The sequence below is a fragment of the Hesperophylax consimilis genome, chromosome 19, assembly GCF_061612785.1.
Source record: "Hesperophylax consimilis isolate HC1 chromosome 19, BYU_Hcon_1.0, whole genome shotgun sequence".
Classification (NCBI taxonomy): Eukaryota; Metazoa; Arthropoda; class Insecta; order Trichoptera; family Limnephilidae; genus Hesperophylax; species Hesperophylax consimilis.
This window is the reverse complement of record NC_142854.1, coordinates 33,675,399-33,747,487: the sequence shown is the minus strand read 5'-3', so window position 1 is coordinate 33,747,487 and position 72,089 is coordinate 33,675,399. Positions and strand designations below refer to the sequence as shown.

General features: G+C 35.5%; 1 protein-coding gene across 1 annotated transcript; it reads right to left on the bottom strand.

Annotated features, from left to right (window-relative positions):
• Positions 1–20,248: 20,248 nt before the first annotated feature.
• Positions 20,249–50,298, bottom strand: LOC149415189 (uncharacterized). The gene is made up of 7 exons (XM_089643035.1): positions 50,253–50,298; positions 48,720–48,882; positions 41,863–42,114; positions 22,646–22,698; positions 21,901–22,053; positions 21,581–21,805; positions 20,249–20,658 (listed from the first exon to the last, which is right to left on the bottom strand). The coding sequence occupies exons 1-7, from the start codon at positions 50,296–50,298 to the stop codon at positions 20,249–20,251; spliced, it is 1,302 nt and encodes a 433-aa protein (XP_089499161.1).
• Between the last annotated feature and the right edge of the window lie 21,791 nt (positions 50,299–72,089).

The following is a 72,089-nucleotide window of genomic DNA, read 5'->3' as shown; positions in this document are numbered from 1 at the left end:
AAATGAGACACGTAGGCATTCCACAAATGAAGGGGAATACTCATATGTCATACAAAATAATGCCTGAGATGTACAAAATTGAAATATATGCCAAATTGTACTTAAAATAGAATGAAACCCGTTACAATTTCAATAGTTATCTAAAATCACAGAAACTATGCAGGATGTAGCTGTAGTTGTTTTTTATTGTTTCTAATTAAACGTGACTTCTGTGAACATGAATTATTGCAGTAAGAACATGAAAACGGTTTATCCATAGTGTGAATGCGAATGTGAGTCACTAAGTTTGTCTTTTGTGAACATTAATAGTTACAGTAAGAACATGAGAATGGTTTTGCCTTAGTATGAATGCGAATGTTTGCCATTAAGCTTGACTTCTGTGAACATGGATAATTACAGAAATAACACGAGAAAAGAGACGTGTTTCTTAGTATGAGTGTGAATGTGTCTTATTATGCTTGACCATGAATAATGACAGTAAGAAAATAAGAAGAAAGTTTCCTTAGAATGAGTGAGAACGTGTTGCAATAACTGTGACTTATGTGAAAATGAATAATGAAAGAAGAAAATGAGAAGTGTTTATCCTGAGTCCTCGTATGAGTCAATGAGTGACCAGGTATGCCATTAAATTTGGCTTGCGTGAACATGAAGAATTACAGTAATAACATGATAACGGTTTTTTTCTCAGTGTGAGTGCGAATGTGAAACTAAGGCACTAAGAATTTGCAAAGAAACTAACACAAAAAATCCTTACATTACTTTGCATACCAGAAAGTTATCATTAACCTTTCCCTCAACTTATTTGGTGGAATGTGATTTTAGCGCCATAAGCGACTTACTCATTAAAATTATTATTAACCTTTCCCTCAACTTATTTGGTGGAATGTGGTTTTAGCGCCATAAGCGATTTACTCATTAAAAAACTAAAGTGATTGGAAATAACTAATAGAGGGGACCTGAGACCGAAATTAAATAAGTTAGATCCGGACATAAAATTTATTTGTAGCAAGCGTAACTGAATTTAATTTCAGTTGTAATATATGTAATAGAAAATGTTTTATTCAATTTCATTACGGGTTTCATATGTTTACAAACATATTACATTATGATTTTAGAATTTACCTGCTGTTTCATAAAAAAAGATGCCGGTGGGGCATCTGACTTTTGAAAAGACTACGGTGGGGCATGGCATAAAGAAGGCTGGGAAACACTGGTGTAGAGCATTTGATAGTATCAAGTCTTACACAAATTCGCTGTGCCGAGTGCCACAAAAATACGACTAAGAAGTGCAGGAAGTGTGATGTTGGTTGTCACACAAACTGTTTTGTCAATTTTCATACTTAGAGTTTATAGAATGTTGTGCTTAGTTGTAAGATTTTGTCATTATTATACTTTTTCATACATTCATTTTATACTATAATCCCATTTTTATTCTCAACTTCCTAACATTTTTTTATGCTCGGTAATGCGCCCAGCGCCCCATTTTTGGGGCGGTCGATTTCTCTATAAAAAATAAAATTTTAACAAAAAATTGAATACTACATCATTATTAAAGTCTAATCGAATACTAAAATGGACATATAATAAGAAAAATTTTAAAAAATTAAAGTTGAGCACATACGGGTTAAGCGAAGGTACCTTTTTAATTTATGATTTAATATATTCGTTTCTTTTTATGAATGTATATATATTATATGTTGACAAAGATAATAATGAATAAGAGATATAAAGAGGTATATAGTACTAAAGTTCAAAAATTACATTCCTGAATTTGGAAATTCTCACACGCGACTCAAGCCAAAAATCTCACTTAAAGTACATATTTTTGGTGATCGGAATACAAAAATATGGAGAAAAAATTACCCAAAAAACATGAAAACATGGTAAAAACATGCAACACTGTTTCTGCTCTTTCGTTAGTATCAAGACCAATACACCAAAATTAATATGATTGTAAATGGCTGTCTTCCCATACGACGAATGCTAATTTTTATTAAAGGTAATTGTAATTTGAAATGCATCGCAATCCCCAAAAATGTGCATAGTTCTTTTACAGTAATTAAGGTGAATCAAAAGGTTTTTACTAAAAAATATTTTTTTTCCAATCAGTTTTTTTTTTACTTATTATATTCAATTTTTCTAATTTACACTCAATTTTGTTATCGGTTTTACAACATGTGCTGTTTTCTTACGAGTTCTACAACTATATTTATCGTTTTATACTTAATTACTGTAATTAAATGTTAAATTAAACGTAAGGGGTAAATAATAAATTAATATAAAAGCAAACAAATAATTACCAAAAATCGGAACTGACTTTAGTGATTATTTTTTTGGATAGTTTGTTGTCTATGGAACTGTCATCTTTCCCATCGCGCATCTTGTATCTTGCATCTTCGCACAATACCATTCTTGCTCCACTTTTCTGAAGTAATATCTTATCTGCAGTTTGTGTATCATTTATAGTATTTGGGTTACTTCAGTGACCATCACTTTTCTATCTCGAAGTTATTAAAATTATTGCACTTCTACTTTTCTAGTCACGTTTATTCGACATCTTGGAACTGACCGCCGAGCTTCGCCATCTACGTAAGTAGGTTTTTGCTCTATCAACTGAGACTTGAGCCCCTTAATTTGTGCTTGCTAATTATAAGAATATATCACATTTCACAACGTCCGCGTATAATAAATTGAGCTACCCAACACTTAACACGTGACGGGTATTACATGTAGGTGTTCATGGTAGATTCTGTGACGAATTCTTAGAATGTGTCGTTTCGCAGAATTTGAACAATGTATCAAATTTCAACGTTCATTTTCGGGTTCTGTGAAAGTCCAATTCAAGTTCTATTATTATATCAGTATAGGCTAGTTGCTTGAAAGAACTGAAATGATAACAGAACTTCAAGAACTCTTTCAAAGAACTTGAAAATTAACTTTGAAGTTAGATTAACTGTTCAAATTCTCCAAAACAACCCTTCCTAACCAAGCGAAAAGTAAGTTTATTAAATATTTACGCTGAGCCGAAAACTATAACTAATTGCGGCAAAATTTCTGAATCGCTGGAATATGCCGCCGCCTCTGGTCGGCACGAGAATGCGAGAACTATTACGCCATGCCTGGAGTCTAGACGGTTCTGGAAGGTGCTCCACACGAGGTGCTCTTATATGAGAGCCGGTCGAGCGTGACACGACGACACAGTTCCACTTTAATCCTTTCGTTTAAGCCGCGACAGTCTACTTTAACATATTGTTTTTATTGCTCTGTTGTGCCTTTCTTTGTATTCTGTCTTTTAAAACACTTTTATAACAACTACTGGTTGGATTAACGAATCCATGTTACTTTGCGGAAATAATTTATTATGATCTGACACCAATTCCTTTTTAAGATTAAACCGGAACACTATCACAGAAGACATGGATCTTCCCAACCGAGAGAGTGTCTCCGTCAAGGAAGAAGGGTCCCAGGAAGAGGGTGGAGGCGAAATGCCGTATTCGGATATAGATATCTACCTCCCGGATCTGAAGAACGATTTTTTGCTGTATGCGGCGAGTATTCCGACAACTAGTAAGTTACTTTGCAATAGTAGGAAATTGTTGATTTTTTAACAATATATAGTCCTTCAAAGCTACATGACGGCTTGTCTGCATGTTTAACAATATATAGTCCCACAAAGCTACATGACGGCTTGTCTGCATTTTTAACAATATATAGTCCCACAAAGCTACATTACGGCTTGTCTGCATTTTTAACAATATATAGTCCCACAAAGCTTGTCTGCAGGTTTAACAATATGTAGTCCTACAAAGCTACATGAAAGCTTTTCTGCAGGTTAACAATATGTAGTCCTACAAAGCTACATGAAAGCTTTTCTGCAGGTTAACAATATGTAGTCCTACAAAGCTACATTACGGCTTAACTGCAGGTTTAACAATATGTAGTCCTACAAAGCTACACGACGGCTTGTCTGCGTGTTTAACAATATATAGTCCTACAAAGCTACATGACGGCTTGTCTGCAAGTTTAACAATATGTAGTCTTACAAAGCTCCATGGCAGCTTTTCTGCAGGTTCCAAAACAGAATATCTTAGTATGTAATAACATATTTACATCACATTTATTTCTGCTATATGTTTTGTGGATTCATTATTTTAATATTGAAAGAATTTGAAGATTAACTCAATTAATAAGAATTGGTGCATCGAACCTTATTATAAATGCATGTGAACAAATATTTCATGTGGGTAAGATCATTTAGGTATTTAAAGATACATGGACAGGATTTATTATTTGTAAATTTATAGCTTTGTCATTTTAGCGCAGAACTTCTCATTTTCCTCCGAATTTGAATTTGCATTATACTTATTAATTTTTGTCAAGACTGTTTTGAAGCGTTCGGCCTCCGCTTAATTAAGATTCGTGGAGTTTTTAGCCCCTTTCTTCGGTAAATCTTGTGCCGTGTCACTGTCTATGCACCAAGGCTTTGTGTGCGAGCTTTCTCCCACATTGCCCGTAAAACTAATGTACCAGAGGAGACGATTGACGGCCTCCGTGATCGACGGGTAAGGCTCTCGACCAGCAAACCGGAGGTCGAGGGTTCAAACCCCGCGTGCGCAAGTCAATTTTATTTCACGAAATTGTGCTATTTCACAGTTTATTAATTTAAAATAATAAAGAGTATACTTGCGGCACGTTACAGAGTGGCAGATACCGTCAGTATCGCCCTGGTGTAAGAATACCATTCAGAATTCAAACGTTGCTTGAAATGGTTTTAGCCGTGTTTGGTGACCAGATCTGAATAGCCAGCTTCCTCTTCCCAATCTCCCCCCCCTCCCCATTATCTTCAGCCTCACAATATAGTCCGATTGGTAATGCCGTAGTCTCACTAGCTCCAGACGATTGAGAACAGTTGGGACTCTTGTGCGGGTTTCACATTTTTTTGTTTAATAATTGGAAGTAGGCCCTCTGCATCGTACAGCAGTTTAAAATACAAAAGGGAAGAATATTTATTTGTATACACATATTATACTGTCTTTAACATTCAGTGTGACATTTTTTTAAACGTTACAGTTTGTTAATTTTGAACATATATTATTTTTGTTTTACTATAGGAGACGATTGACGTAAGGTTAAGCACATAGGCCCATTGTGCTTTACCTCATTCCTTTAACAGTAACCCGGTCCATTTTATAAAGTTCACCAGGGTTGTCAATGGATATGTGGTTATGTCTTCTGGTTCTACAATGTGTCTTCCCAAGTATCTGAGCCTTGTTCCCAACAGGGCGAGACATTGGCACCGAAGGTGAATTAGAGTTTCTTCATCCTCTTCAAATTTCCACTCCCAAAAACTAACACAAATGTGTCTCCTGAGATGGCAGTGTCCCGTTAGTAGTCCTACCAGTTCCCCCATTGAGTTTCTGTCCACATTGAGTAGTTGTCTGATTCGCCTCGGGTCTAGTTTGTTTATGAGTACTATGGATTGCCTCATGCCGGGTGCTCTTTCCCATTCCTCTCATTGCCGGGATTTGACCCACCTTTCAATAAGTATTTTGTTTTGGCAAGCTACTACTCCTACGCCGGTTTTGATTCCGTAAGTGGTGCTTTCGCCCCTTTCCTTGCTAGTTCATCACCCCGCTCATTGCTCTCAATTCCTTTATGCAATAATACCCAGATCATGGTTATTTTATTGATGGTAGTAAGTTCTTTACGTATTTTCTCGTGTGCACAGGCTAAGATGGCCTTCATCTCAGCTTGAAATACAGTGCAATCTGTTCATAGAGGTATACTTAGTTCCATATTGGAACCCTGTAGACAGACCCCGGCCCCTTTTCCCTCTTCCATCTAATTTATTTATTTATACTGGGTTTTTACAGACGATCTCACTTACGTGAGAAAAATCCAGTTAAAAAAACTCTGTTAATCTCGGACCTATCTGTGAACCAGATTAGTTCCTATTTTTAGGTTGGCCTTGGAATTGTGTCCAATTTCTCCCTTGTGGGGTACGCCACTCCAAACTGCTGTCTGAAGAAGTATTCAGCTTGTTTGCCAACCTCATTTCAACTGTTGGTCTAATTGCCCTCAGTCTTGTTCCGATCTCCGTGTGACTGTTTTTATTTTATTTTTTTATTAGTTATCACACGCCCTAGAGGGCTTTTCTTTAAAAAAAATACAAGCATTTTGTATCAGAGTAAACACTTAAAAATACATACAATAAAGAAGAATGTAAACTTAATGGCAAAAATGAATCCTCACGCATATAATTGAATTTAAAACATTTAACAAAACATAATAGTAGAAGCGGAGAAGTTATATGGGTACATAGGTCTATTTGTGTCTAGAAGAATAAAGAATATACAAAATTTATACTGATTAGTGTTCAAATGAAATATTTCACCCAGATTTTGGGCAACTCACCATTTCATTGACCTTTCCATTGTCACCTGTAGGCTCCCATGGCTAGTATTGGAGTGGTTCGCATGGCTCCTGTGATTTCTCTGTATGCAATTCCCTGTATGTGGTTGATTTTGGCCATCACTGTTTTCAGTGTTGTTTTCCTCCACCAGACTTGTTTGCATGCATGATTCTTGGTTTTACAGCGGCTCTGTACAGCCATTGCATCATTTTTGGTTTGATACCACGTTCTGCTGCAGATTCACTTAGATGCCCATATTAGAGCACCTGCCTTTCTGCCTACAGTTTTCACCTGGTTTTTCCAGCTCAGTTTGGCATCTATGATAACTCCAAGGTACTTAACCGTGTCTAAGGGTTCTAGCCCCCTTCCATAGAACTTCATATTTTTCTAATTTCGTTCTTGTCTGGGTTGACTGATAACCCTGTTTCTTCACGCCATTCTTCCTTTGTTGTCAGTGTTGACTGTATAAAGCATCTGGTTGTGTCTGCATCTCAACAGCTTATTATGGTCGCGATGCCATCCGCATACCCTTGTGTAAATAGGACCCTGTTGTTGAACTTTAGGATGAGGTTATCTACCACTAGACTCCACGGCAAAGGTAATAACACCCCTCTATGTGGACACCCTCGTGTCACCAATACTCTGATGTTCACCTCACTCTCTGTCACTGTAAATATCTGGCTTAACCGGTTCTTCAGTCACCTTCTGGTGGTTTTGTTGAGTCAATTTTTTAATGCCGCTTCATCGATGGATTTAATAGTGGTGCAGTTTAATGCTCCCTCTATACCCAGGAATAGTCCTACTGCCAGTTCTCCGGTCGTCCCTGCCTGCTCTAATTTGTACACCAACCTATACAGTGCCGCTTCGACTAACTTACCTGGTCGACAGGCAAATAACAACTCGTGAAGGGGCTTTTCTCTCAGTGCCCCGTTCCTTACGTGATTATCCATTAGCCTCTCCTAGTCTTTTGAAGAAATGAGGTGAAACTAATTAGGCGAAATGCGCCTGGTTGGTCATAGTCTATTCTCTCCGGCTTAGGTTTGAACACTTCCCTTGTTCTCTTCCATGATATGGGAATATATGCGAGGACACAGCATGCCCTCAGGATCTTAGTCACAGGTTTTAGGATTGTATCTAGCCCCTCTATAGAAGTGCCGGAAAGATTCCATCCTCTCCCGCGCTTTTAAATGGGTCAAACCCGTTGATCGCCCATTTAACTCTGGAGGGAATAACTATTTTAGCCGCAGTGTCTCAATCCTTACCTTTCCGTGTAACTCGGATCGATGGTAGACCGATGTCACTCGCTTCTAACTTTTTGTAACCGGGAAAGTGTTTCCACAGCAGCTCCTCCAACTCCTCTTCCCAATTGTTGGTGAAGCCTCCTCCTGCTTTCCGGACTGGAGTTTTAGCTGCCTCTGGGTCTTATGCAAGAATGTTCTGAATTTTTGCTGCCTCCGGGATGGTTTCCACCTCCTCAAAGTACTTCTTCCAGGAGCCTGTTTTGGCTTTCCGGATTGCTTCCTTGTATTTCTTATAAGCATCCTTGTTTCCAAACTTTTTGGCCCTTTTGAAGGCTTGTCTTACTAGTTTCCATAGTTCTTGCAGTCCTCTGTGTTTGGTCCTTGGTACTTGTCTTCAGATGGCAGCTATTTTCGTATGCCCTTATCATTGAGTCCCTCAGTATGTCTTCTACGTCCTCAATGAATAAATTGAACATATTTATATAAGTAATTATCTTTGACATTTTACCTATGTTTTTTCTTTTATGGTAGTAAAATCTTTTCTTTATTTTTTTGCTATTGCTACTTTGATTTATTTTTTATTTTTATTTTTCATAATTATGTTATTTTTTAATCCCTGTATATATCTATGTACTCTACAACCGACCCTACCCAAGTCTAGTATTTTCATACTTCTATGTTTCCATGACTAAATAATTACCAAACACAACGATAGTGAACGAAGTTTAAAGTGCTCAATTACCTTAAATTGGAGACCGCGCATCAAAGTAGTTATTTTACCTTCACTACAAAACTGTCACATTTTGTCAATCTTTTCTGAAACAAATCGGCGTTACAAACTGCAAAACGTGCCTCCTTAAAATAAATTTAAGTGTAACTGTGAAAAGTGATTATTATCACGTTATCATTCAAAAATCACTTTATAAATAAAACTCGCAGCCATCAATATTTACCATGAATACCCAATGCATCATATGCGAAAAAATATTGACTTTATATGCTGTAGAGTCTGTGAAAATAATTATCATAACAGGTGAAGAAATTGCTGAAACCTAGTAAGGTACCACGGAGTACCGTAGTTTAAGGAGTCGACAATGGAAATGCAAAAAATGCCCGAAAAATCCCAAAATAAACCTAAACAAGTGACATTTTGTTCAATAAATATGAACCCATCTATCGCCAAACAATCAAAACAGACAGAACGCTACCGCTAAAATCTGCACACGCCATAGAAAAATCAACAACTTCTACCACAGATGGCGCAAGTCAAACCTCTTGAATTCATAATTATTTATAACTGAATTGTCGATTTTCAAAACAGCCATGATGAAATTTTTGTATTATTGCACAAAAATATGAATCAATTATCTTACAATATAATTAAATTATTGAACCATTCAGTTCATATCAGATTAACAAGAAGACCTAGGAAACCACATTAATGTTATTGAACAATCGGGAAAAATAGTCATCACAGAAATAGTATCGCTATAACTAAAAAACCATTATATCGTCCTACGAAATACTTTTTCGAAACAGGATTAGAAAATTGCCATTCTGGAGTACATCAGTCAACTGTGCAATATCGGCATAAGGGAGTACATTAGTTAACTGTGCAATTGACCGACTGGAGTACATCAGTCAACTGTGCAATATCGACATATCGTTCAGAAAAAGTCATTATCAAGTTCATTAAAAAATATCTAAAATTATTTATTGTGAAGATACTACCTTTGCAGTATGTAATTACAAAAATATATTGACTGGGACCAAATATTTCGGATAAAAAATATAAATCTTTTTGAATAATCACGTCCCGCTTGACAACAATGAACTTAAGCCCTTACATATAGAAATTAAGGGCCTTAGATTAAATTTAATTGAACAATTAGAAATATATAAAGGAACCAATCACCCTACTATAACATTTATTAATAAAGTAGGGTGATTGGTTCTATTCCCCGCTTCTAAGTTTGTTCACAAAACCTAAACAATATAACACATTTAAATAAATTAATAGCAGCCACATCATTCTTAAAAAAATAAGATAACATTAATGTGGGGAAACAGACATCAAAATACCCCCACAGAATATGAAATCTATTTTCTCAATTATTTTATCAGTAAATCGGTTTAACCGGTAATAAATCATTTTAAATTGAGAGGGGGTGAAATAGAATCATATAAATAAGTCGTCTGAACGTGGAACAACAGTTTGAAAATGGCCTTGAAAGCCGAAACAGCTGTAACAATAACCAAAAAATACTTAATAACCATATTTCATATAGTACTTAATTTATCTTTATCTGGTAGGGGGACAACCGTTATTTCAATGTTACATTCCGTTCATCTCGGTATATCAATGTGTGTTTTGAATTTTGTGTCTCCAGGTAGCAGATTAAATTCACCTTATTTGAAGACTTTAGCCATCAAGGCAAAACGAGGACCTCGAGAAGAATTTAGATGGGGAATTCCTTATACGGAAATAGACAAAGTACTTCCTGATGTTAAAAAGGAATGCTTAGAGCGCTCGGAAAAAAATACCCAGAGAGCAGGTAAACTCGTATTTGTCTCTGTTAAATTAAATAATTCTTACTCCTAATTTTTGCATTTTAATGTTTTTATCGAACTTACTTCACTTAATTTATCTTTATCAAAATTTCAGACGTATTCCTGAAGAAGTATCCTGGAGAAAAACAATACTCCTGTCATCATTGTAACCATTCCTGCTACTATAAGCAAGAGTTAGAACAGCACTTGCGCACCCATACTGAAGTAAAACCATTTTCATGTTCCAATTGCAAATATTCGTGTTCTCGAAAGGAAACGTTGAATATACACATGCTGACTCACAATGGAGAAAAACCTTTTCCATTTCCTGACTGCAAATTTTCGTGTTCTACAACAGAACAACTAAAAAGTCATATGTTTACCCACAGTGGAGAAAAACCTTTTTCATGTTCCGACTGCAACTATGCATGTTCTCTAAAGGAACAACTTAAAAAACACTTGCTGACGCACAGTGGAGTTAAACCCTTTTCATGTCCTGACTGCATATTTTCGTGTTCCAGAAAGAGTTATCTAAAAATTCACATGTTTAAGCATAGCGGATTAAAACCCTATTCATGTTCAGAATGTAACTATTCGTGTTGTACAAAGACATATCTAAAAAAACATATGTTTACCCACAGTGGGGTCAAACCCTTTTCATGTCCTGAGTGCATATTTTCGTGTTCTAAAAAGAGTTATCTAAAAATTCACATGTTTAAGCATAGCGGATTAAAACCCTTTTCTAGTGTCATCTGCAACTTTTCATATTCTACAAAGAGTCATCTAAAAATTCATATGTTTACCCATAGCGGAGAAAACCCCTTTTCATGTGTCATCTGCAACTTTTCATGTTCTACGAAGAGTCATCTAAAAATTCACATGTTTAAGCATAGCGGATTAAAACCCTATTCATGTTCAAAATGTAACTATTCGTGTTGTACAAAGGCACATCTAAAAAGTCACATGTTTACCCACGGTGCAGAAAAACCTTTTTCATGTTTCGAATGCGAATTTTCATGTTCCACAAAGGGACATCTAAAAATTCACATGTTTAACCATAGCGGAGAAAAACCTTATACATGTCACGAGTGCAACTATTCATGTTCTAATAAGTCATCCTTAAATATTCATATACGGACTCACAGTGACGAAAAACCTTTTTCATGTTCTGACTGTAAATTTTCATGTCGTTCAAAGGGAACTCTTAGAAGTCACGTTATGACGCACAGTGCTAAAAAACCCTTTTCTTGTTCCGCCTGTTTCTATTCATGTTCACGAAGGGGAACTTTGACGCGTCACAAGCTAACTCACAGTGGTGAAAAACCTTGTTCCTGTACCGACTGTAACTTTTCATGTTCGCTCAAGTCATCTTTAAAGCGTCACATGCTGACTCACTGTGATTAAAAAGCTTTTTCTTGTTCCTTGTGTAACTATTCATGTTCTACAAAGAGATATCTTAAAAATCACATGTTTAGTCACAGTAAAGAAAAGCGCTTTTCCTGTTCTGAATGTAACTATTCATTTTCACTGAAGAAATCTCTAAAGCGTCATGCGCTGACGGACTCTAAAGAGAGAAATATTTTTATGTTCCATCTGTAACTATACACTATCACAAAACTTTTTCCTTACAAATACACTTGCAGACAGAAGAAACATGCCTACAAGTAGCTGATTTTAGGTCTTAGAGAGTTGACGTATCACCAAATTTCACTAAGCATTGGTTGATATGAACCGTATTTTTAATATATAGCTATCACATATTAAAAAACATATATTTCGTAGGATCATATCATTATAGTAACTTCACACTTCTGTTTTAAATGTTCAAGTATAATTTTATATGCGATAAAACATAGTGACAGAGATTGCAAGTTTTTTTACTACGTATCGTATAAATAAATAATAAATAGTATCATATTTAAATACATACACGGAATATGTGTAAAAGCCCATCAGGGCGTTGAAAATTAATAAATAAATAAAAAAATAAATAAATAACACGAGTCAGAGGTTCTCAAATTTTTCCATAGTGAAAAAAAAATACCATTATTTTTATTTGTCTATTTTCGAATAAAACTAAATTATTAATTAAAAAGCATGATACAGAAACAAGCGAAACTCACAAGTTTAGTATTTTAACATAATTATTAACGTAGAAAAAAAGAAATATCAAATGAATCACGGGAATAAAAAAGACAAGAAATAAAGGTATCTTGATAAACACGGCAACCGCAGACGAGCAACAAAAACTATTAAATGCACTCTGTTTCGACAAATCAAGCACAATAAAGACCCGACTGCCGACCAAGCGATCTCCGAGACTAATATTTTTTGGGATACCGCGGGACCTGACTGACGAAGAATTTTTAAGGATCGCCTTAACTGGGGTTCCCAACATTCAAGACATTGAGGGAACTATTGCGAGCTGTAAATTAAGTCACTAAGCTGGTGCTCGCACAGGAAACACTTGTCATCGTATTTATGAAATGCCAGCTATCGTGCGTAAATTACTTATTGAACAGGAGAAAGTATTTGTGAACTGGACTGTTTGCCGCGTCAGAGATTTTATTGGCCTTACCGTCTGCACTAAATGTCATATGATTGGACACTCATACAAATATTGCAGAGATACTAAACCTACATGTGGACACTGTGCACAAGAAAAACACACCCGTGAGTCGTGCCCAAATGCAGCCATCAAACCAGTTTGCGCGACATGCACCAGATTTGGTAAGCCTGCTGACCATTCAACCGGAGATAGGGACAACTGCCCAGCTTATATAGCTGCCCTCAAGAAGGACCTAGCTACAATAGACTATGGAGTGTAATATACGAAAACACAATTGCCTAACTATCGATGACCATACTCCCATGAAGAACTGTCTGCGAATAATGTATATGAACGCCAGAAGTATACGAAACAAGTTTGACAAAATTGAGGAAAAGGTCAGAAGATTATGCGATATTATTCATGTCCTTGTCATCACTGAAACGTGGCTTGATGTCGGAGAAGAAAATTTCTTTTGCTTAAATGGTTTTTACAGTGCTTTTTCTTCTCGCCCAAATGAAGGAGGAGGAGGTGTGGCCATTTATGTTCTGGATTCTATGAAGTTACAGCACTCATTGAAAATTTTTCCAACGAAAATTAATTTTTAGGTATTAGTGTTTGCAGCAGTAATAGGAAACCAGTCAACATTTATGTCACTTATCGAAAACCTAACCCAAACAACATGCACGATTTCCTAACACATTTTGAAAAAATACTGAACAAAAGCAGACAAGATACATTAATACTCGGAGATTTCAACATTGACACTTCCATAAACACACCTTCTTCTATAAATTTTATCAACACCTTATTAACATACAATTTCTCAATACAAAATAAATCATATCCCACGAGTCACTGATACAAGCAGAATTATTATAGATCACGTTATATCAAACAGACAAAACATTTTAATAACCATATCGAATATAGATGACCTGCTTAGTGACCATAATATAATAATTGTTGACTTTAAGAATAATTTAAAAAAATGGTTTAATAATAGAACTAAACCACGCTTTACTAAACCTATCATCAACAGTATGGCGGTAAAATCTTATATTGCGACTAACAAATTTGCTATCAACTCAACCAAATCCGAAGACGGTTACAAAGATTTTAATGATTATGTCAAAAATGCATTAGAAGAAGGTAAAACTACACCAAACGTAAAAATAGGAAGGCGGCAACATCTAAATACACCTTGGTTTGATTCCAAACTGAATTTTCTTATCAAGGAACGAAACCAGCTTCACAAGCAGTGGAAACAAGATCCAGGTAATATTACTCTTGCAATACGTACAAATAAACTAAGAAACATAAGAACTAATTTAAGGAGAAGTCTGAAAAATAAATATTACATCAATAGCTTACAACAAAGCCCAACTAACCCAAGAAAAACTTGGAAAACTATTAATTCAATTTTGTTTAACCGTGTACATAAACCCACCAACACAATTGAATCTCTCATCGTAAATAATTGTGAAATTAGGGAACCCCGTGAAATAGCGTTGGCATTTAATGAGTTTTTCCTGTCAGTTGGAGAAAAATTGGCAGCTGCCATTCCATCATTCCCGGATGACTGTAATACAATATATGTAGAACCAAAAGCACGACAATCCTTATACATGACTAGGACGAATAAGGATGAGGTAATAAAGGTCATCTCGAAACTTAGGTCGAATGCAGCGGCAGGAATCGATGGAGTAACACCGTGAATTCTTAAAACCTGTAAAGAAGAACTAGGGGGCACCTAACCCAACTTATCAACTTCTCCATAGGCTCGGGAATATTTCCAAACCAGTTAAAGTCTTCTTTAAAAATTATACCAAGACTACAAGAAGTGTATTTCTAACTATCGTCCAATATCGATTTTAATGGTGTTCGAGTCAATTATCAAAAATAGACTGATAAAATACATCTCTAGCAACGACATCCTAACACCACAGCAATATGGCTTTCGGAAAAACTCCAATACCCAATGTGCCACCTTCGATTTCATTTTTAACATTCAGCAGTACATAGACCAGGGCGAATATGTGGCAGCTATATTTATAAATCTGAAAAAAGCCTTTGATACGGTAGATCATGAAACACTTCTACAGAAAATGGAACATTTGGGAATAGTCGGGAAATCTTTAAATTTGCTCCGAAGTTACCTAGTTGATAGATTTTGCCTTGTCGATAACGGAGGGAACCTAAGCGGCTTTGGAAAAATCACATGTGGAGTGCCACAGGGCTCGATTCTTGGACCTCTACTTTTCTTACTATAGATCAATGATATAACTAAATCTGGTATCTCGGGAAAACTTCAACTTTACGCTGATGATACTGTAATTTACTACCATTGTAAAAATCTGAAGGAACTTGAAGCTCTAATGAATAACGATCTCGCAAAGCTGGCTAAATGGCTGCGATTAAACAAATAAAGCCTCAATGTTCAATAAATCCACTACCTTACTTTCGGAAAAAAAAGGTAACATGGGTATGAATATCATTCTTGGAAATGAAAAGCTCCAACATGTTCAAGTAACGAAATATTTGGGTTTACTCATGGACTCTAACCTCTCGTGGAACTCCCATGTTGAGAATGTAAAATCCAAAATTTACCGATAACCGCCGTACTTTATCGACTCCTAGGTGTGCTCCCCACATCTTTACTGCGTGCAACATATTATGCTATGATCCACTCCCACCAGAGTTATCTAGTTAGTATCTGGGGCACTATTACCAAAAAAAAAGTTACGAAATACAAGTAATTCAAAATAGAGCCGTACGTAATATATATAATCTGCCATGAGATGCACAAGTCAAAGATATATACTCACAGACACAAATACTTCCTTTTACGGTCCTGCCAAAGTATAACATCACAACTGCCATTCTACAAATAATTCAGCACTCCTCACACACCAACACTAAACCAGTTTTTAATTCTGACATACACCAGCACAAAACACTATCACAAAATCAAATACATTTATCGTCATCTACTTACACGACCAAAATTGGAATTAACTCCTTATAATACATTGCACATAAACAATATAACGCATGACCTAGTAATTTAAAACTTTCGGCAACGAACAAAAAAATTTTGGCAAAAGCTCTCAAAAGCTATTTCCTTAGCAGTTTCATTAATGACTAACAAAATCTTTCTCTGGAACTCCATAATAACATCTGCGTTTATTTATTTTAATTTATTTTATTTATTTGTCTTGTCCTTAATCTAATGTTGTCTTTCCCGAAATGAGTTTTATAAACTCACTGGGAATAATACATTATTACTTTGTTATCATTTTGTAATGTATTTTCTTGTAAAAAAAATATATGATTTTTGCGATGTACATATGTCTGTCGTGCACACTGAATTCATTAAAGAAGTAAGAATAAAGTCGTTTTGAAAGAAGGAAGTATTAATACTACATGTACCCACGTGTAACAAGGTGGAGGAAAAAAAAAATTTTAAGTGGAGATGGATTACACGTAGTTCCCGTGAGCACTTAAGTCATAGACCCATTGTGCTATCTCTTATTTTACCTCAATCCTTTAACAACAACACAGAAAGCTCACCAGGGTTGTCATTGGGTATGTGGCTGTGTCTTCTGGTTCTACTGTATGTCTTCCCAGGTATCTGAGCCTAGTTCCCACCAGGGCAGGACATTGGCACCATAGGTGAATTGGAGTCTCTTCATCCTCTTCACATTTCCTGCATCAATTGGTGTTTTCCACTCCCAATATCTGCATGTGTCTCCTGAGATGGCAGTGTCCCGTTAGTAGTCATATCAGTTCCCTCAGCGAGTTTCTGTCCATATCAAGTAGTTTCTTGTTTCGTCTAGGGTCTGGTCCTTTTATGAGTACTTTGGATTGTCTATTTAGCATGAAGTGCAGTCAGATGGGTTATCGATGTTTTTTCCAAAGGTAAAGCACAATATTCATGCTAGAAGTTTTTTGCTTCAGGCTTTGAATAAGAGAGAATCCACTAAAGTTTTTAAGTAAATATTGAGGAGCACAACTGAGATATTTTCACTTTTTGTTTTATAGTGATAGCCGAAACGTTTAGATCAAGTGACAGATGTAGAGGTGTTATGATGAGGTTTAAGCACTAAAGAATCCACTTCTTGAAATAAAAATTACGCTGGTTTGTCGCGCAATATCCACTTTAGGCTAGTTAGGCACTTTTGATTTAGTTCACTGTCTTTTTGTAAGTTTATTTTTGATTATTTTGATGCGGGCATAGAAATGCGTCAAAAATAGACTAGGGTGTAGGTAGTTCTCAATTATGTTTTAATGCTTTTTAAACAAATGTCAATGTCACAGTATAAAACTCGTTTATGAATTGATCATTCAGAACAGATTTGTGTATTTTTAAATGAAAGCGGGTGGATGATTGAACGAAGGGTAAGACACAGTAGTTACTTTAATCCGTTCTGGGTTCACAGCACACCAAACACTTAAACACTTTTTTTCAACATCTACATAAAATGTCACTTGTCATGCGAATTCCAAGGTTTTGTTTTAAGTTAACAGTTTCAATATGTTTGTTATCACTATAATTATTTATTATTTGTAATCCAATGCACTTGTTTAACGTGTTACTCTTTATTTGTGTACGGGAAGCGCAATATAGATAACGAATTTTTTGATTTTATACTTTTAAAAGGTTAAACAGGATGTCCGGGGGTAAAGTGCGCTAACTTGGAGGTGATTCTACATGATATAACTATCAACTAAGTAAAAAAGATTAATTTAATTTTTCTAAATTCCCATCACCTCCCGGAGTTAGCGCACTTTACCCCCGAACACCTGGTTAATTGTAATTAATAAATACGAAGTGTCCGGGGAGTATGATTGAAATCGGAAAACACAATTGTCTTTGAGGTTCTTTCTTACAAAGTTCCTGATTCCCGAACGTACTTCATTGGCTAATAATTTAATTTATTTACCTTTTTATACGTATCCGCCTTCCAACGGGATCCTTTCCAACGTATTATGATACTAAAATTGCTAAACAAGGCCACGATTACATCAAACAAGGTTATTTAAACCTCTTCTGAATTGCATCATGTAAGTACCTTATTCAGATTTACCTAGCATTTTCCATGTTTGCTGACGACAAAGCTATGGAAATTAAATGTAAACCCTTGCAGGAGAATGTGAATAACTTTTAATTTTTAGTGCTGTGGCTATAATATTTAATTTTGTTATTCTTTACATAATATGTAAAAGACATTACAATAGTCACCTACAGTACGCTTCAATTCATTTTATTTATGAAATTTAATAATAAGAATTTAATAAATATGTGTTCAATACTAGGATAGTTTTTTGTTTGTTCATAATTGTTTGTTATCTTTTGGTACTTTGAATAGTGTTTTAATTACTCTCAAATGTTGTCTTTTTCTAGGTAAGAGGAAGAGCATTTTGAGTTACATTTTAGACTTTTTAGAGACTATGATACCAGGTGGCAGCTGCGATATGTCAAAGGAAACAATTATAATTCTTTAAACAAATGTATCGCTATGGAAACTCCCTATAGAGACAGAAACAGCTTAGAAGATATTCTTTCAAATTTAAATCCCGTTCTCTCTAGATCAATTTCTCAAAAGTGGAAAAAAGTTTTAAATTTATCAATATATCATTGTAATGGAATTCTACCACGAATTGTCAGTATCAAAAATAGAAATATTACGGTTCCATGATAACTCATCAAAATGACAATTCAACACACATGTAAAAAGTGTTATAAAGTTATGAAACAAATCTAGGTTAAATAGGGTATATATGTAACTATTTAACCTAGTTTTTGTTTCATTACTTTTAATGACTTTAAAACACTTTTTAAAGGTGTGTTGAATTGTCATTTTGATGAGTTATCCGGTGACTCTTTAGTAAATACATAATAATATTAAATTAAATGATGTATAATTTAATACATATGTCCCCCAATTGAATCGGGGGGTTTTTAGAGAATTTATGTGAAAAATTATTCCCCAAAAAATCATATGAAAAAATCTATAAATATTAAAAATCCCCTCAGTAATTTTTCAAATTCATGGGAGGGGGGTGGCTAAGAAATTCCCTGTCAAATAAGTAACTGTTACAAATACCTATCAAAAGAGTACCTATTAAAAACACCCACCATAAATACCTATACAAAATACCCATCAAAAATATCTATTCAAAAATACCCATCAAAAATACCTATTAAAAATGCCCATAAAAAATTCCCGGAATATTTAGTCCCAGTGTAAAATACTTGTAGGTGTACTGGACGGGAGTCCGCACAAGACTGTAGATTTAGGCGCCGGGTCCAAACCGTGTCTTCAACCGATGAGAATGCTCCTTTACTGCCGATGATGATGATAGTAGTAATATTTGATGATGAAATCTGCCTCCCGCACCCAGGCTTGGTGAATGTTGGGCACTGGGTGTGCTGTCGTCTCTGCTCGCTTCTGGCGTTGGCGGTTTTCCAGAGGAGGGCCGGCTGGTCTTGAAGAGGTAACACCAGAAGGTTTGGAGCAGAAGACTTGGCGAGGTGAGGCAGATGTTGGGCAGGAGTCACTTGTAGATAATAAAACGCTTGGTTTCGGTGGTAAAGATGAACTGGTTTATTTTTAATTATGTGGCTGCTTATATTCAATAAGCATGACTCGCGCCCGACATTGGGCTGGGAGCCCAAAAGTGGTGGGGGATTGTACCCGCGCCAATAATGAGTTTATATGCCCGGCAAAATGTCGCATATTCATTTTGCCGGCAGCACAGTCGAAGGTAGTCGCTTAAAGATGCGAGTTAGAAAAGATTTTGAACGCTTACATGAATAACAATTACATAGTTTAAATGCATAGTAGTTATAAGAATGTGTATCTTGACAACTAGATTTTTTGTTTGTCAAGATACGATACAAAATAAGAAATGTTTGTAAATAAATGTGTAAAAATGATCTTAAAGCGATCAAATTTGTAAAACATTGTTAAGTTGGTATTTTTCCCAGGTCCCTCGTAACATAGCGCTCAGAAAGAGATAAGATTCACCATGCTACGAGGTTCCTGGATTTTTGTACACGCAAAAAAGGTAAAAAATATTGTTCAAAAAATGGTTATACATATGTGTGAAAAAAAGCCTTTTTAATATCTCCTCAGCGGTAGTATACTGAAAATAGTGTTTATTTGACTACCGCCGAGGGGATGAACAAGTAAAATATAAACATTTGCAATATTTAAAAATTGAATTTTCCTAGTAAATTTTACATAGAAAAAATGTTGTACATCGATCCACGCGGCAGGTGAGCGGGCGGTACGGTATCGATGCCGTTCGGGGTCAAAGTTTTCAAGCCGTCTGGGCCGAAAATCGGAACAAAATGACCAGTGGCGGGGAGTGGTGATTTTGCCAGTGGCGTGGGGTAGGCACATTTAATAAATGTAAAACAGATTTTATGAAATTAAATAATGTGGTCAACTTCGTCCGTTACACTCCCCCCCGTTTAGCTATGCAGAACTAAAAAATAGGACGTTTGTTGGTACGGCGCAGTCCGCGGCGGCCAGTCCCTCTGGGATGGTGCTGGGCTGGTGGTACTGTTGAGGTTGCATCGGTAGGTGGAGCCGGCAGGATTACAGCGAGCTTCACATCGGGGTGGACGTAAAATCCGGTGCTCGTCTGGATCCTGGCGGTCCTCACTCGGCCGTCTGCAGCAGGGGTGAATGGAGGAACATGGTGGGCTAGCTTTGATGGCGGCAAGGGCCCCATGAGAGGGGGGGCTGGCTCGCTCCTGCGCATCTTGCAGGTGGGGCAGTTGTGGGCGATCTTGCGAATGTTTGTTCGCAGTCGCAGCACATGGTAGCTGCCTCGCACCTCAGCCATTGTTCTCTCCTTATTCGGATGATCGGCTTCCTGGTGATGATATCTCACTAGAAGTCGTGCATATGCATGATCACGAATGGGTGCGTAAGTGAACTGTTAAATTCGATTTTTGTAAGCAAGAATAGTTACAATAAGGACATGAATAAGGTTTTTCTCCAATATGGGTGCGTAAGTGTACCGATAAATTTGCCTTGCGTGAGCAGGAGAAATTACAATGGGAACATGAATAAGGTTTTTCTCCAGTATGTGTGCGTAAGTGTACCGTTAAATCTGCATTGCGTAGGCAGGAGAAATTACAATGGGAACATGAATAAGGTTTTTCTCCAGAATGGGTGCGTAAGTGTACCGTTAAACTTGTCTTGTGTGAACAGGTGTAGTTACAATGGGAACATGAATAAGGTTTTTCTCCAGAATGGGTGCGTAAGTGAACTGTTAAATTCGATTTTTGTAAGCAAGAATAGTTACAATAAGGACATGAATAAGGTTTTTCTCCAGTATGTCTGCGTAAGTGTACCGTTAAATCTGCATTGCGTAGGCAAGAGAAATTACAAAGGGAACATGAATAAGGTTTTTCTCCAGTATGGGTGCATAAGTGTACCGTTAAACTTGTCTTGTGTGAACAGGTGTAGTAACAATAGGAACATGAATAAGGTTTTTCTCCAGAATGGGTGCGTAAGTGAACTGTTAAATTCGATTTTTGTAAGCAAGAATAGTTACAATAAGGACATGAATAAGGTTTTTCTCCAATATGGGTGCGTAAGTGTACCGATAAATTTGCCTTGCGTGAGCAGGAGAAATTACAATGGGAACATGAATAAGGTTTTTCTCCAGTATGTGTGCGTAAGTGTACTGTTAAATCTGCATTGCGTAGGCAGGAGAAATTACAATGGCAACATGAATAAGGTTTTTCTCCAGTATGGGTGCTTAAATGTACCGTTAAACTTGTCTTGTGTGAACAGGTGTAGTTACAATGGGAACATGAATAAGGTTTTTCTCCAGAATGGGTGCGTAAGTGCATTATCAAATGTGACTTGCGTGAGTACGAGTAGTTACAAAGGGAACACGAATACGGTTTTTCTCCAGTATGGGTGCGTAAGTGCACTGTTAAATTTGATTTGTGTGAGCAGGAGTAGTTACAATAGGAACATGAATGAGGTTTTTCTCCTGGATTCATCTTCAGGTCCGTTATCATGTCTGAAAAAGATGGCAGATAAAGCTCAATAAGTAGGTATCTATAGTGAAACGATAAGATTATTAAAACCGATTCAGATTAAAAAAAATAATTTTACCTGCAGTCTCGGTAATACTTTCAGAGTGCTCTAAGCATTCCTTTTTAACATCTGGCAGGTCTATGTCTATTTCCGTATAAGGGATTCCCCCTCCATCTTCATCTCGGGGTCGTGGTTTTTTTTTTATAGGTACAGTCTCCATATTAATGCTACCTGAAATATAACAACAACTAATGTTAATATATATAAAGACATGAGAGCTATGTGTATGATAATTTGTATTTATTGTTAGATTGTTTCATATAGTTTAATCAAGATCCTGCTGAAAGATATTTACCTTACCAAATACAATACAAATTCCAATCATATGAAAATCAATAATCGGATAGGTTTATGTCGAAATCGACATGCATGGATATGCATCTGAAATATGGATACGTCGTAACGTTGTTGAAATGTTATTATTTTTCAAACTTATATCAATGGTCACATTAAACAAGCTTAGACGTAAAATATTGTGAAAAATCACGGGACATTATAATTCAAATTTTGAAAATGGAAAATAAAATAAATTCATGAAAAATTATTTTAATTATATAAGTAGGTTCTCAATATCAGTTGCGAGTAAAGCAATATTTTGAAGGTTAAATCAAAAGGGCAGCTCACGTGAAATAACACAAACCTGCGCTATATAAATGTTGTGTAATTATTATTAAAATAATGGACGCCAAGAGGGAAAGTTAAGAACAAGCAGCTGTTCTAATTATGTGAATTAAAGACTTCATTGATATGCAATGCAACTTACTAGTTGGCTGAACACTCTCGGCATACAGCAAACATTCCTTCTTCACATCCGGGAGGTGGATTTCAAGATCCTTATAGGCCATTTCACCTGAGCCTTCTTCCCGTGACCATGGTTCAGTTTGAATAGATACACTCTTTGGGTTGGGATTCATGGCACTGCTGTGATAGCGTACTGTCGTGTGATGGTAACTATTCTCAGCTAAAAACAAGTAAAATCTGTAACAAAACCTTTCTCTTTGAACCGTTTATATTATTAAAAATAATCAACACTTTTATTATTAATAAAACCAACATGTTTCGTAAGCAATGCTCATCAATTCAGGGTTTACTAAAAACTAATGGTCCAACAAAAAAGGTTTGCCGTTTTTGAGGTAAGGAAAAAAATGATTTGATGTGTCAGGGTTAAGGTAAGATGAAATTAATTAAGGCTTGATTTTAATGTTTGACAGCGGCCGAAATGAACAACGATCAAACTCATGTACTCACGTGGGTCTCTCGTGTTATATCGCGAAGGCATTAAACTGATCAATCAGTTGTTGAGCGATATATTCTTACAATTAACAAGCACAAATTTACGAGTTTAAGTGTTACTTAGTTAATATAATAGAACCTACTTACATAAAATACGAAGGACAAAGGTCAATTCCAAGACGTTGAAGAAACGTCATAAAAAAATAGAAGCAGTTCAATATCAATTTGTGTGTAGTTCGTATAATATTACTTTAGAAAGGCGGAGCAATAATTACATACGAGAAGGAAGCAAAGGAGACTATGTGACACATTAGTCTGACTGGTCTGACAACTGACGTCCACAGTAGTCTGCATTAGTCTGACTGGTCTGACAACTGACGTCCACAGTAGTCTCAGAATAAATCAACTATCTGTAGATTGATAACTCCGCCCTCTTTCCATACCTTTGGTTTAGTCAAGTTTTAACCATAGATATGGCAAATTTGTATACACCACGCATCGCCGACGTCACATCACACCATCGACAAAGGATGGTGGAAATTTAAAAAAAATGTGCAACCATAGACAATGTAATTCTGATTCGGAACCTAACGAAAACCCAATTCATGAGCCTAAAACATAAGTAAAATGTCACCCAAGACCACAAGGTCCCATCTCCCAAAGCCCTGTCCTAAAAGAAATGACCTTAAAAGTATCTTCCTTTACAGCTCATTTTCTCAGGACAGCGTTTTATCAGAAGGAAGCTGAAAAACAAACTCATAATTACATGTACAATAATTTTATTTTTTAAATATAAACATGAAATACAATAATATAAGCACAAAACACATTTAGAGGGTGAAATTACTGTATCAATATAAAACTAGCTGTTGGAAATGATAGTTATTTTCTTTCAACATCCAACGGCTATTGAAAAAAATATTGTCAATAAGGCAGTCAACGATTCAACCTACTGTTTTAGCGTCTAATTACATTATTATTATTTTTGTTTCCCTCCTACTTATCTTTTTACTTAAATATTTATACCTTTCATATATAAATAGTAAGTATATAATACTTTTTAGTTTTAAAAACTTTATATGCCTTTTAGATATTTTTAACTTAGGAATAGTACACAACATAAAGAATGTAACAGTGTAAACAGAAAAGTAAATTTAACAATAGGTTATTGTTTTAACAATACATATTGGTACCTGATAAATAAATAGGGTATAATAATAACAAATAAAAACACCAAATACAAGAGTAAAATTTAAAGAAGGTGTTGAGAGAATATTCATTATGATGTCAAGTATGTAATAAAAAAAGTAGAACTATATATAAACTAGACATAGAAAATAAACTAATTCGACTATTTTTTTATTAACACTAGTCGGTGACTGAAAATGGGCTGCAGACTAATACAGCCAAACTGAATAATGTAAACTCCGCATCAGAGAATATTTGGCTTAACATTACAAACGATAACAATATTTGACTTGTATATTTATTTTTTCGTTATTATTCTACTACTCATATAGAGATGTCAATAGAAAATGAATTGGCAAGGATACACCACAACCATACAATGGACCTGATTTAATGAGGAGCATGGCAGTACTACGATATTTAAAAGACGCTTATAGGAACAAATTGTGGTCCTAATTGGTTTTAACTTAGTTAAAGTTAAAAACAATTAGTTATGACAACCATTTCTTCCTATATTTAGCATATTTTAAATGTCGCAGTACTGCCATTTTTCCTCATGGAGTCAGGTCCATTGTATGGTAGTGTATCCTTGCCAATTAATTTTCTATTGACATCGGTACACCATGCATTGATTATAAATGGTACAGTAATTTTGATAATGGATTGAATAAAAAAAAAATTATGTTCGTTACAATTAAGCCAATCAAAACATATATATTTGGCAATGGTTTCTTCAATAACGGGCACAAGATATAAATTTTCGCAATTATAATTTAGTACATACTCGACGACATAATGAATTTCAAGAGCGTTGATAGCAAATTTCTTAGTGGGATAATTTAACGGCCCTCGCTACTAAATGTTTCTAGCGCGAATTCGAATATCTAACTCGCTGCACCTGGCAGCTGGCCGGTGCGTTCCATTCAATACAAGACACGCACAGAGCAAAACAAATTATTATTAATTAAAGATATTGTGATTATGAAAATTATGTTAAAATATATTTTAGAATGTAATGCAATATTACAATAGCTTGATTCATGGAGGAGGTTCTCAGTAACAACATTTAATATAACTTTTTATTTGGATTTTTTTTTTGATAAATACAATTATAAAGAGTTACAAAAGGCTTCCCTTTGTTCCAGCCTGGTTTCGCAGTGCGGCGGGGCACTGTTAATACTAAATTGTATAGTTTAATTTGAGGTCACGGGTTCAAAAGCCGGCGAGGACAAAACAAATTTAATTTAATTTATATAAGTATGTCATATTATAGAATTAAAATAAATTTTATATAGTTACATATAATGAATCTGTACCTCGTTCAAAAGTGGAAGATACGTTCAGTATCACCCTGGTGAGAGACCATAATTCAGGATTGAAAGTTGCTTGAGAACGGCGTAGATATGTTTAGTGACTAGATCTGAATAGCCTGGAACTTTACAACCCCCCATCTTCCCTATCTCTAAAAATGTAGACCACATACATAAGGAATATAAATGAAATTTCTTTTGAGGACACTTCAATGAAAATGTTATTGATCTTCTTAAAAATTCTTACATGTTTTGGTTTTAGCTGAAACTAATTTTACTTTACTTCTTTTCGGTATTATGCACTTTGAATTACTCAGGATTTATAATAGGCATGCAGCGATTATGTCCAGGATCAATTAATTCGGGTAGCATGCAAAAATTGTAAAAGCGATTCAGCTGTTCAACCATATTAGTCTGCCGAAATTCGTCATCCCGTAAAATTTTTTCGATTTTTATCCGAGTTCAGTCCATACAACAAACATACAAATAGCTTTTTTTGTTACATGTAATTGGCCCTGAACCTGGTAAAACCAATCGTGAGATGTATTTACCAGAATTTCTCCATTTTTGCTAACATAATTTTTTTGGATTTTACTGCTTCTTATATGAGCATGCTGCGTGCTGCGAAAGGACATTTAATTTCAATCACGCTGTATTCAGAAGAAATTCTATCTGGTGTCGCACCCATATACGGATACTCTTCATGTATGAAAAGACCACACTTTTCTATGGTAATGCTTTCTAGTTCTGCAAGCTTCTTCAGGACATTGTATTCATGTTTGACTTTGACTTTGGACAATACCCTCAACACTACATCACTTGTTCCTGTATTCTCTCTGAAACCAAACTGATTGCTAGAGAGTATATTATATGTTTCTAAGAATGATACCAATCTCGACATAGCTAATCTCTCTATTACTTTTGAAAGAGTATTGAGTAAGAATATAGGTCTGTAATTATTAACATCTAGACGATCTCCATATTTAAAAAGGGGAATTACTTTAGCTTTCTTACAATGAGAAGGGAACATCCCACTCTCGAAGCTAATACAGTGTTTTCCAATAAGAGGTGTTATTTTGAATAGCCCGCTATTTCGGTAGATGTTACTTTTGAAGCTGTCATTTTTTGACATTTGACAAGTAGAAACAACGCCATTAATAAAATGGAACGATACACGCTTCAACAACGCATTGAACTTATTAAAATTCACTTGAGTGAATCAAATGCAAATCATTTTGAGTGATGAGGCCCATTTCCACCTCGGTGGCTTCGTCAACACGCAAAATCGTCGCATCTGAGGCTCTAAAAACCCAAGAGTTATTGTTAAAAAGCCTCTTTACACTCAACGTGTGACTGTTTGGTGCGGTTTATGGTCCGGCGGAGTCATTGGACCTTACTTTTTTGAAAATGAGGCTGGAGCAACAGAATGGACAACAGTGAATGGACTGCTCTACCGAAAAAAAATGAATGATGTTTTATGGCCGGAATCGGATGGTATTAATCTGGACAACGTTTACTTTCAACAAGACGGCGCTACGTGCCACACAAGCAACGAAACCATTGATATTTTACGATTAAATATCAAAATTACACCTCTTATTGGAAAACTCCTGTATTTACAAGGTGAGATATGAGACAAGCTAATTCGGATACATGCATTTTATACACCATAACACTTAAAGAATCAATACCGCACGAGAAAGACATTTTTAAATCATTTATCACATTTGTGACTTCAGAAATGCTAGTTGGTTTAAAATAAAAATTGTCCCCTGTAACGTGAAGTTCAGATTTAAAATCATTCACCAGACACATCTCAATAGTTTTATTAGCACTGCACAAATTACTAGCGAAGCTTGGACCAATGTCACTGAAGAAGTAATTTATATGATTAGTAATTATATTTGGACTCTCTTCTATTGAAGTAATAATACTATTAATTTTCAATTTTTTAAGGTAGTTTGTTTCTTTAGTTGTTTAGTGACTAGATCTGAATAGCCAGGAACTTTCCAACCCTCCTTTTCCCTATTTCTAAAAATGTGGACTACATACATTAGGAATATAAATGAAATTTCTTCTGAAGACACTTCAATGAAATAAAATGTTATTGATTTCTTCGAAACAATTCCTTTTTACATGTTTTGGTTTTAGCTGAAACCAATTTTACTTTGTTTCTTTTCGCTATTATGCACTTTTCTAAATACTCAGGATTTCTAATAGGCATGCAGCGATTGTGTCGAGGATCAATTAATTCGGGTAGCATGCAAAAATTGTAAAAGCGTTTCTTGACATTATCAAGCTCGAAGTCATATTGGGTACGTAATTAGTGTCGCCAGTATCCCGTTTGCAAAAGTATGCCCGTTCCTTGCATAGTGAGTGGTCTCCAAATACATGTTTTGGACCATTCAATATATCCAAATAAAACTGTTTTATTTTTCCTAATTCAAAGTCTTCCGGTACGTTATTGCACAACGTACAGCTGTTCTCAGGCGTAAAATACGGCTTGACACAATCTTCCTCAATGCTAAGGGATACTTCTAACAGTGATTTAAGTTTTTTGCAATAATTTTGCAAAGCGATTTCGGCATTCGATCTTTTCGACTGAAACATTTTTATACGATGTGCTTCTTTTATTTTATTGTAAGTGCTGGAATATTTGATATACTTTTATATTTTAAAAACATCAAATTTTTTATTACTATATTTATTAGAAACCCGAAAAAAAGTTAACAATAAATTAATTCTTAATAATATGAAATTGTTTATTACCTAGAAACCCGAAAAAATGTTAACAATATATTAATTCTTAATAATATTAAATTGTTTATTACCTAGAAACCCAAAAAAATGTTAACAATAAATTGATTCTTAATAATACTATTTGACACTACACAGCTTCGACGGAAACGCACAGATGAAACATAAAAAAAGGCGACACACTATTATAGTCCCTACGTGAAACGCATAGAGTGGAATATTGTTGAAACGTCTCATGGAAGTGTAATAATTACGCGGAATTTCGAACTTTGAAAAAATATTGACACGACGGACCGTAGAAAGCGTGCATTCACGGCCACCTCATAGAGCCGAATGAGTAGGAGAATTCTTAGATGTTCATTATATAGTATTTAACGAAAATAAATTGTTAGTAAAAACATATATCTCGACAGAAAAATGTATTTATGATAGCCTAGCGTGGCTACATTATCGATATTTTGACGATTAATAACTTAGATTGTCGTTTGAATCTGACAATTCATGATTCTTCATACAACGATTGAGATCGCTAGTAAGGAAGGCCCTTAAGCAAAACCTCTCTGTGGGACGGTACTCGCTTGCTAGGATTGATGAATTTATGGGATCATATGGGTCACCTATGGAAGATATTTTACATCTATGTTCTGCCATCCCCTGTGCAGCAAGAGCAACGCTGCTGGTTGCAGAGAAGACATGACTGGGTCCTGCACTTATTTCTGGAAAAAAATATATCATAGTTCTTGAAGAAATTGAAGTAATGATTGACATATTAGAGGAACAAAACTAACAATACTATTCCCTTTTAAGTAATTTAAAACAGATATGTACCTCCATGTTCTACTGCCATCCCCTGTGCAGCAAGAGCATCACTGCTGGTTGCAAATAAGACATGACTGGGTCCTGCACTTATTTCTGGAAACAATATATCATAGTTCTTGAGAAATTGAAGTAAAGATTGACATATTAGACGAACAAAATTATTCCCTTTTAAGAAATATAAAACCGATATGTACCTTCATTTTCTACTAGCATCCCCTGTGCAGCAACGGGTACGCTGCTGGTTGAAATGTTACGCTCTGAAATAAATATAATTATTACATTAACCGAATTAACAAAACATATTATTATTATTATAGGCTGATGCAGTATAGAATACCTTTTAGGATGTAGTCATGATACGTGCTGAACACCATTCTCGAAATGGACTCTCAGAGGTTATGGTTGGAAACTTGTGTCGAATAGTCTCTGTCCGTACATCCTTTCACACAACACGTTTTAAGGACTTTTTCGGTAGGCATTTTCACACATAAATCAACTGTTTCACACAACCAGATATTTAAAAAAAATTGACAATGTTATGATGACAAACAATGGCGTCCGTCAAACTTTGCTTTTTAGAGGAAGTGAAATGGCGGGAAGCACGAGTCGGCCACCCAGCGGCGAGAACACGCATTACACCGTTTGCGAACCCTCTCTTTCTGGCGCACGAGTCTTATGGTAAAGTGAGCGAGAAACAAAAAAAAAAGCATCGCCTACGTCACAAACATAGATTTTCAAAATGGCTACAGTTTGTGTTGACGTTTTGAAGCGGAGTTATACCCCCCTGCAACTGGCTAGCGGCGCCGGCGCGGCTGGCGGCTGGCACAAACACAGCTGTGCGTTCGTAGGTATCGATGGTCTAAATCAAAAACTACAACTGCAGAAGTGTGGATGTCTCATGTTCCCGCATAGCGAATTAAAGCGGGACATCAATAGCGTGTAATTTCCTCGCACACTCTTCGCGTATTTAGTATCACACGGTTGACTAGATTGGTGTATTTGTTCCCGATTTTTAACAAAAAACTCTGATTTTTAATTGAATTTGAAAACTATGTAATATATATATTTTTTTAATTCAGTGCATAAATGTATAACGGAAGAATACCTAAAATCTGAACCCAGAATTTATTATATTTATAGAGTTATTGAAGTTATTAGAAGCAATGTGTAGTAAATACACACCACAGATGAGGAAAGGAAATACACCAAAACATAATAATAAAAGTTCATTATCCACCACCTTGCATACAACTCAGTTCAAAAGTAGTCATACAAGATGGCTGTCAGGCATTTTCCTCTCACCCTAGATTTGGGTTCAATGCCATTCATACACAATCGAACTAATGCTTTATCCTGGGCTTTTAAGGTTAGGTTTTAAGGATTCAAAGAATGATAAATATGGTGGTTGGAGTGACAAGAAATTATTAAAAATGAAGTGAGAAATATAAAGTAATTGGGAAAAAAAACTTGGTTGTTTGTAGATGCAACCTTTTTTATATTGTTTTCCTATAAACGTATTTATCTGCACATACTTTTTACAGAATAAGATGAGAAACAAGTGTTGACCTTTTTTTCAGATTTGCGGCTAGCGTCAGAAACAACAATTTTCGTACGATTTTCTGAATTAAAATTATGAAATTTGAGGTTACTTCAAGTTTTGAAGTCATCTATATCTATATTGCTAATTAAATAGCTTTATCCTAAAATAAAGCAATACTTACGTTTATTACAGATTCAAAAGATATCGCATAGTCTCATAAAACAGAATATTTATAGCAAAACGACAATTTTTTTTAATTAATTTTTTTTAAATTTTATTAAAATCAAATTTAATAATATAATTATGAAGTCCTGCGAGAATTTTTTTGTTTTTGTTATTTTTACAGCTGTTCTTGTTATTGTTACAGCAGTTTTAAAATAGCCTAGAAAGCGGAATAATTAATAAATTGATTTCTACGAATTAAAAACAAAAACATTAAACAATATTTGTTTTTTTGTTTTTTTTATTAATTTATGTGACACAATTCACTTTTTACTTATATGTTCTTCACATGGTAACCTATAATATGTCGATAAGTTCTTGAAGAGCTTTGACGGCCGGCATAGTCCAGTGGTAACGCATTGGACTACCATTCCGAAGGTCGCGGGTTCGAACCCGGCGTGCGCAAATAAATTTTATTTGATTAATTTGTGTTATTTCACAATTAATTAATTAAATAATATATAGTATATTTGCGGCACGTTCCAGAGTGGAAGATACTACCAGTATCGCCCTGGTGTAAGACCACCATTCAGAATTGAAACGTTGCTCCAAATGGCTTTAGCCGTGTTTAGTGACTAGATCTGAATAGCCAGGTACTTCCCCACCTTCTTTTTCCCTTCCCCACTTACCTTCAGCCTCACAACATCCCCCAATTGGGGATGCCATAGTCTCACTGGCTCCAGACGGGAGCATTTGGAACTCTTGTGAGGTATTCACTATAAAAAAAAAAAATAAAAAAAAAATAAAAAAAAATAAAAATAAATAAATAAAGGAACGTTGAAACATTTGAGGTACTATTATTTTGAAAGTTTCGCAATTGCATAGGAATAATGGCTGGCATGATTTCCTACTACACCAGCGTCAACGTGTGATTCAAGCGTTTGATATTTGTTGTTCGAGAAAACGGTTATTCTTGTAACGGGTTCCTTTTGGAATATTTATGGATAACTGGAACCGTAGAGACAATCCACTTTAGGTACAAACATCTCTGACCTAAAACACAAGCATCCACAGACAACGCGCGTTGTACAAGTTTTTGTACATACGGTGGGGTGGTTTATTTATGCATAATATAATGTGCAAGTCGACATTTTTAGCAAAACTGAGTTATGAATGCCAATGTCAGCCATTAGGCTATTACGCATCAATGTAACTTAACTTATTTTCAACATTTTTTGAGTGCTAATCTCCAAGAATTTTTTTTATTCATTCAATACCTGGAAATTGGACATTCGAACACTTAACAAAACATCAGTTTAAAACAAAGTTCACAGATAAATATCCCGTCACACGTTGAGGGCTTGAATGTTCACTATCCACTTTCAACTAATCAATGGCGTGTTTAGACATTTCAATTTTATTTGATGCATTAGTCTAATTAAAATCTTAACGTCGCTATAGTTCGTTTTTATCCAACAGACCAAAACTTATATCGGGAGAAATAGCCCTCAAAGTTCTTTTTTACGAAAAACGCGTATAAAATGAAATTAGCTCCCTTGTAAACCTACTAAAATGATTAAAGTGATAGCAATTATTATTTTTAAGTAACATTCGTTACAAATGTTTAAAATTACGCAGAACACAAATTATTAATTTGGATGTAGGACAAAGTGACGAAATCTTGTGTGTTAAAGTTGGATATTTATTTATTAATTTCATTTATTAATTTAAACGTCCTAATGGGCTTTTACATGTTAAATATTTTATATAATTTACTGCATAATACAGTGACAACAGAAGGTTTTTATTTTTAAAACATCAACACAAAAATATAATTTTTTTAAAGTTCACAACATATTAACAAGAAAGCGATAAATATACACAATCGCTCTTTAAATATGCTACTTAAAAATGTCATTCAGGTATCTCTTGAACACAGGCAAACTAATATTAAATATGTCGATATTTGAGGTGAATTTGTTTCCAAGTGTGTTAAAGCAAGAAATAGGTGCATGTATATGATAGCTGGTACTAAAGAAATTTATTAGTTGCAGGAGTTTACAACAGTCTAGTTTGGAGTGAATAATCTTAAATAAAAAAGTTAGGTCATTTATTTTTCTTCTGTTTTCTAGTGAATGTTATTTTAAGTGTATTTACTAAGAATGTATAGTTTTTGTGGATATTGGACAAAGGAGACAAAAGCGCACACTCTTGCGTGACTTCTGCTTTATCCAACGTGTTTAGTATTACAGGAAGATCGGAAAGCAATTCAAAATAATATGATTATTAAATACACTTAAAATAATTCGGTCATTAAATGATGATACTCACATGATTTGCGTTCAAAAATATTAACTTATAGGTTATATTTTGGAGGTGAGACCAAAAAAATTCAGATGTGACTCTAAAAAAAAAATTTTTGTAATATTTTGATTAATTTCTTGATTGGGAATCAAATGGTAAGAGTAAGATTTATCCAATAATAAATTCGTAAAATCATAATAGAAAACTTACATTTTCAGACGTCCAAAAAATAGTATATCTGGCGGCATTGCATTAATCGGGCGATTCATTGCATTTGTTATTGTTGATTGACGAGCAGCAGCCCAGTGCCAGTGAATGCAATCAGTGTATTAAGTAGGTCATCAATCGTTAACTAGATCTAACTTAAGCCTGTGTATTCATTATTATTGTAAAACGCCAAGGTGATTTTACACCTAAACGGCGCCACACAAAAATAGACGACGAGTCCTTTTTAAAAATGATTTTACATTGGAACACATGGAGTAGGATTTATATTTATTACACAATAAAGACTACCTTGTAAAGAGTAGAGGTCATAAAACCTTCTAACCACATTTAGCTCCGTTACAAGTGTTCCAGTGTTTGAGATATCGGCGAACCATTGTGTATTACCATTCAGTTGGGCATGGGTTACAAAAGTGGGTGAATGAAGAGATTGGAAATAGATGTAGGTAAATAAACAAAATGAAAAATATAAACATTAAATGTACGAAAAAAACGTTTTTATCGACATTCTATTAGCTCTGCGATAAATACTTATTTTTCTAAATCATAATTCTTGACCAAAAAAAGGAACAGGTAAGAAACAAACGAACCCATGAGAAATGTTAGGTACTTAATGTACAAAATGAGGAAAACCTCTCATTTCATTCTATTACGTTTATCTCTATCTTGTTTTAAACATCACAAGTACAATCTCTCATAAAGAATCATTTATTGTATCATTAAAATAAACAACAGCTTTGTCTGCTGCTATATCCTTTTATTTTAATTAAATTAAATTAAAATACTTGCTTATAATATACCTTTACCGTTCTTTTATGTACCTACATGATTATGGACCATTAAATTGTTTATAATACGGTGACTAAGATTCCCTAACTATATTAATGATGATAAATGAATCATCACGCCGTTGCTCCTCAGGAGTAGGCAGAGTGGATGAATCGCCAAGCAACTGTGTTTTGGCCCCCAATCCTTGCTCCATCCATATTCGAAAATCATCTCAGATACTCTTTCATTATTACAACTTTTAACATGATCCACAATAAGTGTTCATTTTTGCATCATACGTTCCCCTGACACTGCATGAGCCCAACTATTCAAGCACCCCTTTACTTATATTTTTCATTATCAGCAATGCATTCCTTTTGGAAGTCTTGATGAACTGCCAGTGGAAGGGTGTAATATGTACTCTCTCTGGTAAAATTAATACTTGTTCAAATGTAGATTCCTACAATGTCATGAATGTATGTAATGTGTTTTCTTTTTCATTTTAATTATTTTTCGTTTTCTCTAGATATAGCCCTAGTATTTAAGAAGCTGTTTCGTTAATGATTATTTTTAAGCTTTTTTGTTTTAACTATACCTGAACAAATTTCAATACTGTTGTGTTTTTGTAAATATTATAGACATCCTGCAGCCTAACCACTATGCAAGGACATTGGAGGTAAAGATTATTTTATAATAAATGTAGTCGCTTAACCAAAAAAGTCCTTGTGAGAGCCAGGGGTGTCGTCGGAAAGTTCCTCAGTCCTATCGGACAGTTCATCTCTCCCATCAGAAAGTTCCTCAGTCCAGTTCCTTCGTCCTACTCTCAGTAACATGCCTCACTGTTTGTTTAATTTCATCCTACTCTCAGTAACATGCCTCACTGTTAGTTTAATTTCATCCTACTCTCAGTAACATGCCTCAATGTTTGTTTAATTCCGTCCTACTCTCAGTAACATGCCTCACTGTTTGTTTAATTTCATCCTATTCTCAGTAACATGCCTCACTGTTAGTTTAATTTCATCCTACTCTCAGTAACATGCCTCACTGTTTGTTTAATTCCGTCCTACTCTCAGTAACATGCCTCACTGTTTGTGATTTATTTCAATTAATTAATTGACTGCGCGATTAAAACAGCAACGACGTTTTGTTATTTCAATTTTTAGTACGAAAGTGCAGTACAAAGAATGCAAGGCTGGTTTAAACGTAATGAGTAAGATTAAGAAAGGGACGCTTACATGGTTTGGGTACGTAGAGCGAATGAGAGAAGAAAGAAATGTAAGGAGGATATATGATGCAAATACGAATGGTAGCAGAAGTCGGGGACGCCCGTGGAAGACATGGCACGATCAAGTGAATCAGATTCTCGAGTCAGGCCATGTCAAGAGTCAGAATAATAGAAGAGTATGTATGAGACGATGTATGAATGTGAATGAGGCAAGGAGTGGGTGCCAAGACCGAGTTTTTTTGGCTGTCCGTCCTCTCTGCCTACCCTTGCGGGGAATGGTAAGTCAGTTAGTTAGTACGATATTTTACAATAATGTAGAATTTGGCATGTATTATAAAATGTTATGTACAAAAAATTAGAAAAAAACTATGTATTTATGACCACCCTGTACAGGGCTGTAACGGGCGATAAGTTGAAAAAATTTTCTGATAAAATAATGAAAAACTATTAACCTGTTGCATTTTCCATGTATTTTTTTATTGTTTTCTATAGCGTACATATTAAGGCACTGTGTTTGTTGAAATTTTCCAGAAAACCACTAAAATAACTTTGTAAATAGCAAAATCACAAGCGAAGACATTTACTTTTTTTGCGCTAACGAACGAATGTATGGTAAAACAGCAATCACGTGGTCTTCCCGCTGTGCTGCCATTGGCTGCTTTGTCTATTAGAGTAATACGCCCGTAATGGAGAGTTTGAATTTCATACATAGGCTAACACACTGCGTTTTGAAAACACATTAAATTTTTTTTTTTTTCAATTGGTCTTATAAATACATGCCTTATGAGAACAACTGCATACTTAACTCAATTTCGCCATAAATGGTCTGTTGGACAAAAACGAACAAGAGCAACGTTGACCAACTGTTTTAAAAGAAGGTTCACACTTGTCAATGTACTTTCGAGATGTTCAAACTTAAATTGAAATGTTTAAGCCGCTACAAGTCAAGCAGAGCGGCAGTGTTGTTTTCTGACGGTCTCTGGAGTTGCGGTTTGTCCAACTAACCCTCTAATATCTGCGTATTGTTTATTGATAAAGTTCCAATCATGGACCTAAAAAGCCCGGGATAGAGCATTAGTGCGATTTCAGAATTATTTTATATGCCATTGAAGCAAAATAGGGGATATTGTCAAGCAGCCACCTTGTATAGCAAACTTTTGAAATGATTTGTATGTAAGGCGGTGCATATTGAACTGTTATTTTATTTTTGTGTTGTTAATGCAGTTATAACGATCGGTTTATGATTTTTGGGGTATTTGATGAGACGGGAAACGGGACATGTAATTAAAAAATTAAGTACGTTAATTCATTTTCCATACATCTTCCCCCGCGGCTTCTAATTGTTCTCGAATAGCTCCGTTCAGGGCTTTTAAGGTTCACGGTTTTAATAGTTAAAATATTGCCAAAACGCACCAAATCATCACCAGGAGTTTACTTTTAATTTCGATAGGGTAAATTCAGTTATTACTCAGTTTAGTACCGAGACGTTTTTTATAAAAAATACTCGTAAACAGATTTTAATTAAAGAACACCATGTAAAATGTGTTCTGACATCTCGTCACTGCCGTTAATTGATTGTAATTCTGCGTTAAAATAAAACCATTTCCACACTCAATTAAATTTTTCCGTTTAGTTTACTTATCGGGTATTATTGTATACTTTACAGCAACGTTTCCCAACAACTGCCGGTCCGCAGAGAATTCCTGTCCGTCCGCGAAAAATATGGCCCGTCAGATAATCAAACACTGACTAGCTTCGTGCAGACAGCCTGCACAACGCACGTGATCAACTCTCAACAATTAGCTCATAAATAATTATAGGAAAAATAGTAGCAAGATGATATGTTAATTGTGATTTTGAAATATGAAATCAATCAAATCAAATAAATGGATTTTTTCCGAACGTTTCCGGAAACTAAAAACTGTTTTAGAAGGGATATGAAAAACGCATTCAAACTTTATTTTAAGAAAAAAACTAATCATTTTTTAAATTTTAAAATTTTAAATCCTAACATAAAAAGTTTTACGTTTTACGTTTATTCGAACTAAATTACTGATAACGAAAAAGAAGAAAAACACGCACTTTTTATTTGACAAACGTATCATAAACGTAATTGTTTACTTAGTTATTTGTCGTTTTATATAAACATAATTAATAAAACATCCAAGTTTAATTTTTTTTCTAAATTGCGGTCGGAAACATAGGTTTTACTGAGGTGGACAATTTGATTCTTCTGGATTTGAGGTGGTTAACTTCTAGATTTGAACATAAAGCGTGGTGTTTTTTCTTTCTAACGGTGCACGGTTTAGATCATATTTCTCACCATGACAGTAAGAGAGACAACGATTTCTACGAGAGCTGTTCCCAAAAACAAACAATTTAGCCCGAGGGGATAAAATTTGCTTTGTCAAAAGCTTATGAAAAGTCAGAATATATTGAATCTACTTGTGTACGAGACGAATATATGCTATTATAATAAAATAATGGCTGTGGCAGATCGGCCAGTTACAAAACCGTGTTGTTCTGGAATAATCAGTTCCATGATAACTCAACACATTGACGATTCAACACACTTTGAAAAAGTGATGTAAAGTCATTAGAAACAATGAAATTTTTTTTAACCTAACCTAACGTAAGCTACTTAACCCAGTTAATAAAGTTTTTGTTTCATCACTTTCCATGAATTTTTACAACTTTTTAAAGATGTGATGAATTATAGGAGATTTCAACCTGGCAGGTATTCGTTGGACCCGCAATGAGCCTAACCAGACTCATTTCTTATCTCCAGAAAATTATAATAATGACATCGGCAACCATCTTGTGAACTTTCTTGCCCTAAATAACCTCAATCAATTCAATGACATTGTAAACAGTAACGGTAGAATCTTAGATCTCGATTTATCCAATTCACATGAACTACAAGTCAGGCAAAGTACCGATATCTTAATTCGCATTGATGTACATCATCCACCCTTAGAGATTGACTGAGTTTTGATTTAAAATTAACAAAAAATGCTAAAAAATAAAACCTTACTTAAATATGATTTTAACAAAAATGATAACATTCAATTCAATCGGGATTACAAGAACTAGATTGGGCATTACTTTTACCTGAATTCATGTCGGTAGACAATATGGTTTCTATATTTTACACTCATCTGAATCGTATAATTGAGAAATGCGTAACCAAAATTGTAAATTGTAACAAGCAGAATCCCCACTGGTACTCACTGGACTTTAAAGACGTATAAGTTGGATAGTTAGTTACTTTTAGACGTTAAAGTTATTAAGGAAAAAAATAAATTTCGACTTCTCTATAAAAAATATAAAAATCCTCGTGATAGAAATTCTTACGAACTCTTACGCACCCGTTGTTCCAAACTCATTAGTAATTGCTACTTTAAATATATTCAACAAATCGAATCGTGTCTGGTTAATCATAATAGCGTTAAAACTTTTTGAAGATTTATCAAAAAAAAGAAAAAAAATAACAGTACTATCCCCCAAAATATGACGTATGGAGAAAAAAGTCATCCAATGGCGAGGAAAGCAGTGAACTATTTGCCCAACACTTTTCATCAGTATATGAGAAAGATAACATAAGAGGCAACGAAGAGACTCAACCTCATCCCGTTTCAATTGATCAATCAAACGGCGTTCTGCACACAGTAAATATTAGTGTGCACGATATAAAAATAGCAATGCTTAACCTCGACCAGAGCAAAGGTCCGGGTCCCGACAAAATTCCTCCTATCCTAATTAAAAAGTTTGCACACAGTCTCGCACTCCCTCTGACTATCATTTACAGGAAATCGTTGTCTTCATCCGTTTTCCCAACAAGATGGAAACAAGCAAATATTGTACCTATACCTAAAAGTGGCGACCTTCACGACGTCACAAACTATAGACCCATCTCCATTCTCTGTTCATTTGCTAAAATTTTCGAAAAAATAATTTGTCCAAGTCTGAATTATCATCTCAAAAATCTTATTACTCCAAAACAGCATGGATTTCTCTCCCAGAAATCTACATCCTCTAATTTACTTTGCTATGTCACTACCTTAACCGAAGCTGTCGATAAAGGTCAACAGATAGACAGCATCTACACTGACTTTAGCAAGGCTTTTGATAAGGTAAATCACAGATTATTAATACATAAACTAAAACGCATGGGTGTTCATGGTACCTTGCTAAACTGGTTTTACTCCTATCTAACTGACCGTGAACAAAGAGTAGTATTTGATGGTTATGAGTCAAGAGGATTAGATGTGCCGTCTGGAGTACCTCGAGGGTCCCATTTGAGCCCGATCTTGTTCCTTGTTTTTATAAATGACTTGTGCGATGTTATTTTGGATTCTCAAATTTTATTGTTCGCCGATGATTGTAAGATTTTTAAAATTATCCACACATTACTTGATTCAATACTTCTTCAAAATTATATCAACAGAGTTTCTAAGTGGTGCATTGACAATAGAATGTTTCTGAATTCTTTAAAATGTGTCCACATAACTTTTACACGTAAACGCAACTCTATTTCAACTCAATATTTTGTCGACGGTACTAAACTCCAGGAAGTCACAACCATTCGGGACCTAGGCGTAATATTTGATAAAAAACTAACTTTCACACCTTATATCGACAGCATTATTTCTAGATCCCTGAAAATGCTAGGATTTATCAAACGAAATAGTAAAAATTTTCAGAATCCCAAATCAAAATAACGCTGTACAATTCCTTCACCCACAACGTGTTGGAGTACGCAAGTTCTATATGGAGTCCGACCTACAAAGTTCATATTCAGCGAATAGAGCGGGTTCAAAAACATTTTATGTACCACCTAGCGTATTGTGATAAGCGAGCTCGATCACTTCCTCATTACAACGATAGACTAAATTTCTACAATGTACGCACCCTTGAACAGAGAAGACTAAATATTGATTTAAATTTTCTTTTCAAAATTGTTAATGCTCTAATAAACTGCCCTTTTTTACTCTATCAAATTATTTTCAACGTTCCTAGAATTGGTTGCCGACTTAAACATTATATTCCGTTACATATTAAAAAATATAAAACTAAGCTGGGGTTTGACTCACCTTTACCGAGAATGTACCGTTATTTTAACGAGACATATAAAAGTCATCCCATTGATTTGTCAATGTCATCACTGGCCACCTTCAAATCAAACGTAAACAAGACTTAAAGCTACCTATCGTGTTGATCTAAAACATAATTACTGTTGCTGTTATGAAATGTATATGTAAGTGTATGTATGTGTGTATACATGCATGCATGTAGGTGCATATATGTACATTAGACTTTACTTACAGTGTTGTGTTCATCAATGTTGTGTTTGTCTATAATTAGTGATAGTATTAACCAAGTTTAATTAATGTAATTGTATTTCGAGAGCTTTGATATGAATCACTGTTGACAAACCAAAGAAAAAAAAAAAAAATATATATATATATATAACATTGTGATGATTTATCCGGTCACCGGATAATCATATGCCTAATTTAAACAGCAATGTTATCTAAGACAATATTTTTTTCGGAATGGTAGACAGTATAAAAATTGGTCTTTATTAAAACACAAATTTTATCGCCCGATTAAACACAAATATGTTTTCAAGAGGAACTGATATACAATGAATACATTCCTTTATGAATACCGGTGGAATTTTGTCAAAACGTAATCCCATTTTATAATGAAGAATTTTTTTTCTTAATGACATGTAGAGAAATGTGACGTCTTGTATATTGAAGATTTAATTTCAGGTATTATTACAATATCACAATTTTGTTGATAAGCACTTAAAAAATATTAAGTAATGAGGTCAACTATTTCCTGATCATTGTCTGCATGCTTACGCCCCGAGTACATTGATCTAGGACACACATTGTGTTCTTTGAGACAATTTACAAAGTTATAAATATATTTTGGATCGGACATTTTTAATCTACGCTTTCGTTAACAAAAATCAGATTTAAAGAAGTAGTGACAATGAGATTTTCTCCACTATGAATGCGTAGGTGAATTTTAAATGTGTTTTTTTTATTTTTATCAGGAGTAGTTACAGAGGCAACACTTCTCGAGTATGGATGAGAATGTGACTTTTTAAATGTACTTTTCGAGAACATGAATAGCTGCAGTAGGAACATGCATATGGTTTTATTCCAGTATGGGTTCGTAAGTGCACGGTTAAACGTGATTTTTCTGAGCAGGAGTAGTTACAATGGGAACATAAATAAGGTTTTTCTCCAGTATGTATGCGTAAGTGCACTGTTAAATCTGACCTGTTTGAGCAGGAATAGTTACAATGGGGACATGAAAAAGGTTTTTCTCCAGTATGTCTGCGTAAGTGTCTTGTTAAACGTGATTTTTCTGCGAAGGAGTAGTTACAATGGGAACATAAATGAGGTTTTTCTCCAGTATGGGTGCGTAAGTGCCTAGTTAAACTTGATTTGTCTGAGCAAGAGTAGTTACAATGGGAACATGAATGAGGTTTTTCTCCAGTGTGGGTGCGTAAGTGCATTGTCAAACGTGATTTGTCTGGGCAGGAGTAGTTGCAATGGGAACATAAATGAGGTTTTTCTCCAGTATGGGTGCGTAAGTGCCTAGTTAAACTTGATTTGTCTGAGCAAGAGTAGTTACAATGGGAACATGAATAAGGTTTTTCTTCAGTATGGGTGCGTAAGTGCCTCGTTAAACGCGATTTTTCCGAGCAGGAGTAGTTGCAATGAGAACATGAATGAGGTTTTTCTCCAGTATGGGTGCGTAAGTGCACTGTCAAATGTGATTTTTCTGAGCAGGAGTAGTTGCAATGAGAACATAAATGAGATTTTTCTCCAGTATGGGTGCGTAAGTGCCTAGTTAAACTTGATTTGTCTAAGCAAGAGTAGTTGCAATGGGAACATAAATGAGGTTTTTCTCCAGTATGGGTGCGTAAGTGCCTAGTTAAACTTGATTTGTCTGAGCAAGAGTAGTTACAATGGGAACATGAATAAGGTTTTTCTTCAGTATGGGTGCGTAAGTGCCTCGTTAAACGCGATTTTTCCGAGCAGGAGTAGTTGCAATGAGAACATGAATGAGGTTTTTCTCCAGTATGGGTGCGTAAGTGCATTGTCAAATGTGATTTTTCTGAGCAGGAGTAGTTGCAATGAGAACATAAATGAGGTTTTTCTCCAGTATGGGTGCGTAAGTGCCTAGTTAAACTTGATTTGTCTAAGCAAGAGTAGTTACAATGGGAACATGAATGAGGTTTTTCTTCAGTATGGGTGCGTAAGTGCCTCGTTAAACGTGATTTTTCCGAGCAGGAGTAGTTGCAATGAGAACATGAATGAGGTTTTTCTCCAGGATGCGTTTTCAGGTCCGTTAGCATGTCTAAAAAAATGGTGGAAAAAGTTCATTAAGTAGGTATCTATAATGAAGACAGAAAATTATGAAAACGAATTAAGACAAATAAAAAAATATTTTACCTGCAGCAGTCTCGGTAATATTATCATATTGCTCTAAGCATTCCTTTTTAATATCCGGAACTTCTATGTCTATTTCCGTATAAGAGATTCCACCTCCATCTTCTTCTGGGGGTGTCGGTTTTGCCTTGATGGGTACAGTCTCCACAATGATTCTACCTGGAACAACAAAACAATGAAAAAATGTGTATTTAGAACTTTCAGTGATTTTAAGTCTGTAGATTGTATGAAAACGCTCTATATTTCATTTCATAGAAGTCAAGTAAAATATAATTCAATTATTTGGTCTCATTTATGTAAAGTTTACTCTAACAATAAACGACGAGTACAGCACAAATTTCTTATGTAAGTACAAAAATTTTGAGCTCGAAATTCCAATTGAATACATTTATTAGTTTGAGGCCCCAATTGTATCTAAAAACGTTGTCTGAATTATGGATTTCAATATAAAAAAAATATGGATGTCAATATATCTGGTTGTAACACGGAAGAGTCATTAACAACTTAATTGACAGCCATGCCATCGTCCCCATTATTAAATGCCATGAACCAACTAGGAATACAGCCATGCTATCGTCCCCATTGTTAAATTCCATGTACCGACTAGGAATTCAAGGCAAAATGAAACATTCTTCTTGCAATACATATACAACCAACTATGAGACACACTCAATAACCAATAAGATGCATGATCAAGGCAACAAGTTTGGATTACTATTGTTATATTTTTTGAGACCATTTATAGAACCAAGCGTTATCCAAACAAGCACTTTGTTAAATGCTACTATTATAGTAGCGTTTGTAATGTACTTTGATTTTTCTTATATCGTTGCTTCCACCGCAAAATTACCTAACTGCAAAAATGTACTTTTTCAGGAAAGCGAAAAAACCTTCCCATTTTATAATTAGACTGATTTTTTTATTTTAATAAAAGACGTATCTAATGAATATTTTTTTCATTATATTTTATTTGGACAAAATATATTTTTTTTAAACAGTGTAGTGGCAGTGTTAGATAAGTATTTTTGCATTGAAAAATTTTGTCACTTATGGAATTTTGCACGTAAAATTTACGACCTAGTAGTACTTCCAGAACAGAATATTTACATAATTTTCGTTTTATAACACTAAAGTGACGAAAATAAAATAAATCAACAACAAGATGAACAAAAAAATAAGAAATTAGACGTCTTCGGTCTATCAAATAATAATGATTTTTGATTAAATAATATAAAAATTAACACTGTTCTATGACATTTAAAATAATATTTAATGAAAAAGTTTATCATAAAACTCCCAACAGAATTTCGGAAGGACACTTTTCAAATCCTGGAGGTGGTTGAATTTTTCTATTTTGTTTAATTTTTATCTGTCTCTTATACAGCTGTGCTGGTTGAGCGTAGTCGTTTAAGGTTGAAACTGGTGGCTTTAATAATGGCTTCCACGAATCATTATAATTAAGTTTAAAGTTAAGTCTACCAGCCAAATATTGCAAGCATCTTAAATCTTCTACTGTTGGGTCAACTCATCTATGTCCTGGACGAATTGAACTATAGACATTAACATTGTCATAATTCAAAAAATATTCGTAACTTAAATACTGAAGTGGGTTGAGAAATTCTAGCTTCTCTGCATACTCCCAGATAATCGGTTGGGAAGTAGATTTAGTTATTTTTAAGTTTTCGTTCAATTAAACTATGGCAGCTATGTTCTTCCATTTGGGTATGACCCTTTTCTAAATAGTTATGCTCTATTTCTTTATTAATGTGAGTTAAACTTAATCTAAGTAGTGCGTTTGAAAGAGTTGTGTTTTTGTTTTGATAACCACAACCATCTGTGTACAAAACTATATTTTTGTTTGGGTGTTTGCTGCTATGTATGATTCTAAAACTTTCATAAGTATTGTAGAAAATATATTGGCAATCAAACCCCCTTCACACTCATCCCATAGGTAGCAATCCTTTGTTCCCATGTTATATAATTGTGGACACAAAGTTTTGTTTTATAATAAAATGCACTTGCTTTCAAAACAGGGGGCAAGTTTTACAGCTTGCATATCAATAGTGAACGTATGCCCTGCAATAATGTGACAGAAGCTTCAGTAGATTTAAAAAAAATATATATCATTACATTTCGCCCTTCTTCCATAATTGTATTATTATTGCGTCTACGTAGTGGGACTTTCGAATTGGATTTGTGTGTGTGCATACCACTTTTGAAGGCTGTAATCCAATTTGTGACAGTAGCTGAATCTAAATCAAAAATACTGTCAAATGTTTTCTTACAAACTTGCTTTTTTTCTTCACCATTTTTCAAGTAGTAAACGTGAGAATATTGCCTTCTTGACTCTCACAGGCAGAAGGCCGCTTTGTAGGAATACTATCTGTTAAAGAGCTGATATATATTTTTTTCATATCCCGGTTCATATTTTACCAAAAATAAGTAAACATTTGTTGCCTGTGAATATCATTAAATTCATGACAATGTTTGTTTTTAGAAGTCAGGAAGAACAAATAGGTGCCTGGGATTCACTCAACAAGTATTTTCCATCATTTTGTTTTTTAAACCCATATAATCCTTTCCCTGCATTCTCATTCTTTTGTTAGTTTCTCTTGTAGATATTGTTACTATGTTAGTATCATTTTCCGAACTAACATTTTCAATATTGTCAACACTCGTACTTGGAGGAAATTGTTTTCCTTGGGACATCGCCATCAGAATTTGAATCATCTGAGCTACTGTATTCTAATGCAGCCTTGTAATCAGAATCCAGGTTAACAGATACATCTTTCTCTATTATTTTCAGAATTATATGAAATATTGCATTCTGGTACAGCTTCGTTATCCGGATCTAGATTTTCAGAGACTTTTTCCTCAGTGATAATCATTTCATTAGTATTTAATTCATTCCCAAGATCATCGTAAGGAAATGTAATAATATCATCCATCAGCAGAAGTTGCTCAATATCAACGGCAGACAAGTTATTCTCATTCATTAAGTATGATGCAAAATTTGATAACTGCTAAAAAAATGGCGGTAGCAAAAATATTCTAACTTGCAAAAATCTATAACAGACAAGTTCAATAAATTGTTATATTTAAACATAACTGACTAGTTATAAGTGTATTTCATGTATAAAATGGATTTATAAATATCTTATATATTTGTCAAAGTTCACTTTGCATGGTAAATTTTATTTAAAATTACAATTTTGGAGTTTGAATGCAGCGCAACACAATGCGTGAAATCTCTCAAGTTAAAATGGCAGTTAGATAATTTTGCAGGCACAAATGAGAAGCTGTCAGATAGGTAATTTAGTATTTGAATTATGTTTTAAAAACCATATTTTTGTTTATTGTATAATTTTGTATGGACGTAAGGGTCATAATTGCAGACAAATTTGCATCATTAGTCCAAAAAGTGAAAATTGTCAGTTAGGTAATTTTGCGGTGGAAGCAACGATATGTTGTATTGTTCAAGTTACTGTTACACGTTTTACTGATATTGTTTAATGTTATTTTATGCTTTAAAACCATTGTGTATAGTTTTCGATAGCTCATTAGGTATATTCTGATTTCATAATACATATTAAAGCCTAGCTGGGCGAAAAACTAAATAAAATAAAGACTTGCTTGCATTACACTAAAAAATCGTGTTGGGTTGGTTTTATGTGCATGATTTTTATTTGTATTTTTTGTTGGATTGAATAATATTGTTAAACAAAGTTCCTCCTGATAAACTACTTGCAGTTGGTTGTCTTAGATAACATTGCATACAAAACAAAATATTGGACAGGTATAATATATTGACATAAATCTATACCAAATGATTTATTTAGTAATTATACCAGGATTTTTAATTAAATTCACAATTTTAACACAATCAGTCTTCATTTTTGGGTAAAATCAATTTGCAAGTATGTCATGTATTTATAGGCAGTTCAATAAGTCAGACAATGTAATAAACGTTAACAACCCCTTCACGGGTTCACTGAGGAATAGGTTACACCTGTATCGATCGTCCGAACGAAAAGTAATATGTTCCGTTTCACTCTCTGAGTTAGCTGATCTCCGAAGCGAATAAAAAGTGTATAATTATAATTCTTCCCGATTTTAATGTTCGAATAGATGTTGCCAAGCCTTCAGTTTTATAGATTCAAGTCGTTAAATTTAAACAATTATTTTTCCATTAGTTTGGTGATGTCGTGTATTTTGTTTGATTGTGTCTTTTGTGAAGTTGATAGAATAATGGCATGTGATGGTAGTTTCAAATATTACAGATAGGTGGTGTTTTTTTTTTAATCATTATTTTTTTTTATGCGGTTGAGGCACTTATTTGGTATTCCCTTTTTTTAAGTGCAAAAATATTAACCATTTCTTTGTTATTTATTTTTTTCTACTAACAGACTACTGTTCAATTATGCAATACATATAACATGAAATGATAAAAACTAAAAGTTACAGAAAGTGAAGGGTATATACGCAATCAATGAATGAAGCAAAGCAAAAGCATTTATTTAAAAAAAAAAATTTTTATCATTTACACCCGCTAAACTGCCAAAGCAGTTTGTCAGCAGAACATTTTGTCAGCAGGACATATTATTTATAAATTACAGAGAATAATCAAGTAAGAGCCTGAACAAAGTTGCGTTAGATGGAATCACAGTAAAAAACATTATTCAGTAAATAAAATCTCAATTAATTTGATTTTAGAAAATATTTGTTACTTTGTTTAAAAATGAAAACAAATCTTTTACCACAAGATTCAGGATAAATTGTAGAAAATCAAAAGGGTCCACAATTTTTAACATTTTAATTTTGAATGCTGGTGGCTTTCTAGTGTTACTTCAAACCTTTTAGACCTAGAAACAGTTCCGAGACATTCTGTTGATGATTCCGTATGTGTATTACCAAGGCAAACGTGACTGAAGGTGAATAATTACATAAAGAGGATAAAACAAGTCTTCTGTGACTAAGCATACGACGTGACGCTTTGAAGATAACTTTAGAGTGAAAATGAATAGATGCAGTCGAGACATGAAAATGGTTTTTCACAACTGTGGGTAAAAATCAAAGTCGGGAAAGCCAAAATACCCGAATAAAAAAAACATCATGCATCAAAAAGATAAATTCTCTACTGTGAGCAAATAATTTTAATAAACCTCTTCGAGAACATGAGAAGTTGCAGTTAGAAGACGAAAAATGTTCTTCTCCACTGTGAATCTGCATTTGTTTTTTTAAACCTCACCTTTGAAAACAAGAATAGTTGCATTTGGCACATGAAGACGGTTTTTCTCCACTTGGAATCGGCATTAGTTTCTTTAAATTTCCCCTTTAAGAACAAGAAAAGTCGCAGTCGGGACATGAAAAAAGTTTTTTATATATGTATATGTGAATTTTTAAATATCCCTTCCCACAACATGAAAAGTTATGGTCGGTCCACGAAAAGGGTTTTTCACTACTGAGGGTGAGCATGAGGCTTTTTGAGAACTCGGATAGTTGCAGACGAGACACGAAAGAGGTTTAGCTCGACTGCGAGTCAGCATGTGACGCCGTAAATATGTGTTTCTAGCACATGAAGATGTACAGTTGGAATATGAAAAAGGTTTTCTTCTACTATGCGAACGCAAGTGCTGTTCTAACGTTAGTTCATGAGAGCAAAATTAATTACAATGGCGACGAGAGTATCGTTTTTCACCAGGATGCTTCATCAAGTTTGTTAATAAGTCTGAAAAGGATAACAGATAAGCACAAGTACAGAGGATTTACATAAACGCTAAAATTGGGAAAGCGCGCATTATTAATTTAAATAAACAAAAAATCTGTTTTACCTGGTGTCTGGATAATTGTCCTGGTGTCTTTCAGAGCGCTCTAAGAATTCCTTTTTAACATCCGAGAGTTCTATGTCCATTTCCGTAAAGGGAATACTAGCTTCACCCTTTACACGGCTTCCCGGTTCTGCTTTGATGGGAACATTCTCCAGATAAATGCTACCTGAAAAAATAAAAGAATAATACTATATTGAAATACCGAGTCGAACTATGCATTACATTAAAAATTACAGTCGTTTCTCTCCGAGAAAGTATAGTTATCCCACATTGTTTTAATTAAAGAAACTTGCTTCACGATCGATTCATCCAGAGTAAAATGACTATTCTTACTGGAGTACAAGACCGGTTTTAACTGAAGGCTGATCATGCATAAGAGCATTCAATAGGATTAAATCATAGTTAACACGCGGAACAAGCAAATGACTATTCTCCGAATTTGAGAATGGTTTCCTTCGATGAATCCATATATTTGTATAAAAAACAAAGACAGGCCGCCCGCCCCCAGGCCACGCTCATCCGATATGGATTATAATCATTACACAGTATTTTTGTGTTATTTTCCCTCAAGTGCGCTTTACTAATAAAGTATTCGTGCAATTACAGCCGTCTAGCAGCATAAGTGATCAAATATATTTTTATTTTATTTGTTTTTTTGCTCAGCTAGACTTTTAATAGTACGCTGTAGAAAACATGCACAGGCAACCTTCAACTTCCAGCTATTAGCAAATATTTCCGAGTCATTTGGGCAATCATATCAACATCGTATATAATAAAATAGAAGATATTTTTTTTAAATATCCAGGAGAGGCTCGGAGGTCCTCGTGTGAAGTGGAAAACTTCCCTTTGAGTAGCCTATTACTACTATGAAACGTCTAAGCTATTCGTGTTTTTTTACATTAACTCTAAAAAGCAGGGAAATTATTTTCCCCGAGGCCTATGTCATATTTAGGGATGCTGTGTAGGGGGTCTTGAAGACAGGAGAGTAATATATATTTTGATTAAACTTTTATTTAAACCTGTAGCTAATACTGTAAATACGAGTTTACAAAAATATTATTGAGGAAATTTGGCTTATCCATCGTTTCATGAATTCTTTCAGAAGGCTTAAAGTATTCCTTTTTAATACAAGGAACCTTGAGATCCATTTCAGAATATGAAATTTCACTTGGTTTGTTAGTGACCACCTTGAGATTTGAAGGCTCCGTTGAACTCCAATTCACCTGTATAGAGACAATCTGGTAGCAATTTTGTGAAAAGAAAAGTTTACTAATGGAGTGTACTTATTGATGCAGTTAAGACGAAAAGAGACTAAAACAAAAGTAGATGATAATTAATGAAAATATTTATAAACACTTGGAAATAAATTAAAAACATCATACAGAACCAATCGAATACTTCGAATACTTATTGTAATAAATTTATCATTAATAACTATTAAACATTTAACCAGCATATTTAAGATATTAAAGATAAAACTAAAAAGTAACTAACCGTCACGCCGTTTCCCCGAAGGGGTAGACAGAGAGAACATACCTCCAAACAACTCGGTCTTGGCACACACTTCTTGCCTCATGCACATTCATATATCTTCTCATACATACTCTTCTATTATTCTGACTCTTGACATGGCACGACTCAAGTATCTAATTCACTCGATCGTGCCATGTCTTCCTCGGGCGTTCACGACTTCTGCAACCATATAAAGATAAAATCTCCCTGCTAGCCGGTTATCATATATGTTACCAAATAAAATGTTAAAAGGACTACATTATAGCTTCGTACATTAACATTTAAAATACTCGATTGAAATTTGAGAATGAAACATAAATGAACTACAGGTAAAACAAAACAAAGTAATCAAAAAGCTATTTCACTTCAAACCTTTAACATCCACAAAAATGATAAATGGAAACAAAACTGTTTTCATAAAGAAAACTATATGAATATAATACCTACATGTCTCCTTAAATACAAAATAAATAATAAACGCATTCATACAAATACATAATTCATTAAAACGTCCCAAATACATACACACTTTACACAGCAACAGTATTGGTTACGAGGTGGGCGACATATATAATTGCCTTCCAGACAAAATCAAAAACGAAAAAGGGGAGGTACATTTAAAAGAACATTGTTTACTTTTATTCACAATTAGCAAACAATTACAGTGACAAATACTGTTATTTAATCTATTTACGTGTGAAGTAATTAAAAAATATATATTTTAGTTTTTTCTAGTTAAATAAGTGAATTTTTTTTTTTTAAATGCGATGAAACTCAAACAGTGCTCCTCACGGGACCCAGAAACAAGCCCAAAGGAAGGAGGAAAAATGGCAAAAGCACAATGGACACATGGCGAGTGCTCGCGTAATCTATATATATACTGACTCCGCTTTAAAATAATCAAATACATCAACGAATGCAGACCTCTTCAAGGTAGGCATTAAAGAAGTCCCTACCACCACACTCTTCCCAAACCCACTTCAAAACGTTGCTCAACCTAAGGTTAGAGAGTTTCCCGTCTGCCTAACGCACAGAAAAGACGTTCCAGTGAGATGTCAGGTTTATATCATAAAACTAAAATAACAACCCAGCAGAACAGCAAATTTTGTAGAATCTAATTGTAGGTATGAGCAATACGAGAATGCAGATACGGCCTGAAAATAAAATAAACGAAAGTAACATAATCCAGTAGAATAGCGTATTATGAAGAATCGAGATGTAGGTATGAACATGTTGATACGTAAAAAAAACCTGCAGTTTTATTTGCAATTGAATTTTGGGTCTGTATAACAATAATTGTTGTGTTCCAAATAAAGACAACAAAATACCTGAATTCGTTTCGGTAATGGATTCCGGGCTTTCTTTTTTCATTAAAGGATAGTCTTTATCGATTTTCGTATATATCATAGCAACACTTTCTTCGGCACTTGTGCCTGGCTCTAACTTGAGGGCGGTGGAATTCATGATTTTAAGTAAGGATCTTGTAGTTCTGTTTTACTTTAACTTTAATGAGGATTTCTTGAGAATAGGGTTCATTGTTTCAGGTCAAGACGTACAAATTGATTAAAGGAAGAAAACCAAATGACATAACCAACAAAAAAATGACAAGCATTCAACGGAAGTAGTTCCATAGATAATACGGAAAAGAAAATAATTTTTGGGATTATGGTGAAATCTAAGTGTTGCCATATCTTCAGTAATATTCAAGTATTTTTTTGAAGAATTTTTTTAACGCACGTACGTTTTATAGTATTCATTTGCAATTTTCGTCGGCGGCATTTATTTTTACTCGGGAGATATTTATCAATTTGTATTGATATTACAGGCGACTAGTTATTGCTGATAATAATTTATAATACAAATGAAGTTAATACAAATAAATGAATAATTGAAAACAAATAATATGAGAATACAAAAATTTATAAAAAATAATGTAAAAAACTTGCCCTAGAACCTTTCTTAAGTTTATTTTATTTCCAGAACTCTGACAAACTAGTTAAGTGCCTACTAACTAGTGATGTGCAGCACCGAAACATTTACATGTTTGACCCCCTTGAGGTGATTTTGCACAAAAACGGCGCTATACAAATCATCCAAATATATATGTTTATTATTATTTTATTGAGAACGAAACATCAAAAGAATCGAGTGATTAATTGATGTAATCGCACGGGGTTCAGTAGCTGCGGACAGATGCTGCTTTTTTTGTTTTCCGAAGATGGTGGGGGGGGATATGAATATTGTACATCCATTGGGCCGCATTTTGGTAATAATGTTCTTTTAATTTGTAATAAATGGGAAACAGCAATGTTTTCATACTGACAATGATATTTTTATTGTTTACTCTGTATGACCATTTTCTTAGACTATGAATTAAAATAATAATATTTCAGTGAAATCAATAGTTGATAAAAGAAATACTATAATGTTTCGTCTTCACGGACATAAAAACCCAATATAAAATGAATATATCGGGCTGATGACCGAGGTTTTTCACAACATTTATTAAAATACATACTAACTCAATCTAGTTCTTCATGTTTTTTTCGTTTTTTCTCTGAAACGTTACTTTATATTGAAATTATCGATTTATTTGATCAAACACCGATGATTCATACACATAGATTAAATCGTAAAAACGTCTCTTCTAGACAGTGATGCACTATTTCGAAAATAAATAAAAACATGTTTCTCGTAAGCTTTTTACTAAGCATTTAAATAAGAAAACAACGGTAGGTACCTGAGCATATTATCTATATTTTTTTATTAATAAACAGCTATTTATTTTTAATAACAGGAAAAAACAATAAATTACCACACCAATAAAATCATTAAAAATATATAATCGCTTAAGGTCTGTTTATTTTTGTATTTATTTATTTATTTTATATTATTGAAACAAACAGTACATGATTTACAGAGATGAAACAATATACAGGAATAAGATTCTTCATGTTGTGTACCTATGATATGTTTCCTTGTAATGTCTGCTAAGTGGTATGTTTATTCCTTAATTTCCAGGTGACTTGTGTAGTTTATAGGTGTGTGTGTGACGTGTGTAATGTGTGTGTGAGTGTTTGTGTGTGTGTGTGTGTCTGTATGTATGCGCATTGAATTCTTTGAATTATTGACATGATGCCACGTTTGAATTTGGGCAGTGAATCCGAAAAAATGTCAATGTTAGAGTTAATACAAATATTATTTAGAGTATGAAGAGCTCGGTTAATTGTCGAATTAGATGCTGCATTTGTTTTATAATTTAGCGTGTGGAATAGCACTGTATGTCGTGTACGTCTCAAAGGTATATTAATGTTAATAAGGGACAAAAGTTCAGAACAGTCAATCTCATTGTTTAAAATTCTGTGTATAAATATTGAGTCAGCTACTGCTCGTCTTCGCTGCAAAGTTTCAAATGTACACCCAAAATTATTGTTGAATCTGTGGGTAATATATTTTATAAATTTGTTTTGGATTCGTTCTATACTATCTATGTAAAGTTTATATTGCGGATTCCAAATAGGCGATGCATATTCCAGTGTACTTCTGACTAATGCGAAATATAACATTACAATTGTACGCTAATTACTGAATATTTTACTTATACGTAGCACGAAACCAAGCATTTTATATGACCTATTAACGATTGAGTCAATGTGCTTATTAAATATAAGTTTGCTATCAAGGTAAACGCCGAGGTCTTTACATTCCGTTTTAGAGATGACAGGTTCATTGTTGAGTGAATATGAGTACTTAATTACAAGTTTATTTCTGGTGAATGTCATAGTGTGACATTTAGAAACGTTTATAACTAGACAGTTAACTTTACAATACTTGCAAAGCCTATCTAGGTCACTCTGTAACGCTTCGCAGTCAGAAAGAGAACGAATAACTTTGAATATTTTTATGTCGTCGGCATAAAGTACATATTTGGAATTTTGAAAACATGATCCCACATAGGTGGTATCCTTGGGGGACACCAGATTTTACCTCGATGGATTTTGAGAAGACACCGTTGATTAAGATTACTTGATTACGGTTACTAATGTTAGATTTGATCCATCTAAATAGGTCACCGTGTATACCAAATAAGACAAGCTTTTTCAAAAGAATTGAGTGTATTACGCGATCGAAAGCCTTAGAAAAGTCTGTATACATAGTATCAACCTGCTCTTTGTCATCCATCTTGTCATGCAAGAAGTTAATGAAAAGGGCCAGGTTGGATGTCGTAGACCGACCTCTCATGAATTCGTGCTGATTCGGTGTAATTATTCTGGAAATAGCCGAGTATAATTGATCAAAGATAATTTTTTCTAGAACTTTGCTTAAAATAGGAAGTTGGGAAATTGGACGGTAGTTTTTAACGTCATGCTTATCACCGATTTTATAGATGGGTGTGATAACTGCTGATTTCCACTTGAGGGGAAACGTTCCTTCTGTCAATGATTTTTTATAGATGGCGCAAACCGGAAGACAAATATACTTACTACAGTTGCGTATAAAAACTCCGGGTAGCCTATCAATTCCTGGTCCTTTTTTAAAATCTATGTTTGAAAGGTATTTCAAGGTGATTTCTTCATTTAGCGGTAAGAATAAGCCGTAAAGCCCTTGGCCGTAGAAGTTGGAAGATAGGAAACCTGTGTAACCGTTTATAATAGATGGCAATAATCTCTTATTTTTTTCCATAACCGAAAAGATGGTCCAACTTTATCTTTTGCGGTTACGGATTACAGAAAGCTGAGATATAAACCGAGATTTATGTATTTTCGATCGATACTCTATGGTATCTACTATTTGACAAGAATGGTTTATTTATGTATTTGACAATCGAACAGTAATATTTGTGTTGTAGAAGTCCTAACAATTTATAGAAATTGGTCTGCGACATTCTTGTATATTTCTTAAATTGATCGTTGTCTACCGTCGCCATGTCTTTTAACAAATTATGGAAATGTCCTGTTTTCTTCTTTTTATGATTAATGGGACGCACACTCCAACGTCGTTTTTTCCTTATTCCAATTGTGTCTCCTATTGCAGCGTATGCTAGCCCCAGAATTGACAAAAACATTCCACATGCAACAATATCTGATGAATCCATCGTTTCAATATTTATTTATATAAAACAATATTACTTTTATAAGATGGAGGAAGAATATACTCTCGGTTGACAGTTGAAATTGACAGGTGACAGCGGCATAGTCACTTCTATGGACGTATTCTATTCTATTCCTATTTCAATTATAAACGATGATCTAAAATATTACGGATTACGGCACCGGCCTATTCTTACCGCTTATTCCTATTATAAACAGGCCTTTAAAGAACGAGAATCGCCCTTCAGGGGGGTATAACTCCGATACTTTTTTGGTTTTTTGATGACGTCTTCACACGACTATCCAATGAAAAGCCGTCGTGGTTTGGTCTCTCACTCTCCCCAGCATAAAACCCGTGTGACAGAAAGAGAGGCTAGGCTCCATTTCCCAGGAAACCATGCGACGCCATTGTAGAGTCCTTCTGACAGATTCAGATTGTTTGTTGTCGTGAATTCATGAGTTGTTTTTTGTGAAAATGTCTGAAGGTAAAATTATCAAGCTCTGTTGTGCGAAGGGCTGTACTGACAGACAGTCCACCCTACATTACAGGACGGTGTGATGTCACCAAAGACCATGATTACGTCTTGCAATATAAAAATCCTTCTTCCAAAAGGATTGAGGAAGATTATGAAGGTAAACATTTGTTCAATGTTACTTGAAAAGGAATAATATTCTGAGATTAGTACACGAACTTTAGTTAAAACAATAAAAATGTTTATTCCAGAACTTAATATCATTCCATGTACCAGCGGTGTGGTTCTTTCTAAAGGTCAAGAAGTGTGAAAATCTCTGCAGATTAAATTATCAAGCTCTGTTGTGTGAAGGACTGTACTGGTAGACAGTCCACCCTAAATTACAGGACGGTGTGATGTCACCAAAGACAATGATTACGTCTTACAACATAAAAATCCTTCTTCCAAAAGGATTGAGGAATATTGTGAAGGTAAACATTTGTTCAATGTTACTTGAAAAGTAATAATATTCTTAGATTAGTACACGAACTATGTTTAAAGCAATGCATACAGGAACCAGAAAGGAAAGGAATTAAAGATCTGCATAATTGATGAAGAAATTTTAGAATATTTTCAAGTAACATAGAACAGATGTTTACCTTCGTAATCTTCTTGACCCAATTCTGTTCTGGAATAACATATAATGTTTATTCCAGAACCTAATATCATCCCATGTACCAGCGGTGTGGTTCCTTCTACTAACGGGTCAAGAAAATTACAAAGGTAAACATCTGTTCTATGTTACTTGAAAATATTCTAAAATTTCTTCATCAATTATGCAGATCTTTAATTCCTTTCCTTTCTGGTTCCTGTAGGACCAGGCGGCAGTAATTCAGTCGTCGCACGAAAAAACGATGCATCCTTGTGTAAGAATATTTATTGTTTCTTGTTTGAAAATCATTATTTTTTCCTTTTGTTTTGAATAATGTAATCATTGGCTTGAAATATTTAGTGAAATATTGTAAATCACCTTGCATTGGTGATCCATATGATCCCATGCATTATTACATTTTATCGCGTGAATACACATTACAGAGAGACTGCCTTAATAACCCGTCTGAAAACTTTTCTATCAATGCTCTGGAAATTCATTATGTTGTTGAGTATGTACTTGATCATAATTGTGAAAATTTACATCTTGTCCCCTTAATTAACGAAACTATTGCCAAATACGTGTCTTTTGATTGGATTAATTGTAGGACACTAAAAAAAATTGGTCGATGCAATTATTAAATTCACTGTCATCGGTAATTCTTGGTGTGCAGATATCAATAAAAAAATATGTGGTAAAGACACAAGACCGTATAATGGACCAGACTCGATGAGGATAGTGGCCATCCTACATCATTTAAAATATTCAAAATATAGAAAGAAATGGTTCTCTTAATTATTTTAATTGTCATAATTATGGTATATTTATTTTTTATTACTTACTCAACGTCCTAATGAATGTCTTTCGACATCTCCTTTAAAATGTATGTTGTTCTTAAATATTCTTGTATTTCTTGTTCTGTGTTCTTTATTGTCTTGGGTACATATTTTGTATATGTTTTGTGCTTATATATCCTAGCATTTCCTGTTTCTGTGTTATCTATATTATTTTTGGATTAACTTTATGACAACCTCAAATTGAAATTTTTATAAATTTAAAACAATATTAGCGACCCAAATGAATATTTAAACCAGAAAAGGATTCATTCGCAGTCTTGGCATATATTTAAAATGTGTTTTGTGCTTATAAATTTATTTGTGTTTCGTGTTTCTGTTATCTTAGTGAAATAAAATAAAAATACTTCACAACATGTAACAAAGTTTTTCATTTTTCTGATAAACACAGAAATCCTCACATTAAATACTGTCGTAGAAAAGCACAATCATTGTTTGAAAATGTTTTTCCTTTTAAAGTTGAGGAATTCAAATTTCAAGAAATTTCAAGCTATTTTTACGACGGCCTCGGGACGACTGATTTTCACTTACAAAGCGCCGTCCTGGGAAAATGTGCCGTAAGGAAAGATACCTTATAGTTCATTTTCGCAGAACCGCACTTTGTGAGTTGGAACTTTGTCGTCCTGAGAAAATCTGTTAACATTTCTAACATTTATTTTTAAAATAATATTTTAGGCTGATGAATAACACAATATGATCTTCCCTAGGTGCTTACCTAGGGAGATAATATTGTCTATGGCCGCGCTTTTTTATTGTTTCCTCTACTTTGCTGAGTGGTTTGTTTATGACTCAAATCTTGTGAAACGTCATCTGTGGACAAAATTTCTTCCTACGGCTGAAGTTATCAATCTAGTGATTAGTTTATTTATGCATGAACCTAACGATCCATTATTAGGTCCATGCATATAGTCGAGAGGTTAGTGGAAAATAAAACAGAATTCTCAAGACAAGTTACTGTTTTCTGTAAAATTAAAACATTTTGTTGCTTTTAAAAACAATTTTTCATATTTTTTTTTCATTATTCGATAAAAGAAATATTCCAAAATTAACCAGTTCAAAAAATTTCCGGTACCCATGGAAATAATATAGGTGGTTCCAGTGACAGCAGAGGTAGGGTTCCATGTAACAAAGACAGAAATATCGTCCATCTCTTGTGCCTATGCCAAAAATGAACGTCAGTCATTGAAAATTTGGCGTCTCCGTCTCGCGTGTTTTCTTGTCGCTAGTAATTATTTTTACCACATCTTATAGTAATTTTGTATGAACAAGACAATAATGGTATTAAATTTACGTCACTTATAAGATTAATTCTATAACCAACACATTTAAAGCAAAGTTTTTTTATTATTGCAGAGCTTCTTCATTTCTAGTGACGTTTCGTCGGCGGCGTTTATTAAAATATATAATGGTTCAAACAATGTAACCTCGTTTCTTTTATTCATAAACGAATATGAAATTCAATTCGGAAATGAGTCTTCTATCTGTAAAATAATTTATTAATCTCTTAATTTATGGTTTCATTAGACCTAATTGATGGTTTGTAGTTAATATATATATATTTTTTTTACATAACATGCTTTTACGATATCCGTTTTATGTTTTGAGTCGACTAGATTTTATATTAATCTGAAGATTATATTTATTTTTATTTATCTATTTATTGACACATTATAAGTATATTTTTATATTATTAAATTTGGGAATGTGAGCCTCACTGAGTGCTTTACCCGTGCGAAAGCCCCCGTTTTACAATTTGGTGTTGTAAAATGATGTATGTAAATAAAATTAACAAAAATGTATTTAAATTACGTTTAATTAAATTAAATATTAAGAAAAGTATATTTATAAATATTAAATAATTAAGGCAGTTATAAAAACTGCTAAAAAAGCATTCTGAATATAATTATCGGTCCGGTTGTATATGTTTGTGTAGAGAGATTTTCTTAAAGATCTTGTTTATTTTCAGCTGAGAACAATTACCATCACAAAACAAGACGCTATCACAGCAGTGCCATGGATCTTCCCAACACAGAGAGTGTTTCCATAAAGAGTGAACCATGGTCGCAGGAAGAAGGCGAATGTGAAATGGAGTATACGGATATAAAAATCAACCTTCAAGATGTGAAGAAGGAATGTTTGCAGTATGTCGAGAGTATTCAGCCAATCAGTAAGTTGCGTTGCGTTTATAACAAAGATGTTTCTGATGGACGCAGTTAGGACAGCTGCTTGTTTTCTATTTCCCCTCCTGTCGTCCATCGGTACTCTTGATTTTCCTTTATATTATTGCTTTATTTAACAGGAAACTGACGTTTCTAATTTCCCTAAGCTGTTCCCCACCATATTTTATCACCTAAATGAATCATCTCACGTTCTCTATTCCAAAAAAGGTATGTTGCTCGATGCAGTTCAATGACAAAATTATCGTTCATTGGAAAAATCTAGTTCTATGTGTTTCGTGTTTCGAAAAGTTTAAAATTTCTGGAAGTAAACGAAAATCTTCAGAGATAAAATTTTCTTCTGATCAGCTTAATATGTTTTCATTTTTAAAATTTTGAACGGTGAATATTTTGTTTTCGAATTTATTGAATTAAATAAAACTGAAAGTTTCAATATCAATTGAAATTTGGATTGTGAACGGAAAATTAAAATATATGGGTGGGTAAATGTTTTATTTTCGAGAAACAATTAAATTGGTTAAATTAATAACCCACCCAATAAATACTCGTATTTTCGGCTTTAGGTTTAGCGTATTAAAAATTATTTTAATATTACAAAGATATTTCGTGACAAAAACAAAAATCAGGTTAAGTGGTAACTTTTAAATTGAACGAAACAATATTAAATATGGATATAAACATATGAAATTGTTTTAGACCACTTTAATTCGATTAGACAATGCTAACAAACTGCTTTAAATATAAAAAAAAAACGGTTTCGGAAGAACCCTTCTTTCATCAGGAGAACAGTAAGATAAAAACTAAATATACACAATACTGACAGATACGTATACATATTTAGGTGTTGGAGTGGGTGGCGACCAAAGGATAACGAGTTATTGGGTGATTTCTGGGAAGAACAGAGCGGTTTACTGGAGATTTGTCTATTTGAAATTTATTTGTTTATTATTATTTATGGATATTACTTTGAACTTTGAAGCACTTGAAATATAGGTTATTCTACACTAGGCTATTATATACTATTCTAGGCTGTATAGTTTGATGATGACGCGTCTTCACGAAATTGCTAGTCCGCAGGGTTGCCTCAGAGCTACGAGTCTGCAGCAGGGCTGCCACATCTTCTCAATATCTGCATGAATAATATCATTCCCCGGACTGGATTCTAAGAATGAATGGTTTAAACAAGGCTCTGGCTCGTTTCTTGCGTTTAAGAAAAATGCAGGATCATGACTGCCATATAAGTATTCCCATTTTGGCCGCTACACCAATCACTAAACATGTGAACTTATTCAATATTATTGTACTCTTTAAGATAAAATATCTTTTTTAAAAGATCCATTGCTTTACGTTGATAAGATGATTCCATTAAAATCTGATGAACTTGCTTATTACACACGTTTCTATTTTAACTGCTTGAGAGGGATTAGTCTCACTATCATTATTTGGTTTATGGACGGATAAATTAAAATCTACAGAAAATATTTCGTTAGAATCCGTTTTTTGATATTTCTATTAGCTTGACATTGGTTTCAGTACTCCCTGTACAGATGAAACATTTTAGGAGTGCCAAGTTCTGAAGTTTTTGTAGAAGAATCTGGACGTAGAACATTTTAAAAATAAAAACAATAAGTTCCAAGTATTTTGTAAGTAATCTTTATAGAAATCATAATATAAATAGATTTCCTTTAGGTTTTTTCACCACAGTTTGATAATATCAACAGCAGTTTTAAATTATTAGTTCGCTGAGACATAGTTATGTGGCAGTCAATCCTTTGTGCCGACTCCTGCGGAATGGTTAGTTAGTTATAATTCCCTTGTTGATTTTTCAGTGGTATCTTTAAATGTATCTTTTTTGCTTTTAAGTTCTTAACAAAAATAATTTCTCCCACAGGGGCTTAAAGTTTAAAGATCTTATATATATTATACAATGGGAATTCGTACCCACTAAAATACTGTAAGTATTTAATATGATCCAACCATGAATTCACATAATCATAAAAATAGCACCGACGACGAATTTAAAATGTCTTAACACATCAATCTATTCTTGTTTGGTTATTTCAGGTGGTATTAATGTGGATTCTGTAGCCACCAAGGCAGGAGCAGCACCCCGAGAAGATGGAGGGGGGATCCCTTATATGGAAATAGACATAGAGCTGACAGATGTTAAAAAGGAATGCTTAGAGCACTCTGGACGTGTTACAGAGACTGCTTCAGGTAAAACCGATTTTTTGTATGATTTTATTAGTTTTCATTTACATACATACTTATTGAGCTTTATACGCAATCTTTTTCAGACATGCTAACGGACCTGAAGACGCATCATGGAGAAAAACAATTTTCATGTTCCCAATGTAACTACTCCTGCTCATGCAATTCTGCGTTAACAATTCATGTACGCACTCACACAGGAGAAAAACCATTTTCATGTTCATATTGCAGTTACTCATCTTCTCATAAGGGAACTTTAAATAAGCACATTCTTACCCATACTGGAGAAAAACCTTTTTCATGTTCTGATTGTAACTTTTCAAGTTCTCGTAAGGGAAATTTGAAACTTCACATGCTTACCCATACTGGAGAAAAACCCTTTTCATGTTCGTATTGCAATTACTCGTGTTCTCAAAAAGGTAATATCAAAAGTCACGTGCGTACGCATACTGGAGAAAAACCTTTTTCATGTGACCATTGTAACTACTCCTGTTCAAAAAAATCATATTTACCAATGCATTTACGCACACATACTGGAGAAAAACCTTTTTCGTGTTCTTATTGTAATTTCTCTAGTTCATGGAAATCTGATTTAAATAGGCACTTAGACGCCCATACTGGAAATAAACCGCATTCATGTTCCTATTGTAACTACTCCTGTTTACTCAAATCAAGTTTAAAAAGACACTTATTCACCCATACTGGAGAAAAACCTCACTCATGTTCCCATTGTAACTACTCCTGTTCAGACAAATCAAATTTTGCTAGTCACTTACGCACCCATACTGGAGAAAAACGTTATTCATGCTCCCATTGTGACTTCTCGTGTTCATTCAAATCAAGTTTATCAAGGCATTTACATACACATACAGGAAAAAAAACGTCGTGTTCACTAGAGCAGTAATTTAAATGAGATGCTACTATACTATTATAAAGTTATTTAAATTAAGATGTTACCCTACCATTATAGACTAATTTATTTCTTATTCTTAAAAAAATTACCTTTTTGTCATTTTCTTAGCTTATAAATAACGCGGAAACGCGAAAATTTAACTGAAACTTACAGGCAACTGCCTGTTGCAAACTGGTTTCGAATAAAAAACGAGCTTCTCTCACCGCCCATTTCAAGTGTACGATTTCACTAATTACCTAAGCTTGTTTAAGGAGAACGGTTGTGCGGCCCTTTTCATTCAAAACTTAAATTTGGATTTGAGCCAAATTACCCAACCAAACTGAGATGTTTTTTTAAATTTATTGCATCGTAAATATTCAGTATGGATATGTGCTAATTTATTTATATATGTTTCAAATTATAAAATATGGGCCATTAAAAAATTCTATTTGTTACGATTTTAGAGTCAAGTTTGGCACTCATTTTTGACTTAATGGTAGTTACTAAAAAATTAACCTTACCTTTCCCACTATACACATATTATTAAATTTTAAATAAATAAATATATTTTCATCAATAATGCCATTTTTTGTAATATTAGCACTCTATTAGACCTAAAAGTAACGAGCCGCCACTGTTTACAACGCATATTCACGAGGGGACAGTCTGGTGGTATTGAGTTAAACTTTCCTAGCTATCTTCTTATCATTTTCAAAATGTGCATATAAATTTAATTATAAACTTTTTACTTTTGTTTCTTAGATCCGACAATAGTGAGGAAAAATTAGTTGAAAATGAATATTTTTTAATGCACTGTATATTTGTTGTAGAATGTTAATGTGTATTTGTACTAAGAGGGCTATACGCAGGAACACTGGAGGGTCTACAGTCTTTCATTATAATTAAACGTAGCTTCGTTTTATTAAAATAAAGAGTGTTGACGTGTACGACGTAAGAGATAAACAATCAGTTTCCTTATACCGTTGTTGGGATAGTGGTCGGGCCTCCCCAATGTATTGCGGTCAAATATGTCTCCAGAATCAAATTATGATGAACATATTGATAGGTGGGTCAAATCCCAGCACTGCAAAGAATGGAAGAGGTCACTTGGAATGAGACACCCAAAGTACTCATAAAAGGACCAGACCCTAGACGAACCAAGAAACTACTCGATTTGGACAGAAACTCTCTTAGGGAACTGGTAGGACTTTTAACGGGACACTGCCATCTCAGGAGACACATGCAGATATTGGGAGTGGAAAACACCAATAGATGCAGGAAATGTGAAGAGGATGAAGATACTCCAATTCGCCCATGGTGCCAATGTCCTGCCCTGGTGGAAACTAGGCTCAGATACCTGGGGAGACATAGCCACATACTCAATAACAACCCTGGTGCACTTTATTAAAGGGACTGGGTTGTTTCTTCAAGGATTGGCATAAAATGGGAGATGGACCTATGGCCTAAGTGCTTACGAGAACTATATGTAAACCGTTTCCATCCTTAAAAAAATTCTGACGAAGAAGCCGTTCTTTGTTATTATTATCAACGAAGTTGGAAGTAAGTTAGCTGTTTTCCATATATGCATGAACCTACATGTTGAAAGTGATTGATTAAAGAGTAGATATAATGGATTAGAGACAATATCTGCAGAGTTAAGGAATATTATTATTATTATTTATTTATGTTTATAGTGAATACCTCACAAGAGTCCCAACTGCTCCCGTCTGGAGCCAGTGAGACTATGGCATCCCCGATTGGGGGATGTTGTGAGGCTGAAGGTAAGTGGGGAAGGGAAAGAGGAAGGTGGGGAACTACCTGGCTATTCAGATCTAGTCACTAAACACGGCTAAAGCCATTTGGAGCAACGTTTCAATTCTGAATGGTGGTCTTACACCAGGGCGATACTCGTAGTATCTTCCACTCTGGAACGTGCCGCAAATATACTATATATTATTTTAATTAATTAATTGTGAAATAACACAAATTAATCAAATAAAATTTATTTGCGCACGCCGGGTTCGAACCCGCGACCTTCGGAATGGCAGTCCAATGCGTTACCACTGGACTATGCCGGCCGTCAATATGGGGGGAGTTTTATATGGCTCTGGGCAAGATTTAGGTTCCAGTAGTTTAATACACACTGTGATGTCTATCTCAATGTGAATCTGAGATAGTTTTAAATTTGAAATGTGTTCGTCAGAGATATCCGCTTCATACACATCCTTAAAAAAGTCTGCGAACAATTTGTCAATTTCTTTCTTTGTGGCGCATGGTTTCAGGGTAGCTATTGAAAATTCAACATTCTTAACATAATAAATATTTGACAATCTTTTCGTTACTTGCTGAAAAGGATATTTACTTTCTATTAAAATTTTATGAGCTTTTTTCTGTTCTATTACTAGGTTTATGAAGTCCTTGTTAAACCATCTAGAGAATTTTGACGATAATTTCAAGCTAATTGGAACAAAATTAAGTGAAGGTAAACAAAATGACTTTTGTATCCCTACACTTATATGCAATGATGATAGAATATAAACATTGCTTATGATTAATTCAGGGGTGGGGAACCTGCAGCTCGCGAGGCTTTTTGGTGCGCCCCATGAGTTTTGTATCATGACCTGGTGTTTCAGACACACTTTTAAGGCATTGTTGCAAAACCCAGAGAAAGGAATAAAATTTTTCACTTGTAGCAACACTTTGTGGGTATACATAATTATAATAATTAAAATAAAATAACTTTGTTTGAATACCACTTTATTGTATATATTTATAACCAACCGGTTTCAGTTCAACCCGAACCTTCATCAGGGTTAATAAAAACATATTAAATTAATTACAGAGGTGTATGGGTACTTATAGTTAAGCTGGAAGAGGGAGAGAGAACATCAACTTTGGTGGAAATGAAAGTGTTCCCCAATTATTTGACTTCAAGTTTTGAAAATAATTTACCAGTGTCCTCTTCAATTCATAAAGCTAAAATGGCGTGGTTTAAAGAAGATTTAATTAATGCATATAAACAAAGAAATAACTTTAAATTAAAAGTCAAAATTTTACATATTGAATTAGTGCATAATCTCCACCCAGTTGAATGGGATCTCTTTGACGATAAAATTAGGAATTATGTTTCAATAGAATCATTCAAAAAACGTTTAATCCTGGAAAAAAAACTAAAAAATCTCTGTAATTCTAAAACTAATGATAGCCAACCACCAGCTTCACAATATACATTTTATGATCGGGTACAAAATCTGTCTTCTGTACAGTTTACCCCAAAAGAGATTACATTACTCTCAAAAGGTTTAAAACACAACCTTCACTATTGTATCATACGTATCCAGACATCCAGAATTTTTCAAGAGAATTCATATTTACGCAAAAATCACAAACACTCAAACCCCGAAACCGCTTGATACCGTGTCGCCGACACAATTGCCAAAATTTTTTTTTTTTTTTTTGATTTTCTAGATTCTTATATTCCATGAAGTGGTGAATCATTTAAATTTACTGAATTTAAAGTTAATGTTCTTTATACAAATAGAACGGCGTCATATGCGCCTCACAATTTTTACCTCATATGGGTTTATTTAAATATTACCTGGCTTTTATAGACTTAGAGGCCTTGTATTTTCTCGGTAGGGAAAAAATTTGTTACCTAAAAACCCTACTTAAATTGCATGTATTATCATCCAGCATCAGCACCAGCGGCGACCTACAGCGGCCATATACTACATACGTGTCTGTTTGTGTTGTGTTAGGAATGGGAGGGAAATTTTGGCTGCGCCCTATTGTTGGAATCCTTCCGCATTTGCCGTTGGGAGTAAGGAAAATCGCAGAAAACCTTACCCAGGAAGGAGCGGCCGAACGTCAACTTGAAACGTATGCGGCCTTCAGTAACATCGGTATATGATGTCCTGCATTTTGAGATGTGTGTGTGTGTGTCTGTTTTTATGTTAATATATACTTATGGGAAGATAGAAAATAAACATACATATACATACAAATTATAAAATATTATATAAATATATAAATAGATATATAAACATTATATATTTAGGAAGGGAGTCGGGAGTTCAGGAAATACCTACTGCTCGCTATTCGTCCGCGTCTAATTCTGGTATGTGCCATATGTGGTCATGGTCCATGAGGATGTGTTTCGGTAGTCTATGTGTGTATCTGAATGTCAAGTCGCTCGGAGCATTGTATTGTCCTATGTCTCGTATAAGTTGATTTTTACTAAGTGTGAGTGATTTGTAAAAGCGTTCAGTCAGTCTGTGTGTAAATTCGAATAGAGTTGGAATTTGTTCTCGTTCGTGTAATCTCTTCAGGTTTGTTTTGAATCTCGTGTTGTATGTGATTTTAATGCAGAGATTTTGAAGTGTCTGTAGATTCTTGTGGTCTGTGTGTGAGATGCTGCTCCATACGGGAATCGCATAAGAGAGTACCGGACGAATGAGCGAGTAGTAGATGAGGAGTTTGGTTTTGGGAAGTAGCGGACTCCGTCTATTGAAAATTGGCTTCATCATGCCGATCGCTTGTCGCGTGCGCGCGTGCATTTTTGCTTGGTGAGATTTCCAGTTGAGGCGGGAGTCCATGGTCAGGCCGAGATATGTTACTTCATCCTTCCATTCAATGCTGTGTCCTCCCATTTCGATGTTGAAGTCAGGTGTTCTATTTATACGTTTTCTCGTAAACATGATGGTTTCGGTTTTCGCCTCGTTCAGTTTCAGGCGCCATTTCTTGTAATACTCTACGAGCGCGTCGAGCGCCCTCTGTAGGTAAATCGCGGCCATGTTCGCTTTCAGCGAAGAAACGTATAGTTTGACGTCATCTGCGTAGATAGACAGATTGCACCTCTCGTCTCGGGGGATGTCGTAGGTGAATAGAATGAAGAGAAATGGTCCGAGTAAACATCCTTGCGGCACGCCTTTTGGAATCTCACGCATTGAAGATAGCACGTTCCTTATGAACACTCTGAACGATCTATTCTTTAGGTATTCCTGTATCAGTCTCGTTAGGTATATGGGCGTGTTAGTGCGGTGCAGCTTATGCACGAGCCCGTCTATCCATACGGTGTCGAATGCCTTCTCTAGGTCGATGAGCGCAGCGGCGGTGAAGCGATGTTCGTTAAATTTTCTTGCGATAAATTCCGCTACTCTGGTGAGTTGATGGGTCGTGGAGTGCCTCTTTCTGAAGCCGAACTGCTCGTCTGGCAAAGTCTTGTTGTCGTCGTGGTGTGGTACAAGCCTGTTGAGTATAATTTGTTCAAATACCTTGCTCAGCGTAGATAATAGGCTAATCGGCCGGTAACTTGTCGGTTGCGTTCTATCTTTATTCGGCTTTGCGAAAGGCAGCACGGTCGCCGATTTCCAAATCTGAGGGAAATGCCCGGTCATGAGGCAGGCATTGAACAATTTTGTTGTGTAGATGATGGCTTTTTGAGGAAGATGTTTGAGTAGAATGTTGTGTATTTGATCGCTTCCCGGCGCCTTGTTCGTTCTGAGTCGCTTGATTGTGACCGCAATCTCGCTCGGCGTTGTGAAATGAATATCTTCAGCGTTTGTCTGCTCCGCTTCGTTCAAATCTCGTAGAGAGTCAGCTACGATCTGGTCCGTAGCCGGGTCGGAAAGGCCGTCTGTAGCGGCGTAAGCTCTCTCGAACCCGTCGGCGAGTGTTTCAGCTTTTTCTTGTAGCGAAAGCGCCGTCCCGGGGCCGTTCAATTTCTGTAGCGGGGGAATTGTGTAATCTTTATGTCTCAGCGCGCTCGCCATTTTCCATAGGGAATTATCCTTCGGCGTGAGCGACGCAACTTTTTTGTCCCAAAGTTCGCGCTTGAGTTCTGCGATTTCGGTCTTGATTTCCCTCTGCAAGCAGTTGTACGCTGTCTTGAAGTATTCGTCACGCGTGCGGTGGTACATGCGTCGCAGGCGATTTTTGTCCTTGATGAGCGATAAAACGTGTTCGGGAAGCTTGATCGTGTATGAGTGTACTTCTTTGAGAGGAATGTGTGTATCTTGTGCTGTTTGAAGAATCTCTGTGAGAGTGCTTGTAGCTGCGTCGATTTCTTGTGGCGAGCGCAGAGTTCCCGAAGTGAGATGAATTCGTTCGTTGACTTCCTTTTTAAATCCTTCCCAGTCTGCATCCTTATAATTGCGCTGTTTTCTGGGGGTCCTTGAAGTTGTGCCGCCTATAGTAAAGCTCACGGGCAGGTGGTCCGAAGACAGTTCGTCTAATGTGCGCAGTGGAGATATTGTCTTAACATTTTTCTCGAGTACTATATCCAATGTACTCGGATATCTAGATAGTCGCGAGTAGTACGTAGGTCTGTCGGGCGCCATTATCGAATAGGTATTTGTCTGCATGTGTGTAAAGAGCGTATTTCCGTTCGCATTACCTCTGTAGTTATTCCAGTAGTTGTGTTTGGCGTTCAAATCGCCTCCCATCACAACAATTGGTCCCAGATTGAGCAATTTATTGAGATCTTCTCTCACTAGGTTACTATGGGTGCAGTATACGGAGATGATGGTATGCGCTCTACCCTCTATGGTGACTTCGATAATCGTGGCTTCAGCGTGCTTCAACTTCGGAGTAGGTATTCTTGTGGACGTCATAGATTGTCGAACGAATATTGCGGTTCCTCCGCCTGATCTTCCTTGTCGATCGTCACGATAAATCTCGAAACCTTGCACTCTCAGCGGTACGCTTGGATTCAAGTGAGATTCTGATAGGAGAATAATGTCGGTGTGTAATTCGTTTGCCAAAGCGAGCAGTTCGTCTGTCTTGTTGCGCACGCTAAATGCGTTCCATACGAGGACTTTCACCGTCTCGGTATTAGGCATCGAGGGTGTCTAGGAGCTCTATCAGGATGACGAGCTTGTCTGCTGTTGTTGTGCAGCGGGCGAGCTGTGATCGCATCCTCAGGAGTCCTTGGAGCAGGGCCATCAAATCCAGGTTGTCCTCTGAGGAGTCGGGCGCGCGCACGTGCTCCTGCTGTGGGCGGGGCTGGGGTCGGGGCTGTGGGGGCGGCACGGGCTCGCGCTGCTGTTGGGCGGGGGCGGTGCCTCCGGCTACGTTGGCCCATGTGCGTCCATCCGTCCTCGGCTGAGGAGGTGGCCTGCTCGGGTTCTGTTCTGCCGGTGGGCGTTGGGCCCTTCTGGCAGGTCGCTGCTGTATGGAGGCAACGTACGCTACCCGCTTGGGGCAGCCTCTGTAGTTGGCGGGATGCGGGCCTGAGCAGTTGCAGCATGCGGCGGGCTCATCTCTTGTCTTCTTGGGGCATTCTGCCGAAGCATGCTCCAGTAAGCATTTTACGCACCTTGCTGCGTGCGAGCAGTTTCGGGACCCATGCCCGAAGTCTTGGCACCTGTAGCACTGGGTGCCGTGCTGTAAATGGTTGCTCCTGTGCTTCTGGAGGCGAATGCGGCAGTGGCACAGGTATTTGACGGCCGCGCGCAGCTGTCCCATGTTGACTTCCTTATTGAAGTGTGCTAAGTATAGGGGATACTCAATTGAGGCGGTCATCTTGACCACCTTCACAGCTGGGAATCCCTGCGATTCCAGATCTGCCTTTATTTCTTCCACTTCGACGAGCGGCAGGCCCTTGATGACGGCCTTTTTCATCTTTTCCGCTTCGGCCGTGAACGTGTGGAAGCCGCGAGCCTCCGCTCGCAGCCCGTTGGTAAGGGCGCGGTGGTCCTCCATCGTGCGCACGAAGATGTTAGCCGTGCCGCCCCTGTTGTATCTGAAAGTGAAGAGCTTACCAGCTCCCAGATGTCCTTGCACCGCAGCTGTGATCTGCGCGTGCGTCATGTTCCCCAGGGTCATCACAACCGGGGGAACGCGGTCTCTCCTGCCGGTGCCTGCGGGAGAGAAAGATGTATTAGTATTGGCACGCTTTATACGCGGCGCGCCAGCGCCTTCGCTTACCTCGGGCAACTCTTCAAAACGGTTGCCACACTGGAGCGGTTGTGGTCCCCGTGGGGACATGGGCCTCTTCACGGGGTTGGACGGCCTCGTCCAGCCTCCATCCTGGGGGGCAGCCGTCTCCATCGGCTGCTGCGGTCTCGGGGGCGCCACGTAGGCCGACGCTGGGCCTATCGGGGGGCGCGTGGGGGCAGGACTGGGTCCTGCTGCCCAAGAGGGGCCTGCTACGGGCTCCGTCATCTCGGTGGCGTCGGGCGTCGTGGGAGCCGTGGTGGTGGATGGTCTCCGGGTCCTTGGGTCCTCGGGGCGGGGCTGTGGTGCGGGGACCGTAAGGCACACGGTCCCGGTCTTAGTGCGATGCGCAATTTGGCGAGCGCCGGGCGGTACCACGACCGGGGAGTCCTCGTCAATTGCCAAAATCACAAGAACACTCAAACCCCGAAACCGCTTGATACCGTGTCGCCGACACAATTGGAAATCTTTAAATCAAAATAACTCAATCAAATGATGTATTATATGTGATTAATCAAGATAATTACATAGCAATATAATAACAGAACCTGAAATACATCTGAAAATAATCATCCAGCACCTCCCTCGGACACACCAACCCACGAAGTGACCACGGCTAGGAAAGCTACTCAGTATTTACGTAGGACCCCCTCCACTACTCCCCGGATGGAATTCCATGATGGCCGCCGTCTCCAACCAATCACAGCCCAGCATATCACCTTGACTTCCTTATCAAACACTGATAACTGATTCAAATGTGATTAATTGTGATATCATCAGACTGGATTTACGGGAAAAAGATGCAAGATATAACTACGAAATAAATATCAACATCAAGAAATGATTATATACTAATACAATAACATGAATAATTATATCTAACTATATTTGTTACCCTTTGGGAAATGTTCAAACCAAAGATATTGAACTTCAAACCCAATATGAAAACTTGTAAAATTATTTATAAAATAAATAAACGGGACTGCGGGAGATGGTTTTGGTGGATTGAACTGACTTGGTTAAAGGTATCATATTAAAATATAACTTTCCTCTCAACAAGATAATTGCAGAGAGGAAAAATACCTAACCACTTTACTCCTCACGAAAGAGGATAGAACGCCTCCGAGAGGGCTCGATTTGAAAACGTTCTATAAATAGAGAACCAAATTCCATACAAAGTTAGTTCAACAACTACTTCTGAGAAGGAATCCTCTCTCCTGAAAAACCATCTCCAAGTCTCCAAAAGTCTCAAGAAATATTTTCAAGTGTTTTTATTCAGTAGTAAATTCAGTTTTGCCAGTAATAAATTCTTTTCGTCAGCTCAGATCTGGAAATAAATTCCTCTCTGATCGTGGCTTTAAGCTCCACTACCATCCTCTACAACATCTACCAAGACTGAAAACGCTGACAAGTGTACCCAGCTACCTTCGTATCTACAGTTATTGTACGGACGGTTTATTGTCTCGTACAACTATACTAAAAATAATGTTAACAGTGCGATTGAAAATGTAGCAGTGGACATGCCGAATTATGATTGACAATACAGAATTGTAAGGCTGTCGAATTTCTAAATATTTGGTAATTCCCGTAAGCTAATT

What these genes read in the sequence shown, in the direction of transcription:
- LOC149415189 (XM_089643035.1), bottom strand. Translation starts at nt 50,298, where the DNA reads ATGTGCATGAGGCAAGAAGTGTGTGCCAAGACCGAGTTGTTTGGAG. An exon ending in GACAAATCAAGTTTAACTAG is followed by an intron (nt 22,699 to 41,862) that starts GCACTTACGCAC and finishes TGAAATCCACCT; the next exon opens with CCCGGATGTGAAGAAGGAAT. An exon ending in AAGTATTACCGAGACTGCAG is followed by an intron (nt 21,806 to 21,900) that starts GTAAAATTATTT and finishes CATCTTTTTCAG; the next exon opens with ACATGATAACGGACCTGAAG.